Raw genomic sequence first — 72,089 nt, forward strand, 5'->3', positions numbered from 1 at the left:
ATAGCTCTAGTGACTGGACCCTTGGTCCATGGTCTATCAAACTTGGAGAGGTTGAGTTCAGATAATACTCACAAGCCAGGATTGGCTTAAAAAGGAATACTCAACGATCGACAAGAACCGCTAATTCTTGTCTAACCTGGCGAGACTGAGTTCAGATAATACTCAAAATCCTCAGTACACCTAGAAAGGCCACATGGAATGCTCGACATCTACATCTAGCACTGAAGACGGTTGTGCATAACACTCAACCTTTAAAGAATTTGCTAGCATTAGAGATCTGAAGGCTCGAACAGACACGCATCTATTTCTTTACTTGCCTTCAAATTAGAAAGTTCTATTCAAAGGACAAATAAAGAGGGGTAGTTATGAAAATTTCTTGGAGAATCCGGTTCGATGATGGCTTCTCCTCCAAGTTTCTCCTTAAACCTTTGGCTCCTTGACTCTTCTCAAGCTTCTCCAAAGCCTCCTAAGGTAGAAGAAGCTTCGATTTTCATCTTAAGAGGTGAATAACACTCTTTAAGTGATGTCACTCCTTGGAAGCAAATGAATCACTTCAAAACTCACCACACTCTTTTACGAAGAAGATAAGAGAATTAGATTGAAATCATAGAGGTTTGAGACTTTTAGGAAGAGAGAATCAGAGAATTAAACTCAGCAATCTTAATATATCATCCAAAATTGTTTACAAAATGAAAGGAAAACCTTATATAGGGAATAGGTGGCTTGTGGTGTAAGTTAGTCTAACCATGGTTCAAGTGGAACTATGGTTAGCCTTCTTACAGTCAAGCTAACTACTTCGAGTTACCTAGAAGCTTATGTAAAAAGCTAAGCTTGAAGCTTGTAGAGTAAGCTAAGTTATAAACTTATGGCACAAGCTAAACAGGTGTGTGGAAGAACCCAACGAACAACTCGGACATATGGAGAGCCGGAAATTTTCGATCTTGCGACTAAATGGTTTAGACTTCTTTTGTAAATCTCATCAATTAAGAAATGCACGGAGACCAGACTAATCCTTAACTAATGGTTTTGAAAATGATTTGTAGGAGTCGTTGCCAACGTTTTACTTAAAACATTAGAAAAGAAAAGGTTTTTGAAGAAATTCCGATTGTGGCCTTGAGAACCAAAATCAGGTTCGGGGGTTGGTTACATGTAGGTAAAACATTAAACACCCCCATATCGCCCTAAATTGGTACCCTTATGATGAAACAAGCTGAGAATTAATATTTTAAATATTTGGTCCCCTTTTATTCATGATTATTTACATGAAGTTTGAATTACACGATTAATCCTAAGATGTCTACATGGTTGCTTTTATTATAACAATCTTTGGAATGAAAGAAAATGGAAGACGAAGAAAGAGATTGGCGAATAATACCTCTTAGCAAGCTTTATTAGATCTTCAAATAAGGAGACTCTTAGATGCTTTTTGGCTACCTATCACACTACAATATGCCTCACAAGATCTCAAGAAATACAAAAGAAGAGAGAGTACAGAGGGATTTTCGAGCTAGGTGATGTTTTGAAGCAATTTTTCTGACACTGGGAGCAGTGCTTGCATCTACTATTTATAGATGTCAAACCTGACCAGAATGGCCTGTTCTGGGTCATTTAGTTATGAGTTAATTTTGAACTTTTTACGGCCCGTTCTAATGGCCAAATGGCTCGTTCCAGATTTGAACGTGTCTCATAACTAACTACATTGGAACAACCTATTTTGGTCCGTTCTTAATTAGGGTTTTTGGGTCTTTTAGTAGCTTGGAACGTCCCATTCCAGTTTAGGAATGACCCATTCGAATTTAGGAATGGCCCGTTCCGGTTTTGGAATAGCTTGTTCTAGGCTACTAAACCAAGCTTGTTTGGGACTTCCTTGTTGTCATATGATGCCATCTCCATGCTTTGGGAACTCCTTTTCATTATAGAGGTCCATTTCATTGTTTTGTGGGTCTAGACGAAATTGAGTGTCTACAGCTGCCCCTCTTTATTTGTCCTTTGGGATAGCTAGTGTTTGCTTTTCCAAAGGCAGGTAAAGACGTAGACATTTCGTCTGAGTCTTCTCTCTTGCTTCAGTAGTAGATGCCTCCACGTTGTTCCTTTCTTGTAGATGGTGTTTACATGTGTCCTTGCCCTTCGGAGTAGTTGAGTGTCAGTTTGCGTGCTCCATTGGATGACAAGGATGGTAAGTTGTACCATCTAGGCTTCTGGTTTGATGTAGATGCTTCCTGGTGCTTCTGCTTGTCTCATGGTAGTGTGTTCCTTTATTTATGGCTCAATGTCGAGGGAGTATGTTCTGAGAGCCTCTCTAGGTTGGACTAACATTTGGTGCTTCAGTCGACCCAATACTAGTTTTGATGGTCTAGTAACCTTCACCGATCTTGTACTAGTTTTGGGAATCTAGTAACCCTTACCAATCTTGTACTAGTTTTGGGAATCTAGCAACCTTTTCCGATCTTATACTAGTTTTGGGGATCTAACAACCCTTACTGATCTTGTAGTATGTTCTAAGCTCAGCCTCTCCAGGGTGGACTAATATATGAGGCTTCAGCCGGCCCAATGTTAGTTTTGGGGGTCTAGTAACCCTTATCGATCTTGTAGTATGTTTTGAGCTCAGTCTCTCCAGGCTAGACTGATATTTGAGGCTTCAACCAGCCCAATGCTAGTTTTGGAGATCTAGCAACCCTTACCAATCTTGTAGTATGTTCTGAGCTCAACCTCTCCAAGCTGGACTGATATTTGAGGCTTCAGCCGACCCAATGCTAGTTTTGGGGGTCTAGCAACCCTTACCGATCTTGTAGTATGTTTTAAGCTTAGCCTCTCCAAGCTAGACTGATATTTGAGGCTTCAACCGACCCATTGCTTGTTTTGTGAGTATTGTTGTGCCAGCCTCTCCAGGCTGGTTGCTGATGGTGGTGCCCTTGTGTTGGTGGGTGGTAGATCATCATTTTGTGGCAAGTATTCTTTGTAGCCTTTCCAAGCGTATTTCTCTTGGGTGTTGCAACTATTCTTCTATTGATGACTGGTCATCGTGACGTTGGCATGGACTTGTTTGATCTTGTCAAGTTGTCTATCTTGATCTCATCGTTGTTGGGGATTCTACCCCCTGCTTACGGATGGTTTTCCGTGCTGAGGATTTTTAGTACCTTTTTCCTTTTCATCTAATAGCTTTGGCTTTTTTTGGATATGGAAGCTTTGCCTTTTTCTCATGTTAACATTTTTTCCTTTTATCTCTTTTGTATTTAATGCATGTATGCATTTGAAATGGATAGATATGTGGGTCCATAAAAAGATAATCTCATAGCTAAGATATGTCTTTTTGGGGTACAACGCTAAGATAAACATACAATACAAAATATAAATATCCTATCACTAGCCTAATCCTCGGCAAGGGGATCCGGGAATTGCCTCTAAAGCCAAGCCATCATCTGCTCGTGCCACTACTGCTGCTGATGATGTTGCTAGCACATCTCCTCGTGCATGCTCGGGAGACGGCTATTGAAGCTCTCGATCTGCTAGCAAAGGGCCTCGATATCTGCCCCTGAGTATGGTGGTGGATATGTTGGCTGTCCTAGTTGCGACTGAGGTTGTGGCTGGGGTGCCTATTGTTGTTATGGCTGCAACTCCAGCATGTCATTGAATAGTATGTCATCGACATTGAGCTCCTCTATGACTGTGTACCCTCTAGGAGTGAGCTTGATGATGCACATGGATCTGAGGATGAGTGCATCGATGGGGCAAGGGTCCGGGCTAGTCTTTGAGTCAACGTCGACGACTCTGTAATGCTTGACGACTCGGGAAAGCATCAAATCGATCATTATGTATTTGGTGCGGCTCACTGTGCCTGATCTCTCTCCATAGTCCTGCATGTGACGAAGAAAGAAAGCTTTGGGATTACATCGAATCCCCTGGGTTTATAATATATCCTTTTGTGTGATAGAGCCTACGCTCTGGTATTGTCCGTGCATGGTCCCCGTCATTAGCTTGTGGACCACACGGAGTGCCAAGTCTTTGATCCTCGAGGCCTTGGCGATCCTCGACATGATCGCTTGGCCAGTGAGATCCTACCACATGCCGTCTATAAAGATCTCGTATGTGGGGGAAAAGGAGCATCCTTGTGTACCCTGAGGTTGCCAGCTGATCCTCCGGGACAAAGCTGGCTATCCAGTTGAACTCCACCAAGGTGATGTCATGGCGAACTCCACCCATCCAAAACAGGGCCATATGTATGTCTGGTCCCTTAGGTGCTGGGGTTGTGTACATCCTGGCAGATGCCAAGAAATCGATGGTGGCCACCTGATAAACTGGACCAAGTGGCTCCAAGAGAAACTCTCATCTGACGACTGCTATGTAGTCTCAAACTCTCTCCAAGAGGCCTACCTACTCGAGGATGGGGAGGTCGATCTGTCGTACGAACTTGAACTCAAAGTTGTGCAGATGTTGTCTTTGTCTAAGCTGCGTGTCACTCATGGAGGGTGGTCTGGGGATCGGCGATGGCGACAGTGCAACCAGTGCCAGTGGTGGAGGTGATAACTGAAGCCTCTTGCCTCGACTGTGGGAAGAACTACCTCTATGCATGGTGATGGGTGTGTATGAATAAATGCTGAAAATTCTCTAAAGAGAGTGAGAGGGTTTTTGGAAATGAATAAGGATTATGAGGGGGAAACGACCCTATTTATAGGCTTCAGGGGCGGAATGGTCTGTTCTGGTCCCAGAACGGCCCATTCACCCTCAAGAACGGCTCGTTCTAGGTGAAGAACGGCTCGTTCTGCTTTGTGCTTTAGTTGGAACACCCCGTTCCAATCTGGGAACAAGCTGTTCTGGATGACATTCATTGAGAATGGCCCGTTCCATATTGGAACGACCCTTTTTGGTTCCCGCCTTTTTGCGAACGGGGCGTTCTGGTTCAGAATGGTTTGTTTCCCTTTTTTTTTAACCTTTCCATATGTCCGTGCAGTATCCATGCAATTTTTATCCTAAATGCAAATTCATTTTTAACTTCAAGAAATCAAAACTACTCATATACTAAGATGATCTATCGCTTTTTCGTTCCTCTGTTCCTTTGATTACCGAGAAATGTCCTTTATCCTCGTTTTACTACTCTTCGCTTATTGTGGACAGTGTTTCGGTGAAGATGTTTTTTGACCCTTTGTAAAAATATGTTTCACCCATTTCCTGTGAGTATTCACTGCATGTTTCGTGTATCTCTCCAATTCATCTTAATGCCATATAGATCAAGAGAAAAGAAAAGAGGGGATATATACATTTTTTAAGAAAAGGTTTGTTAGAGGGGATTTTTTCGAAGATGGTCTTTAGAAGAAAGGCTGGTTGAGGTAAACTAGTGTCTAGGCTGGTGAACAAGCATATTTAAAATGAAGGAATCATTTTGGCATTAGCTTATTTTTTCCTTCAAAGTTAAGTGATGACTTAGGATTGCGTCTCGATTAGATGATTTTCCCGAGCTGCCTTTCGGTTTTCAGTTCAAGATGCTGCTTTGTCCTAACTTTTGCCTAGGTTACATGAGATGTGTTCCCTAGCGGACATTTTCTTCCTAATCCTCACTTTTGCCTAGGTTGCCTCTTTATTTGGGTCTTCTAGTGGACCTTGCCCTAATTTTTGTACAGCCCCCTTAGTGGGTTTTCTACCGGACTCTTGTCTTTGCAATGTTTATGATCATCTTTTATCCTTTCATTAAGGGGGGATCCCTCTTGCATTTATTTCATTTCGATTTTTATCCACAAGTCATGCTGAATTTGATCGATCTTTATGTTCCTTTTTTTTATCATGTATTAAGCCAATGTTTCTCACGATGCCCCTATTTCAAATGTACTTGTTCATTTAAGGTTCGTTAAGGAGGCTTAGAGTAGATAAAGGGAGAAGAGAAATGAAGTAGAAAAGTGCAAGGAATTAAGAATAGAATTTTCAATTTACTCGTGCCCATTTAATGTAGCTTGAAGGCCCGGGCATGCCCCAAGTTCGTGATTCGTACATAAGAAATACAAGAGAAAACATTTTTCAACGGGATCTAGTTGATCTAATCACCAAAGTCATCCCACAGCTTGCTTGGACGCCTGCACTTTAAAAGATTTCATATAAAGTAGGGGTTATCGACCCTCCTTTTCTAGGTTCCGTCGTCGGCTCGTACCCCAAGCCTCTTTGCCCGGGATTGCTTATGTAGTTCGGGAATTCTCTTATTCCTTGGGCATTCTTTCCAAGCCCTTGTCTCGATCGATAGTCGTTTTTGAACAAGATTCGAGCTGCCGAGTCCTTGTTTGGAACTTTTTCTACATAAGCAATTTCCAGTGCTTGGAAAGTTGTTTCCAATGCTTGGAAAGTTGTTTCCAATGCTTCTTTAGTCACATCTACATACGGAATAGTCATCGATTTGCTGATAATCATATCCTCCTCCGCTTGAACGACTACCAGCTTATTATCCACTACGAACTTGACTTTTTGATGAAGTGTGGAGGGTACTACCCTTGTTTGGTGATGGAGGCCCATGGGCCAAAGGCCCAACTACTAGGGTCATGGCCAAGAGGATGCATGAAGAGTGGGCCAGTGTTACAGAAAATCCCATAGTTCTTTTTAGTTGGGCTATACTATAAAGCCCATGTAGATTAAATTTGGGCCCAATGGGCTTGTATTTTGTTTAGGGCCTTGTATTTTGGCCAAGTAGTTTAGGAATTTCATTTCAATGTAATTTGGAATTTAGGTTAAAGAGTAGTTTCATGTGCATCTCAATTTAAATGTCATTAGCATCACATTTAGACAACATTTCAGCCATGTGCTTTCATGCACATGGAGTGACCGAAATTCACTCTCAAATGCATGCTAAATAACATTCAAATTGAGTAGCACATGGGGGGTGATCGGCTTGGCACCAAAATTTGAATTTAAACATTCAAATTTTGGGGCCTAAGGTTTAATTAACCATACCATGGTTTAAATTAAACCTTAGGTTAGCCAAACTTCCCTAGCACACTTCCTTAGCCTATATATTTCTTTTGGACGTGTAATTTGACACTTTGGCAATTGAATGAGAAAATTCTTCTTCTTAGAATCCCTTTCTCTATACCGAAGTCACTAAAGGAGAGTGTTATCTCCAATTCACCTTGAGCTATCCTCTTTGTAGTTCTAGGTATGCACACATTCTTCTACTTAAGGAGCTTAGTTCTCCTTGTTCTTCATTGGCGCCTCAACTTGGCCGAATCTCATCCTTGAACAATTCTTCAAGGACATCCAAGAAGAGGTGTTGAAGGTTCCATGGAATTAGCATCAATCAAGACTCTATCAAGTGGTATCAAGAGCTCGGTTTCTTCCTAAGATATGTCACTAATTCTTTGAGTGATCTATCTTCTTGTCTACATCAATTCGTTTTTCATGTCTTGAGTTTGTGATGCCTAGATCTAATTTTTGTTCATCTTATTGATAGATCTAGTTTTCATTTCCGGAAAAATTCTATATGGTTCATAACTTGTTCTTATGGATCATGAAATTCAAAAACATGCTTTAGGATTCATGTGCTTGTGTGTTTTCATTTTATTTGAGTCTTCTTAATTTTTATTTGAATCGGTCATATGAAAAATCTTTGAGTCTTTGATTCTTGAATCTATCCGGTTTTGTCAATAGAAGTCATGTTTAGTCATTTTACTTGTCAATGAATCTTGTTAAGCTTGCTTGATCCAAATTTGTGTGAAGTATGATATACAATTCTATTTTGACCGATTGATATATACAAGATTTGGTGCTTTTGATTTTAAATTTTTGAGTTCATGAATCACCATTAGATCATTGGTAATTCTCCTTAGATTTAGGATTCCGTTATGTCATTTGGTTATCTACATTTTCTTTAAATTTCGGATGTCAAATTCTCTTGAGTTGAATGATAGTTGCTGAAATTTGAATTAGTCTAGATCGTGGCACATGGAGTGGAATTGGATAAACAAGAAAAGCATGACACATTTCATGTCATTTTAAAACATTTTTTGTTGCATTTGAAAATTCAAATTGCTTAAGCTTTACCAATCCAGTGCCTAGGCTATAAGTAAGACCGAGACTCACATTTGATTTTCAAAGAAGAAAAAGGCAACACCTAAGCATTACAAAAAGAGTATAAAAAAAAAGCAAAGAAAAAGTATAAGAAAAAATTAAGTTAAAAAAAAAAAAGCCAAATAGGAGTTAAATAAAATTCTTTGATGCATTTGGTCTCTTGTTTAATTTTCTGGAAAATTTGAGCAACTAATGAAAGCAATTGATATTGTGATTCCTTGTTTTTGATTTGTCATTCTATTCTAGAATCATTCCTAAGAAAATCTTTTGAGTGCTTGCCATTTCTAAATTACCTTTCATTTTAGTCTGTGTCTTTGATTGGCTTTCTTGAGTATCAACTTCTCTTGGTTTGTTCTTAATCACTTTTATTTATCAATGAGGAACAATGTGTGGACTAACCATCCTTGGTAGAAGCTAGTACTACATGGGTCATCAAAAGGATACTAAGGAATACTTGTGGAAGCATTCAAATTTGGTGACATTTGGCTAGGGTTCTACTAAATAAGCATTCAAACACCATCTTAAAACATTTGGAGTTGCTGTAATCAAAATCCTGGAGTGCTAATCAAGATGGACGAATCTAGTTTAGCATGGACCACTTGAAATGTTTTGTAAAAAATCTGGAAAACAGAGTTTAGAGATAGAATTAGAGACGGAAATTTTCCATTGCAAAATTTTTGTCACTAAATTCGTCGCTAAATCCGTCTCTAAATCCGTGGCTATTTTCTTTAATTTTCAAAGCCACCTTTGATTCAATTATGCATTTGTCTTTATTTCTTTTGCTGTAATTGATCATTTGGAGTGTCTTAGGTACACGACCATCTCTCCATAGTACCTTATAGCTTGCGTTAGTCTTGGTGAAAGTGGTCCTTGAAGGTCTTTGGTACCTATCAAGCTTTCACCTTAGGAACTCGTCTAGTTAGCCTTTAATGGAAGATTTTTCTCTTCAACAAAGTGATAGTGATGCAAGTGCTTACAAAGACATCTCAAAAGTAGCACATGAATTAAAATCACTAAAACTTTGGAGAGATGATGGAAGAGCATGGACCAAAAGTCCAACCACTAGGGTTATGGCAAGGAGGATACTTGAAGATTTGACTACTTCAGAGCTTAGTGGGCCTAATGGGCTTGGTGGGCCTATGGCTCTCTTCACTTGGACTTTACATGGATGATCACCTTTCTCATATATTTGGTAGTGTAGGATATCATATTGTTTGGTCTTGTATTATAGATCTTAGTATAAGACTTTTTGGGTTTTAGGCTTATTGGGCCTAGTTTTGAGCTTCATGGGCTTTTGGGCTTTTGATACCTAATATTGGGCTCATTTTCATTCTTATAATTTTTCCTTTTCATTGAATTTGATTGGCCATTGAGCCATTAGAATAGGAATTTAAAAGGAACAAGTATTAGGCATGAATCAGAATTGTAACTACATTTAATGATAATTTGAGTTTCATTTGAGTCACATGGTTTGTGCCAAGGGTGGCTGCACGTGTGACTAATCAAATGAACCCTAAATTACAATTAAATGTAATTAGTATTCTAGAAAGGATGGTTGCACATGGGTGGATGAGTGCACGTCCAAAATTTGAATTCAAATTTGAATTTGAATTCAAATTTTGCCGCCACCTTGAAGCCTTAGGAGTTGGCGCCATTTGCCTTGGATCTGTGGCCTATATATGCATGCTTCCTCTCAATTTTACACACTTTGAATCATAATTGAGATTTCTGAAAATTTATTCTGCCAAGTCTGATAGCAAAACTAGGAGAAGTGAAAGATGTTCTTCTCCACGGATTTGCTTAGGCCGGATCTTCTTCAATGGAGGATGAATTCTTCAACTCAAGAACACTTGCAAGCTATGAACTCACGGATGAACTCAACCTAGAACTAGGAGGGAAGCATCCAAGCTCAAGCATCAATGGAGAGCACACTTCAAAGAGAAGGATTCTAGGTGAATCCCTAAGGTTTTTGAAGATGAAGTCAAGGAGACTTTGAGAGGGAAACTCGGCACTATGGCTCACAAATTTCATTAATCATTCAAAGTGAATACAAAAGGTGTTAGGAGAGAACATATAAGGCACCGAAAATAGGAGGAGACACTTGGCGCCACATGATAGGTCACATGTTGGCGCCAAGATTTGAATTCAAATTCAAATTTGAATTCAAACCTTGTGTCACATGTGCATAACCGGTCATGTGGAGCTAAATGCACATTAGATTGAATTTAGTATGTATTTAGGGTTGCATTTCGGTGTCACACTTGTGCAGCCAAGGTGGTGCCAAAAGTGTGACCTAAATGCAACTTAAACACATCCTAAATTTAACCTAATTTTGTCCTAATTCAAATGAACTACTAATCCTCCTTTATCCCTAAACTAATGACCAAAATACAATGGTCTAATGAATACAATGAATAGGAAAAAATACAAGGAGAAGAATGAGCCCAATATTTGGTATCAAAAGCCCAAAGCCTAAGAAGCCCAAAATTAAGCCCAAGACACTTAAACCCTAATCTATGGTCAAAATACAAGATCAACATCAAAGTGAATTTCTATACTAAGAAAATACAATTAAACATGGTATTTATTCAAGTAATGTCCATGTGACAGGCACCCTAGGCCCACCAAGCCCGTTGGGCATACTAAGCTCTGAAGCAAATAAGTCTTCCTGTAATCTCCTGGCCATAGCTCTAGTGGTTAGGCCTTTAGCCCATGCTCTTCCATCATTCCCTCCCTCTTCAGAAGGATTCGTCCTCGAATTTGAAGACTCTTCCTCATCATCACTAGCACCTACAAAATGTTTAAGATCACTAACATTAAAAGTGGTGCTGACTCCATAATCAGAGGGTAAATCAAGTCTATAAGCGTTATCATTGATACGCTGTAAGACCTGAAAGGGACCATCTCCTCTCGGACTGAGTTTGGACTTCCTTTGATTTGGAAAACGATCTTTTCTTAAGTGAAGCCAAACCCAATCACCTTCCTCAAAGATCATAGATTTCTTGCCTTTACTTCCTTGTTTTGCATATTTCTCATTTTGATTTTGAATATGAGTTTTAATCCTTTCATGAAGTTTCTTAACAAAATCAGCCCTTGAAGCCCCTTCCTTATGAATGAAATGTTCAACATTAGGAAGAGGTATCAAGTCTAAAGGAGTTAAAGGATTAAACCCATACACAGCCTCAAAAGGAGAAATATTGGTAGTTTTGTGAACTACCCTATTGTAGGCAAATTCAATGTGGGGCAAAAACTCATCCCAAGATTTGTGATTTCCCTTTAGGACTGCCCTAAGCATAGTAGACAGAGATCTATTCACTACCTCAGTTTGGCCATCTGTTTGAGGATGACAAGTAGTTAAAAAGAGGAGTTTGGTTCCTAGTCTTGACCACAAGACACGCCAAAAGTGGCTTAGGAACTTTGTATCTCTATCTGAAACTATAGTCCTAGGAAGCCCATGGAGTTTAACCACATCTCTAAAGAAAAGTTTTGCAATGTTTCTTGCATCATCTACTTTGTGGCATGGAATAAAATGAGCCATTTTACTGAAACGGTCCACTACCACAAAGATAGAATCCATTCCCCCTTGGGTTCTAGGCAAACCTAGCACAAAATCCATGCTAATATCTACCCAAGGAGAAGAAGCAACAGGTAAAGGTGTGTATGTACCATGAGGCATCACTTTAGACTTAGCTTGTAAACAAGCCAAACATCTAAAACAATGCCTTTGGACATCTTTTCGCATATGGGGCCAATAAAATTTTTCTTTTAGCAAACTAAGAGTTTTCTCAACTCCAAAGTGCCCCATAAGCCCACCTTCATGACTCTCTTTAATTAATAATTTCCTAATGGATCCTTGGGGTATGCATAACCTTCCTTCTTTATACAAGTACCCCTCAACCATATAGAAACCATCAAAAGCTTTTTGTTGACATTTTTTATAATTATCACCAAACTCAAGATCTTCCTCATACAACTCCCTAATATTATCAAATCCAAGAATTTGAGTACCTAGAGACACAAGCAGAGTATGTCTCCTAGATAAAGCATCAGCTACAACATTTGATTTTCCTTTCTTGAATTTAATGATATATGGAAATTTTTCAAGGAACTCTAACCATTTGGCATGCCTCTTATTTAACTTACCTTGACCTCTTAAATATTTAAGTGACTCATGGTCACTATGAATGACAAACTCTTTGGACACAAGATAGTGTTCCCAAGTTTGTAAAGCTCTAACCAATGCATACAACTCCTTGTCATAGGTTGGGTAATTGAGGGAGGCACCTTTTAGTTTTTTTACTAAAATAGGCAATGGGGTGTCCTCCTTGCAATAACACAGCTCCTATGCCAACTCCTGATGCATCACATTCTAGCTCAAAAGTCTTTTCAAAATTTGGTAGAGCTAAAATGGGTGCATTAGTAAGTTGATCTTTAAGTAATTCAAATTCTTGGTCATGCTTTGAAGTCCAATCAAATAAAATATCTTTTTTGACTAGCTCATTCAAGGGTGAAGCAATGCTAGAGAAGTTAGGCACAAATCTTCTATAAAAACTTGCTAGTCCATGAAAACTCCTAACTTCACTAACATTTTTAGGTTTGGGCCACTCTTGAATGGCTTTGATTTTCTCGGGGTCCACTTGAACCCCATTTTTGCTTACAATGAACCCTAGGAAAACTACATGATCCACACAAAAAGTACATTTTTCAAGATTTGCAAATAATTGGTTTTCCCTAAGGATCATCATAACTTCTCTAAGATGTCCTAAATGATCATCTTGAGAACTACTATAGATTAATATGTCATCAAAATAAACAACAACAAATTTTCCTATACACTTTCTCAAGACATGATTCATAAGCCTCATGAATGTACTTGGTGCATTAGTTAAACCAAAAGGCATAACTAGCCACTCATACAATCCAAATTTGGTCTTAAAAGCAGTTTTCCACTCATCACCCTTTTTAATTCTTATTTTGTGATAACCACTTTTAAGATCAATTTTAGAAAATATAGAAGCACCATGTAATTCATCAAGCATATCATCAAGTCTAGGGATTGGGTGCCTGTACTTGATTGTGATATTGTTAATGGCCCTACAATCACAACACATTCTCCATTTTCCATCTTTCTTGGGCACTAACAATACAGGCACAACACAGGGACTCAAACTCTTTTGTACCCTCCCTTTATTCAATAATTCATGGACTTGATTCTCTATCTCCTTAGTTTCTTGAGGATTTGTCCTATAGGTTGGTCTATTGGGTAGACTAGCCCCAGGCACAAAATCAATTTGATGTTCTATACCCCTAAAAGGAGGAAGGCCTTTTGGACCTTCACTAGGGAATATATCATCAAATTCTTTTAATAAATGATAAACTTGAGGAGGTAAAGAACTAAGTTCAATGCTTAAATTATGACACTGAAGCACACTTCTACAAAGAAGAAGGTAAGAAGGTTTTTCAACAATAAGGGTTTGTTTTAATGTTTCTTGTTGAATTCCTTCTAATGAAAGAGATTTCTCTTCCTTCTTCTTTGAAGCTTTATGCTTCTTTTCTTCTTTGTTTTTTTTTTTAACCAAGTTTTTTTTTTCTTCTTCTCTTTTCATTTTCATTTGTACTTGATCCTCTATCACTTGTGAAGGAGACAAAGGATGAAGTACAAACTTTTTTTCTTTATGAGTGAAAGTAATTTCATTGGTAAGGCCATTGTGCATGGTTTTCTTGTCAAATTGCCAAGGCCTTCCCAACAAAATATGGCAAGCCTCCATTGGAACTATGTCACAAACCACTTGATCTTCATAGTTACCAATAGAAAACTTGACTTTCACTTGTTTTTCAACATTGATATCCCCATCTTCATTAATCCAATGAAGTTGATAAGGTTTCGGATGGGGAATAGGAGTTAATCCAAGCTTCTCTACCAACCTTGTGCTACAACAATTGCAACAAGACCCACTATCCACAATGAGAGAACAAGCATTATCCAAAATTTTACACCTTGTGTGAAAAATATTCTCTCTTTGTGAAAGATGAGACTCATGAGGTTGGCTTCCTAGAAGTCTTCTAATCATTAGAGGTTGACCATCACAAGGATATGCATTTTCAATTGGATGGTCTTCCTCATTTGATTCACTATCACTTGAAGTATTAGAACTAGTCTCATCAACACTACTATAAACATCTTGCCCTCTTAAAATCATGACTTTTTTTGTTGGGCATTGAGAAACTATGTGGCCTCTCCCAAGACATTTAAAGCATTTGATGTCACTAGTCTTACTACTAGAAGTGACAACATTTTTATTTTTCTCTTTCATTTTCAAGACCCTTGCCAAATTTCTTAGAGGCATCATATTGACCCTCCTTCTTGTAATCCTTCTTAACATAAGAGCTAGATTGAGTTTTGCCTTTAAAAGAGCTTTTTCTCAAATTTTGTTGTTTCACCCTTATACAAAGTTGGACCAAATCATCAAGGTCCCTATAAGGGAGTAACTCAACTCTATCTCTTATATCAAAATTAAGACCACTTAGAAATCTAGCAATGGTCAATCTTTCTTCCTCCCTTATCCCAGCCCTCATGAGATACAACTCCATCTTTTGTCTATACTCCTCAACACTCATACTCTTTTGTTGGAGTCTTTGGAGCTTATCCATAAGCTCCCTACTATAATAAGAAGGTATGTGCCTTCTTCTCATAGCACTCCTCAACTCATTCCAATAAGTGATGGGAAGATCATTGTGAAGTCTTCTCTCTCTTTCCAAGGATGTCCACCAATACATGGCTTGTCCTTGAAAAGCTAGGGTGGCTAGAGGAACTTTTCTTTCCTCACCTACTTGATGACAAGTGAAGATTTGTTCCACTTTCATCTCCCAATCCAAGTAGGTGTCCACATTATCTTTTCCATGAAAGTAAGGGAGATCAATCCTTGATTCCCTCACTTTGTGTTCTTTAATGACTCTCCTAGGTGTGGGTTGATAGTAAGCATCCATATGTATACTACCATCATTATCTTGACTTTGAGAATCATTGGAGCTCTTGGTTGAGCTCCTTGAAGAATTTTTTTGACTTTTATTTTTATTTAATTTTTTTAAAAAATTTTCTTCTCGTTGCTTAATCTTTTGAATCTCTTGTTCTAAAGCCATGATTTGTACTTCCTTTTCAAGCTTTTCTTTTTTGTTTTAGAAGTATCTCATCATTTTGCCAAAGTTTTAGTGCTTCAATCTCCTTTACAATTTTTTTAAAACTTTTAGGAGTATCAAAATCACTACTACTTGGAGAATGGTGACTCATGATTAAGCAATAAGATGTTATATGCTATGCAAAAAGTTATAAAATGTTTTTGGTATTTTCTAGGAATGAAAATAGCACTTGGAAGTCTAAGTGTACAAGTTGCACTACCAAGGGAGGTGAGCTACAAAGAGTCACTTAATAACCAAGCCTTTTCAAGTGGAAATCACTAAACTCCTTTGTGGTATTTTCAATTCCCCAAAACTTTTCACAAAAATTTTGTATGCTTTTTTCACAATTTGTTTGTTTTTGAGACTAAACTAAACGTGAGCAAGTAAATCTACACAAGTCTAGACGAATTTAAGCAACTAAGTAAACACAATTATAAGCAAGAAACTTAAAAGAAGCAAGATTAAGTAGCTAGTCGTATAACCCTAAGTGGAAGCTTGAAACATATGAAATTTCCAAGCTACTTCCACTAGTACTACACGTGAGAGGCTATCAAAGGATTTAGATATACCTGACCAACTTCTTAATACTCCCTCCAAGCTTTACAAATTGGTTTAAAATACAAGAGATTTTGCAAAAAATTTAAACTAGCCTAAAAAGCAAGTAAATGGCGGCTTTAGTGACCAATTAGTGACGGATTTTGTTGTACAAATTTTCAACACTTATTCAAGTGTCTAATCCGCCACTAATCCTTCAAATATGATGCTACTGGACCTGCAAAAGAAACACAACAAAGAGGTTAATGGTAGCTGCCTCACAAGGTGAAAGGAATGGTCACTCAAGTGAAGGAAATTTAGGAGAAGTTTTGGTCACTAATTTAGGTCAAATTTTAAAGTCTTAGTGTCCAAACTTTTCCTACTCTTTGTTGAGCAATGTTTGATCCTTGAGCAAGGATTTGAGGCCACTTCCAGCACAGGGAATTTAATGAAAGAAAACTAGACAAGCAATAAAGCACAATTTGGAAAGCTTATACCAAAAGTAAAGAGTAATAGGTGTATATGACAAGCCACAAAGAAGTTCAACAAGTAAAACTGAAAATTAAGACTCCAAATAAAAGCTAGCACTCAGTTAAGAATGTTCCTAGATAGGTACTAGAGTAGATGAACAAAACAAAAAAAAATTGAAAGCAATTGGATAAGTATAGCACAAGTAGTAGTCAAAACAATAACAAGGAATCAAGTGATTTTTTACCAATGTACACCTCTCGGCTTTTTCCTTTTAATTTGTTTTCTCTATATTTTTTTTTAATTCTTTCTTTTTCCAGTACCAAGTTAAGAGTCCAGAGAGTATATTTGCCTTTTGTTTCAAATTTTTCTATGATTCCAAGCTATAGAAACCGAGACTACAAGTTAGCCAAAAATTAGGTCAAAATTCAAGTAAACTTGAAAAACTAGTGCACTAGTCTTTAGGTTTTGATTTGGATTCCTTTTTGCACTCTTTTCTTTTGAACTTTAGGTATTTAGGCTCTGTTTTAAACTCTGTTTTTCAGCCTCTTAATCACTTTTTTTTAAAAAATTTGAATCCACAAGAAGAAATGCACTAGAAGTACTTGAAATTTTGAATCACAAATTTTTTTATAAGATTTTCAATGGAAAGTGGTTTGAAAACATAAGAACACAATGAAAACCTAACTCTAAAGAAATTTGCTAGGACTAATAGCAAATTATGAACACAATAAGGTAAAAGAAAAAGCACATATAGGTAGGCACAATAAGAACACAAACCGAGAGCAACATGTAAACATAAAATTCAAAATAAAACTAGGTTAAACATGTTATTCAAGGAATTTGCAACATATAAGGACTACACATGAACTTCTAAGACAAAACAAGGATTCAAAACAAAATTTCTAATGCAATGAATGAGGTCCAATCACGGACACATACAAAGAATGGAGAGACTCAAAATAAAATCAAAATTAGCACAAAGCAAATAGTTCCTAAACAAGTTGATTGAGGAAGAAATTCAAAAACAATCAACCATGGATCTATGAACACAAAATATGAATTAAAACATATAGATCCGAAGAGAAACTCAAACAAGACAAGGAGATATACAAGAACACAAGCACGGACACAAAACAAGATGAAGAACTTATCTCCTTGAAGACCTTGCTCTTGATACCAAAAATGATAGCAAAACTAGGAGAAGTGAAAGATGTTCTTCTCCACGGATTTGCTTAGGCCGGATCTTCTTCAATGGAGGATGAATTCTTCAACTCAAGAACACTTGCAAGCTATGAACTCACGGATGAACTCAACCTAGAACTAGGAGGGAAGCATCCAAGCTCAAGCATCAATGGAGAGCACACTTCAAAGAGAAGGTTTCTAGGTGAATTCCTAAGGTTTTTGAAGATGAAGTCAAGGAGACTTTGAGAGGGAAACTCGGCACTATGGCTCACAAATTTCATTAATCATTCAAAGTGAATACAAAAGGTGTTAGGAGAGAACATATAAGGCACCGAAAATAGGAGGAGACACTTGGCGCCACATGATAGGTCACATGTTGGCGCCAAGATTTGAATTCAAATTCAAATTTGAATTCAAACCTTGTGTCACATGTGCATAACCGGTCATGTGGAGCTAAATGCACATTAGATTGAATTTAGTATGTATTTAGGGTTGCATTTCGGTGTCACACTTGTGCAGCCAAGGTGGTGCCAAAAGTGTGACCTAAATGCAACTTAAATACATCCTAAATTTAACCTAATTTTGTCCTAATTCAAATGAACTACTAATCCTCCTTTATCCCTAAACTAATGACCAAAATACAATGGTCTAATGAATACAATGAAAAGGAAAAAATACAAGGAGAAGAATGAGTCCAATATTGGGTATCAAAAGCCCAAAGCCCAAGAAGCCCAAAATTAAGCCCAAGACACTTAAACCCTAATCTATGGTCAAAATACAAGACCAACATCAAAGTGAATTTCTATACTAAGAAAATACAATTAAACATGGTGTTTATTCAAGTAATGTCCATGTGAGAAGCACCCTAGGCCCACCAAGCCCGTTGGGCCCACTAAGCTCTGAAGCAAATAAGTCTTCCTGTAATCTTCTGGCCATAGCTCTAGTGGCTGGGCCTTTAGCCCATGCTCTTCCATCAAAGTCTCTCTCAAAAGTCCATAGCCTTAGCCTTAGGAATCCTAAATTCTTAGCTTAGTCTGTGGGCTTTCCTTTGAGTTTCTAGCTAAGATACTTCCATCTTAGCTTAGGAGTTCAACCTTTTCTTGCTCTCAAGTCCTCTTTCAATCTGGATTCATTGCTCAAGGAAGACGATCCATGTTATTGTAGAAGGAAAAGTGTTAATTAAATAGCCTCATATAACTTAAGAGGGGAGATGAATTAAGTTTTCTAAATTTTTCTCTTATAAAACTTTTCCGAATTACTTTGTTAGAAATTCAATTCCTTAGATAAATTTACATGTAAAGAATGAATGATGATGCAAACTACTCAATCACAATAAATAACAAGTAATTAAAAGTATAAGGAAAGAAGAATTGCAAACTCAATTTTATACTGGTTCGGCCAATCTTGCCTACGTCCAATCCTCAAGTCTCTCACTTGAGATTTCTACTATTCTTGTAAACCTTAGAAGACTTGAATCCTCCAACACCTCGGAACTCCCTTTCCTTGTGTTGAGATTCAAAAACTAACAAAGAGAAAAACCCTTTCTCCTTCACAGATTCAATGATCAATTTGAAATTACAGAATAACTCTCTTTTAAGAGTAGATATACACTTTTATGATCTTAATGAACTCTTTTAGAATAATGCAAATGAATTTGGCCAAGATGTTTTTGTATATGACTTTTTCATAATAGAGTTCGTAAACTTCTTCTGAAAAATTATAGGTATTTATAGAAAATTATTTCTTGGGTTGTGTCTTTTCATGAAGAGTTGTAACTCTTTATAATTTTTCAGAAAAAATACTCTGGTAATCGATTACAAGACTTGGTAATCGATTACAACGGTTTATAAGTTCAAAATGTTTGAAAAGTTGTATCATTTAAATTCAAATTTTTGAAGTTTCATCTTCTGGTAATCGATTACAAGGTCTGGTAATCGATTACCAGAACACATTTTGTATTCAGAATATGAACTTTGAAGTTTTCTTGTTCTCGTAATGGATTACCATAACATATTTTTGCATTGTTTGAAAATCTTTTATGTAAAAGACTTCATATCAATAATTTCTTTCACAAATCTCTTTTAAGAAATGATTTGAACTATTCTTTAAAGCTTTTGTTAAGTCTTTTGAAAACATTTTTACTTACTTTCAAAAGATTTAAAACTTGCTTAAATTTAAAGAGATTAATTTGAGATTTTTGAAAACTTATTCTCAAGGCCAAGCATACTTGCAATTCTAAAAGATTCTTTTACATTCTTAGCTAAGTTGACAAGACTTATCTATGTAACGCTTAAGATCTTGTTCTTGCATCAACTTGCTTTAGCTCAACCTTGTTCATGGAGTTAGCATCAATCAAGACTCCATCACTTGATGTATCCACGGCCTCCTAAGGAGACAATTGTAAGCGAGAGCGATGTCCATTACTTGGAATTCCACGTTGAAGATGGTAGGTCCCACTTGAATGGGTAGGATGAATTCTCCCATTACTTTCCTTCGAGATCCGTCGAAAGCTCAAACGATCATGTTGCTTAGTTGCATCTGAGCTTCCTTGACCATTATCTTGTCGAAGGTACTCTTAGGCAACACGTTCAGCGAGGACCCGTTATCTACCAAGACTTTGGCAATGAGAAAATCCTTGCACTTTATGGATATATGTAAGGGTTTATTGTGGTCCAGTCGACCATTGGGTTTCTCGTTTTCGATGAAGGTTAAATGATTGTTAGTCGTGATGTGACTTACGATCCCATCAAACTTGTCTTGGGATATATGCCACATAGGCTTCGTTCAAAACTATCAACAAAGTCTTTCGATGTGGTTTAAAGCTCATGATCAATGAAAGCAAAGTGATATTTGCTGGGGTATGGTTAAGCTGATCAATGATGGAATATTCACTTTGTCGAATGAACTTGAGGAATTCATCTTCCTTGTCGAACTCTGTTCTTCCTTCCTCTTTGTCCTTTCCTTTTGGGGATTTATCTCCTAAGTCCTTAGGGGTATAAATGCTTCCACTTCTAGTCATTCCTCCGATCCGGTAATATTCGATGACTCTAATGACAAAAAGCTTTGCACGTCATAGATCCATGGCACTACCTTGTCACTTTCATAGGGGAAAGGACTCGGCACCCGGATGGTATGCTTGGGCACATTTTTCCCCTCGTTTCCTCGAGTACTTGCTGTCTTCTCATGTAGCGTTTCCTGACATGATGTTTCGGGTTTGCATTTGACGATAAGCAATTTCATTATCTAACTAACATGCACATATTAGATTTCTTTTTTTATTCCGTATAATCTTATCAGAAAGGCGTATGTTCTAAATGAAATGCAGTTTAGGATGCAAAAGTTAATCGAGGAATTCAACAAACATCATTCTCATTGATTTGTTTGTTTAGTGAACATTCTTCATGCAATGCTTTTCAGTATGTTTTGACGAAATTGTAAGAGTCTGAAGAAACTCAAGCTAGGCTGGCACATAGGTAAGCTATCTTCTGCCTCCAAGACATGTCTCTTCATTACCTCTACTTGTTTGTGGACTGCCCTACTCATATTATCGCAGGCGGACCATGCTTCCTTGGCCTTCTCCTGATAGTATCCATTCATCATTTTCATCTCATAGACTGCTTCTAGATCTTGATCTCTTTGATGGGTGATTTCTCTAAGCAGCTTGAACCCCCTTTCTTCTTTTTGTTGAAAATCGAAAATGGTTGTGGCTTGCTCTTACATGATCTCCCACCGAGATTGAGCCTTGGTCTGGGCCTTGAACAACTCTCTCTGTGCTTGTTCTCTTGCCAGTGTCCATTCCTGGAGTTTGGCTTCGAGTTGTGCAACACTTGGCGAAGCTTCCGAGAGCGGTCTGCCTAAGTTGATCCTTGGAGTTTTCGCCAGCTAGATATTTTTATCGGTGCGTTCATCCTTTAGCCTATCAATCTCCATGTCCTTTTTCTTGCATTTCCTTTGCAGGCCATCAATGCACATTTTGGATTCCTCATCCCTTTCTTCAAGAGCTTTTATTTGGGTTTCCAGAATTTCTACCTTTTTGGTCAAGGAATAAATTTGGCGCTGTTCGCTTTGGTCTACCGTCCTGGTTGTATCCGTGGCTTCTTTGGTTTATCCATTTTCGATAGTCGCCCGAGGAGGTTACTTGAGGCTTGCCGAAGTGGCTTATTCCAAGCCTCTTTTATGACATCAATCTGGGGCTACTGCCCTGAGGTGTAGAGGAAGCAAATTCCTCTGCAATCTTCTTGGCTTGGTAGAGTCTGCATCCTTCCAAGTTGCCTTAGTACCAACTTTGCGGAATAGGGTATACATCCTCTTAATCCCATTAAAGGTAGGTTATAGAATTTGCCACATCGTATTAACACGTGACTCGGCCGAAACCAAGAACACATCCATGTGAGGGTGTCTTCGGTACAGTTCTCCATTTCGGCTTTCCATGCCATGGCGTACTTCCTTGATGTGGGAATTCTATGGAAACTCCTCAATGGATCAGGTAGCTTCCCCATATGATTCTTGGCAAAGAAATGAGTATATGCCCACATGTAAAGGAGTGGATTGCAACATCTCATCTGTTTTTCTGATTTCTAGTGACAGAAGTCGACTACGATCAGGGTATCAGCGAGGATGAAAAGTACAGGACTATTCGAGTGAGTGTCCCACGCAAAGAAGGAGTCGATTGCAACATGCTCTATCATCTTCTCATGAAAGGGGGAGAGGATTATTCCAAACAAGATTAAGGCTAAAGTCTTGTTGAAAGTCATCTAGTTCCCTTGGCGAATCAGAAAGGAGAGATGTTCTTCCAAAATGGAAAGCTTCCATCCTTTGATGGCCCCATTGCCTTCCAAAAAAGACAGGTGGGGGGGGGGGGGGGGGTAGTCCAATCAATTTAGCTACCTTATCGGAGGATATACATCTTTCTTGGACAAAGAAGACACCTCCTAACTTGGGCCACTTAATCATTAGGTCATATTTTTCAAGGGTGGCCACTATATCGAAATGTGCAAAACAGAAGCAACCAAACTCTAGCTCCCAGAAGTGTATCAAAGCTCTCATGAAGGCAAGGTCCACGAATACTTTCATCAAGTCGAGAATTCTGCCATAGCGTCTTTCGAATTTTGCTTTGGCTTCTTTTGGCATCAAGGCACATAAATCATTTACTCTTGGCATTGCGAAACTTGGAATGTTCACTTTTCTCAACGGTTCATGCATGCTATTGTCATGGATTCTTGAAGGTTCAAACAACTCAAAAATGATGAAGGAAAGGAATAGTGAGCCACTTCCTTATAGGAAGATAAGCAAGAAGGAGGTTCTTGCCACGAGAAAGAGTCCTTGATAAGAAAACTTAAAGAAATTTCTTCTTTAGATAGAACTAATAAGAGACTTTGGTAGAGAAAAAATCTAAATTTTCCTCATAAAATGCTCAAAGTGACATGATTACCAAAGGGAACACATATAAGACTTAGTAGCTTGTGGTACAAACTTAAAAATAACAATGTAAAAAGCTCATTTATTTTTAATTTTTATTGGTAGATTTCCTTTTTCTTTTTCTTTTTCTTTTCTTTGGTCGACTTAATACTTTGTATTCTTGTATTACGAATTGTATTTTATTTTGATGAAATTCTTGTATTGAATTTGTTTTATTACAAAAGACATTTACGGGCACTATTTGATTTGTACTACCATTTATGAGCAAGTGTTTCTTTATTTTAAAAGTAACGAGTTACTGACCCGGAGAACGACAATCTAGTCAATATTCCTCATCGTTATTTATAATCTAATCACTAATTTAAAAGTTAACAAATTCATAAAACTATATATGATTTGCTGCCGTGCTACGTTTAATGAATTTTATCAATCAACTGCATCTTTTGTTGTAATTGGAACATACTTCTGAACATGAGTCATTTATTCAGCATAGATCACAAGTATCTTTTTATGACATCTTTTACTTCACATACTAATATTCATAAATATTAATGAAGCAAATAGAAGTAGTCTCAACAAAAACTTTGATTGAAAAAGAAAAGCCTCACAAAACACTTTTAAGGATAGAAGATTTACATTTGTTGAAAGCATGAAATGAATACTAAAGAAAAAAAATAAAATAAAACTACCAAATGAAAAATCCATGAAAACCATTATAAATCCACAGATCTAACGGAAAACCTAAACATGAGTCATGGTCTCAAATGAACATAAAATCCTAATCTGTGGACCCCAAATCACATCTTTTCAGAGTTTCACCTATAAATACGTCAAGACCTAAGCCTCAACACCTACATCATCACTATCCTGATGATCCTCTTGTAAAACATATCATAAAGAGAAACAAAACAAATAGGGGAGTAAAAAATATCTTTCTATAACTATTGGTGTGAGATATAGCTGAATAGTCACACACAAACAATAATATAACATAAGCACACACATGGTAATGTTATTAAACAGCATAAGCATTTTATACGGAAAACTCAAATGCTTTTGTTGGTCACCAGGATAAACTTAAAATGGTAACAACATAGAAAAAGTTTCACATGAGCAGATGGTAGTGCTGAGATAATAAATGAAATGACTGGCTAGTTGGAAGACCAGGAAACTTGTATTCACAAAACCTTCAATTGGCTTTTGCCAATAAAAATGATTTCTATCCCAATTATCTAAAGTAAAAATACATTCGCTAATCTAGTGAAACAAAAAGGAACTGTTCCTCTACACATAAGAAGGTAAAACAAGACAAGGGGGAAAGTACAAAGGAAAAGAGAGACGACCCTGTACAAAAATACCTCTATACTCGTCTCTTTTCAAAAAAGTAAAACGGGGGGGTCAACCTTCTAAGAACAGTGTCATGTTAATATACAAGATTTGCAAAACAAGAACAAGATAAGCAATGATGCCTGCCAATATAACTTGGGTTAGTACTTCAACAGGACCTGTGCAGAAACAACGAATATCTGTTTCCATATTCCCCAGTCCCCACGAATAACCAGCTTCATCTGCACAAAAGCCCGAGGTATAAATAAATAAGGTTTTTCATATTTTTTGTATTCTACCAAGAAATTGAACAAGTGCACCTCGTAAAAGAATAAGTAAAGGACCAGATACACATATACATATCAATCTGAAGCACGATTATCATGAAACTTTGCAACTTAGGCAACACTTGATAAGACTACCATTCACCGGATATTATTCAAGCGCAAATTAAAAGGGATAAAACCTCAATATAAATGTTAGCCAAGACAAGTTGTTTACTTAGATATATATAGTGCAATTTCTATAAATATGAACATCTATCATTAATCAATTAAAAAATACATTTCTGTTAAGATATGCATTCATATAACAATAAAACCATTAACATGCCTTCACTTAACAGTTTGTTTTTGAGAGTTAGCTTGTGACATGATATCAGAGCCTCCTTAAGCAAGTGGTCAGGAGTTATTGGCTTTCAAGGCCCTCCTAGGTGATAAAGCAAAGGTTGCAGGCAGATCATTCCCACAAGTTGAGACTTTTGTTGGGATTTGGCAAAAAGAGGGTCTCATGGGTTTCTTATGGCCAATGTCCATACCGAAAGTCAGAACAAAAGTTGCAAGTCAACTGCAGTGTTAAATGGTTTGCAGTATGATTTAGCACAGCATATATACAATGTGGTAAGTAGTATAAGACTTTTCTAGGTATGTGAAATGAACAGGTATACTCTATAGGTTTGTTATTTTAGATTGAAATTCGCTTAACATTGGATTGCTAAGCATTCTTTACTTGGCAAAAATTAACATAATATAAAGCAATATAGTTATTGTGCTTGTACTAATACAATAGGCCTAGGCTAGGCCAACGGCCTGAACAGTAGCCTTTTAAGTAAAGCTCTGTTTTGCTAGGTGCAAATTGGCGGCATGGAGAAAACCCTAAAATCTTTTCCTTCCCCATTCGAGAGACATCCATTTTGCTGTGTGGCCCTATCTCCTCTTCCATTCTTGACCCCTGATTGCAGGGGCTGCATGTCGAAGCTGCACTGCCACCACCAACCTGCGTCACCAACAGAAGCCTCCATAGTGGCATGGTTCTCTGTTGTGATGCTACATTCTACTCTTCACATTTGCAGGAAAATCTTGAGATGGGAGACAGTACTAAGCTTCATGATGGTGCTTAGGTTTAAAGCTAAGGAAGGATTGGGGTTGGGAGAATTGGGCCAATGTGCCCAACATTTTCAGTGTTTTTTCTTCTACTTTTAGTCTGTTAGGTCTCTATATTTCGTGTTAAGTTTAGCTTCTCTTTTTAACTGTTTTTTAAATAAGCATAGCATATAATGTAATAAAAAATAACACAATATAAATAATAATAATAATAATAATAATTTATAACAATTAATAAAGACAATGTTATTTTGGTATCTACATCTTTTGGACATTTAGCCCCATCTAATACACACAACTACCCATTATTACAAACTTAACTGCACACTCTCATTTCATCATCTCTTTAATTACTATTATTTTTTATTTTTTAAAACAGAGAGGTGTTGAGTGCCTCATTTTTCCTAGTAAATATAATAAATTATGTAAAACATAACATATAATATAATACACTAAGATTGATATGTTACATTTGGCTTTAGCTTTATATGGTTTAAGGTTTTATGCACCTTGTTTCCTTGACTTTCTATTTTATGTTTAGTACAAGTATTATGAATTTTTATTATTGAAAATGATTAATGCATGATATTTTAGTTATTTGGGGTCGACCACTATCCCACATTTCTGTTATCTGCTATCCCACTTTTGGGATCGATACCTCAGCTCCACACTACACTTACGAGATTGACAACTGTGGAAGGAAAGAGATAAGAAGGATAGTCAAATAACAATAATTTCAGGACAAAAGCTTTCATCAAATGTTAACACCAGTTTATAGACCCCTGTATGATGGACGTGTGTTTCATATGCCTGTGGTGAAGAAATCACATAAACCTGCCCTATCCCCAAGAGTCAAACAAACAAATTAAAAATGTAATTCAATGCTATATTTGCACATATACAAGCCAAAACAGTAATATATATAAATATATATATATATATACACACACACACACACACATAAATATATAAATACCTGTACACTGCTGTCATAAAGGCATAGAGACTCCAATCCTGACAGAACAAGCACACTTGGCTGCTCCATTCGTTAGAATGCATCATTCAGCTTTAGAATTAGGTGTCTGGATACACAAACTACTCTGCCCTGATTGTAGATGTTGCATATGTTGCTGAGATTGATGTTGTAAAGCAAGATCTTTGGGAGAATGTTGTTCTTGCTCCTGTTGCTGCTGCTCAGAATGATATGTCTGCTGAGATAGGATGGGTTGTGGTAACTGTTTGAGAGGTTGAGTCTGACGTTGCTGCCACTGAGTATCAGAATTATGTGCATGAGCAGTCAAGCCAACTGATCTTGGCCCCAACCCTGGACTAATTGCTGGTTGCTCATTTCCAGTGAAATTTCCAACAGGTACACTCCCCAAGGAGCTCACTTGAGAGGTTTGTTTGTTCATGGTGGAATCAAATGATGGTTCTGATGTTTTCCACTGAGAAGAAACAGTAGTAACACCTGGTACCACACTAACAGAATCCATACAGTCCTGAGTCATTGTAGCAGATGCATTAACCTGGGAACCACTGTTTGTAGGCTGTTGATCAGCTTGAGTTAGATCAGACTGAGACTTGCTTGATGACTCAGAATGCACAAGATGGTTCTGAGGCAATTTTCTCTCAACATTTGTTGAAGTTTGATTAATTTTCTTAGACTGAGTCTGTGGCTGCAGCTGATGGTGGTTAGAAGAAATAACACCTGGCTGTGGGGGTGGCAACAACTGACCCGATGAAATTGGTGAAACCTGTCCTTGGGCAGTATCAGAAGGAATGTGAAGTTGCTTTGATGAAGTGGTGGGTGACCCAGAATGTAGCTTCTGCTGCAACTGTGAATGATTTGAAGAATGAGCATGACCCAAAGGCTTTGGAGGTTGATTTGGGTTTAAACCAGATCCGGGATATAAATTTTGACCTTGCATCATGTGCATGATTTGGTCCCCTTTTTCACCAGTTTGGCTTCCTGCAGGTAGAGAGAGTCCACTTAGATGAGAAGTATCCACAGATAGATTTTGATGGACCAATATATTTCCTCTTCCCATTCCCTTCAGAAGTTTTGCCTGCTGTTGAGAATGTACATTATGGCGTTGGTTAGGATGTTGCCTTCCAGGATGTTGATACTGCTGCTGTGGCTGTGGCTGTGGCTGTGGCTGTGGCATATGTCGTGGGCGCTGCTTTGGTGCTTGATTAGGCAACCCACTAGCAGTGGGATTCCTGCTGAATCCAGGTTGTGTCTGGTGAAGTTTCTGCTGTTGCAGCTGGGATGACATGGGAGTCAAAGGGGGTGATGGCGTTATAGGTGAAAGAGGTAATTGCTGAGAAGAATTTTGTTGTTGAACCTGAGAACTGTTCTGCAATGGTGATGATGACATGGGAAGTTGAGACTTTGCCTGGACATGTGGCATCAACACATTTGATGCAGCAAGCTGCTGCTGGTGCTGCAGATATCGTTGCTGCAGTTGCATTTCCTTCGCCAACCGAACAGCATAGGCGGCTTGCTGTGAATTAGTGGAATGACTTGGACCTTGAAGATGAGGACGAGGATTACTCAGATGGGACTGCTGCTGAGACAGTTGGTGTGGCTGCTGGGCATGTCCTGGGTAAGGCTGAACAGGTGTTGTCTGATTGCTGAAGGCAGAGCTCAGCCCGCATAGAGCAGGATTAACTTGACTGTTCCCTTGGGTGACTTGCATCTGAAGCTCTGGAACCATCATTTGTCTTTGATGTTCTGGGTTATGGCCAGGCTAATGGCAATGGGGAAAAGTCATCAGTTAAAATAAAGCAAGATCATAAATGTTAACACAAACTAATCTCCTAACAAAGCTCAAGTGAGGCCATTGCAATTATAGTGAAAACAAGGATGCCTAATTGGTTGGGAAGTACGTTTCATGGCCACAAGGTGAAATACAAACTAAGCACATTTTTTCTTTTGGTATTTAATAAAGTAATGGAGAGTTCTTTCCCCTTGGTTTTTAAGCTGAGTGACTATTATAATGTCAGCATAGTTAGCTGGAAAATCTGTTAGTATTCTTGTAAGCTGATTGGCTCTTGCCACATCAGCACAACTATCAGCTTCTTCTGTACTCTTTCTTTAAATATATAATATGATCTCATCTCTTGAAGAGCTCAGAATATCAATAATAGAAAAACAGTTCTCTCTATCTTTTTTCTCTAAATCCTACAGTATTCCACTATGTTCAGACAAAAAATGGCTTTCCAGTTAAATTCTCTGGCAATTTGATTATTAGCTTTTGTGAATGCATAATAAGCTAGTAAAAACATGAACTGAATAAAACTATCCATGGAATCAATTTAGTCCCAAAAGATGGAATAATAATGCTTCTCACCCTCATCATATGTAGAGTCTCGTGAGGTCTTAACATTGAGTTCCCTTGTCCAGGACCAACTCCAGGGTGCATACTTACAGGGCTTGGAATCCCAGCCATACTAGAAGAAAGCATGCTTCCAGAATTAAGCATTGACGGTGATGCCATTCCTTGAAACCCTGGCCTGGACATTGCCATGCTTTTGTTAATTCCACCCATCAAGCCCATACCATTTCCACCAGGAAGCATGCGAACACCATGATCACTTCCAGGAAGAGTCCCTGTAACTGACATGCTCTGCTGAATATTTCTTCCAGATAACATTTGATTGTATTGTATTCTCTGTTGCTCATCCACTGATGAAGGTGAATTTCTTGGAATCCCATATCTAGCACTCCTGAAACAAATGCATCCATTAGTTGAACTAAAATAAAATGTTGTTAATGCACAGAATGTAATTGCACAGAAAAAGTCTTCAGCAAAAAAATTACACACCTGACAGATGCAGCAATTGGACCAGATGATGATGACAAATTATGGCCAAGAACCATACCAGAAGACCCAGCTAGTGAAGAATTCACACCAGATGTAGGAAGCATTGATGGTACAGAACCTTGATTTGGTAATGTCAAACCACCAGCATGAGAACCTTGATACCCGAGGGCTGTAACATCTGGGTTTGTTTGTTCCGCTTCACAGAGATCAAGTGGCCTTCATCCAGGATTCAGACATAAATTAAATACTTGGGTAAACAAACCAATCAGGTGTAACAAAATTTTTAAAATTACAAGCAAAACCTAGCTATAGCTAGATGACCATAGCAGACAATGCAAAAGAATCCAAGGTTATAAAATTTCCATATTACCCAGAAAATAATAAAAGCTTACGTTAAAAGACTTCCATTCAGGTTGTTGGGGCTGGTTAGGGAAAGAGCAAGCGCATGTGAATCATGGACAGGCACTAATTGTTTTAAATCCTGGTTATCAGCCTGCATTGAACAAAAGGATTTCTGTTAAGAATCAATGAATCGTGTCACAAGAACTAATGAAAAAAATGGACAAGTATGAGTTTTATATAGCTACAATTCTGCTCCATGTAGACAATATCCTTCAGAAGCAATCACCAATCAGACCAACAAGCAGTAATTAAACTGTCCCAATCAGTATGCCACAGGAAATCAAAGGAATGGCTAAAAAAAAAAGTGTTAAACTAAAGTGCTGATGTCTAATATGCCAGAATCTACCTAATATGTAAGAATACCTTAAGAATCTATACATTTATTTATATAAATATATATAAGTAAAACGAAGTTAAGTGCAAGCACTAATGTTGTAGTTAATTTTATTTATTGTGCAGACAATTTTACTTGCATATAAATAAATTATTTTTCCTCATATAATATACAATATTAACTATTTTACTTAATAAATATAATATGAATTATATTTTTTTTTGTTATTCATAATAATATTTTTAACTATTATATTATTATATACAACACACACACACATATATATATATATATATATTAAATTCAATAAATAGAATATATTTATTAAACATGACTTTTATATGAATGATGAATCTATATATATATATTAAAATTTTATTATTAATTAAAAACCAATTATAAAAACAACAAAGCCGTATCACACTAGGTGCAATCAGTTATGCAGATCACACAACGTCATTCAACTCAGTTAAAGGCACCTACATATATGTATACATTATATTAAAATATACATTGAAAGTTTTACTATTTTTACCACTACTGTTTAAAAGAAATAGTTTATAAAATGTATCTTAAAATAGAAATTTTATCTCTTAATTTTTTCTTAATTATTATTTTAAATAAATTATTTAAAATTTAACTCTATTTAAAATAAATATTTTTAATTATTAATAATTTATTGTTCATAAAGCATATTTTAAAATAACCAAATGAAAATGCACATTAATATAATTTTAAATTATTTAAAAATTTCCATATGCTAATAATTAATTTAATCTAATCACTTTTTACTCGTATATTTATTTTATGCATTTAACATAGTAAGTGAATTTTATTTACACAAATAATTAAATGAAAAATCAAACTATCAGATTGTATGTAATTTATAGGATATTTTATATATTAAAAGAATAAAATTGCAGTATTTTATATAGAATGAATAAAACAATGGTTGAAAATTTCAATTTATAAACCCTGCACGTAATATTTTAAAATATAATACATACAAAATTCAAAGCAAGGTTTTTAAAAATTAACAGGCTCCACATTGAGGAGAATTGGAAACCATGTTTCTTACTCATCAAACCTTGCTCTAGATAGAAGAATTTACATATCTCAGGATGTTATTTTCAATGAACTAAAGTTTCCCTACCCAGATTTATTTCCCAATACTAGTCATAAATCTAACCAACCCACCTCAATCTCTATCCCTCTTACTGTCTCTAACATTTTACCCTCTTTGTCCTCTGAAGTCACTAACTCCTCAACTCCCGGATCCCCTTCTCTCATCACTGAATCTCAACCTACATCTCCTTCCTCTATGTCTGTCCTACCTTCTCAGTCTCCTCCTTACAATGTTCACCCTATGCAAACACGTGCTAAGTCTAGAATTGTAAAAACCCGCCTTCATCCCACTTTGCTTCTCACTCATGGAACCTAAATCCACAAAACAGGTCCTGACCAATCCACCTAGCTTGCAGCAATGAAGACTGAATATGATGCTCTTATAAGTCACAATACTTGGTCTTTGGTTTCCTTACCTCCAGATTGTACCCCTGTAAATGGGTGTTTAGGGTCAAGGAAAACCCCGATGGCTCTATCAATAAATACAAGGCCAGACTTGTGGCTAAAAGATTTCATCAGAAGTTTGGTTTTGATTATACAGAGACATTTTCTCCTGTTATAAAACCAGTGAGTATTTGTATTATATTAACTCTTGCTCTTGCACAAGGTTGGTCTATCAAACAACTTGATTTAAACAATGCATTCCTTAATGGGGTAATTGAGGAAGATGTCTACATGACTTAACCGCCTGGTTTTGAAGTTTCAGACAAAACTTTGGTCTGTAAACTTCATAAGGCTATTTATGGCCTAAAACAAGCCCCCAGAGCATGGTTTGATAAACTGCAAATCTACTCTGCTTGAACTTCAGTATAAACCATATAAATGTGATCCTTCACTCTTTGTTTACACCAACAATACTTGCAATGATCTATATTCTTGTCTATGTTGATGATATAATTATCACTGGCAATGACTACTTTACTTAAGTCTCTCACAGCTCAACTCAATTCAGTTTTCTCTCTCAACAATCTTGGCAATCTTGACTATTTTTTGGGAATAGAAGTAAAAACTCAGTCTAATGGATCTTTACTTCTAACACAAAGCAAGTACATTCGGGATCTTTTATCAAAGACCAACATGGAAACTGCAAAACCTATATCTTCTCCTATGGTTGGTGGATGTAAACTCTCTAAAGAAGGATCTGATTATCTTCTTGATGCTACTCAGTATAGATCTGTTGTGAGTGCTCTTCAATATGCATATATCACTAGACCAGAAAGTAGCTTCTCTGTTACCAAAGTTTGCCAACATATGTCTCAACTTTTAGAAACTCACTGAACAGCAGTTAAAAAGAATTCTCAGGTATCTTAAAGGTAACATCTCTTGGGGACTTCATTTACAGCCTGCTAGTACCACTATTCTGCTTTCTCTCAAGGCCTATTGTGACGCTGATTGGGCCTTAGACCCCGATGACAGAAGATCCACCTCTGGTGCTACTGTTTTCCTTGGACCAAATCTTGATTCCTGGTGGTCTAAGAAACAAACTGTAGTAGCCAGGTCAAGCACTGAAGCAGAATATAGAAGTTTAGCCCTTGCAGCAGCCAAAATCTCATGGATTCAGTCTCTTCTATCAGAACTGCATGTCTCATACGAATCCTACTATCTATTGTGATAATATGAGCATAGTGGCTCTTGCTCATAATCCGATTTTGCATGCTCGAACAAAATATATGGAGCTTGATCTTTTCTTTGTTCAAGAAACGATTATCAACTAACATCTACAAGTTTTGTATGTTGCCTCTGATCAGTATGCAGATATTTTGACCAAGGCTCTCTCCTACTCAATTCCTTTTTTTCAGATCCAAGTCCAGTGTGCTGTGTGGTTGACTCTCGGTTCTTACCCTCCTGGGCTTGTGGGGGGAGTATTAGAATAGTATTCTACTATGTATCTTTAGTTGTAATTTTTTCTTTCTGATGTAATTGTGTTGAGCTGTCACTTGCATGACAGCTGTCTTTGTAACAGAATAGTTCTTTCTGTTGTAGATGTGTTGGACCTGTCACTTTCATGACAGCTGTCCTTGTAACAGAATAGTCTTGTTTTTCTTTTATTCTGTGTAGCTATATATAGCTTGACCTTCACAGATTGTAATCACTTTTCATCAATAATACTTTTTTCTTTTCTCTCTTGTTCTCTGAAACTCAAAATAGTATAAGAACAATCATAGATCCACTCTAAAAGGGCTACCCACCATTGATACATACCAAGCCCAATAGTACTGGCCGTGAGAAGGTGTATTGGGAAAAATCCAAGTCCTGCCCATTCTAGATCATTGAAAAAGGTGACCCACCATTTATTCACGTACCAAGTCCAATAGTACTGGATGTGAGAGGATGTATTAGGAAAAACTAAGTCTCACATTGATTAGAGATAACACAATTAAAGAGTATATAAATGGGAGGCAACACTCGTCTTAAAAGCCGGTTTTGTAAAATTGAATTACGCCACCCACATTCTAAGAAAGAGAATATCAAATTCAATTTAAGAAACTGAGGCACATTTTTTGTTATTTATTTAATTAACATATATAATGGGCCTGTTTGATTTTAAAAAACAAAAATAAAATTAAGTACTCTTTTTTTAATAAAATAAGAAGTTCTCTACTATTTTGATGTGTTTGTTTAAATTTCCTTTTTTAAAAAAGAACTCTTATCTACTTAAAAAATTACTTTTTAAAAAAAATAATTAGAATCACCTTTTATAACTCTAGCCCTCGTTAAGTCACCTTGAGCCACTAGAGTAGGCTTAGTAGTGGAAAGTCAGATAGTAAGCATAAGATCCTAGGGTTGAACGATATTGTCGTCATAGTAATCTATCTTACTTATAAAAACTAACTGGCCTAAACTGGGTGTTTTTATTTTAAACAAATAGTATATGAATTTGACAGTATAAAGGTTTTTTTACACACAAATTGTCATACATCAAAGTATGTTGACCTTAAAAGTCACAGAATTTCTGATTGGTTGATTTGTATAGGCTTTTATTCTGTATTGCATTCTTACTATTCACGATATACAGAACAAGTCATGAAATTCTAGGTTTAAATACCCTTATTGATTTTTATAGTTAAAAACATTCCCTTTTAGTCATTATACAAACCATTTTTATTTCCTTTTAGTTCCTGTCATCTATTGCTATAGAACTAAAAATGAAAAGTTTATGAAATGATAGAGACTAAAAAAAACAAAAATTGTATGTATAGGAACTATAATGAAATAATTTTAATTATAGTGATTAAAAGGTAAAGTTCATGAAACTATAAAAACCAAAAAGGTATCTAAACTTAGATTCTAAATATCAGTAGATTTTTCAAAGAAAAAAATGTGTAAATAAACAGATGCGTATTTTAATTTAATTTTGAAAGATAATTAATTACCTTTTACCAACTTTTATAAAAAAAAAATCAAAAAAGGCTTTTATTTTAAGTATATTATTTTTCTAAAATTTAAGTTGAAACATACATGAGATATTAGGCTTGAAGCCCTAACTAGGACATTCAAAGATATATTATTAACTAAAGGTGTCTGGACCAAACAATAAGTAAATATTAACATATTGAGAATTATCGACACCACTATAGATATAGTAAATTATTAAGTATGTGAATTTAACAAATGTTTTTTACTATGTAAGAAGGGAAAAAATACTTTAACACATAGTAGTCAATCCCGGATAGCGGAGCAGAGCGGTGGACCCTAAAAATGGGATAGCAAGATGACGCGGAGCGGGATAACTGCTATTTTAATATTAATTTATATATATTAAATAAATAATAATATATATATATATATATAAAAGCTAAAAAAACAAAAAATAATTCTAAATTCATGCATTAAAAACAATCTGCTGAATTAAATTTAATCAGAATTTAAAAAAATCTGTTGAATTAAATTTAATCAGAAATTAAAAAAAAATCTGCTGAATTAAATTTAATCAGAAATTAAAAAAAATTCTGCTGAATTAAATTTAATCAGAAATTAAATAAAAAAATCTGATGAATTAAATTTAATCAGAATTTTTAAAAAAAATCTGCTGAATTAAATTTAATCAGAAATTATAAAAAAAATCTTCTGAATTAAATTTAATCAGAAATTTTAAAAAAATCTGCTGAATTAAATTTAATCAAAAATTAAAAAACAAATATGGTAAATTAAATTTAATCAGAAATTAAAAAATATCTGTTGAATTAAATTTAATCAAAAATTAAAAATAAAAATCTGCTGAATTACAAAATAGAAAATGAGAAGACAAAAGAAGAAGACAGAACCGGAGGAGCGTCAGACCGCAGGAGCGTCGAAACTGACGGAGTGCGTCGGACAGAGACGCCCGAAGAAGACAACTGGAGTGCGTCACGTCCTCGAGAGAGAAAGAATCAATCGAGAGAGAGAGAGGAGGAGTGCGAGAAACCCTAAACAACAACACTGATTGCGCAAGGGGGAGGAAGAATTAGGGCAAAAAAAAACCCTGAGATGACAGACTTACCCTTAATGAAGGGTAAGTCCAAGACGCGCTGCGATTCCACCGTTTTTGGCCGCTCCGCTCCGCGACCGACGCGGCCGCTCCAGCCGCGACAGACCAACAATTGCGGCATCGGGCCGCTCTGCTCCAGAGCGCCGTGATAGCGGCCGTTCCGACCGCGATTGACAACTATGCTTTAACATAGACAAAAATACCACACTATAATTTATATGTAGGTAGCCCTTTCCGAGACACTTGTGAGCCAGGGGTGACCGCAATTAAGGAGGCTTTCCAACATACTTCCTCACACCCAAGGCTATGAGCCTAGAGCATGGCAATGTAAGTGGCCCAATAATAGATCTAGGATAAGCTCTAACACCATCTTAGAATGTGTGGGCTTAGGGTCCAAATCAATCCCACAAAATTGACTTGTAAGGTAAGGATCATCCAAGTCTCATGAAGACTACACTAGTCATATCTCTAGGTGATGTGGGGAATCTCAACCTACTAAGAGTCGATGTCCTGGTTACTCCACATTCCAATGCTTCACTCAAATTTTCTGATGAGCACTTCCATGGATAGCCTTTTACGAAATACTTGTGGTCTATGGGTGACCGCAATTAAGGCAGCTTTCCGACATTCATATAAACACATACATCTAGTATTTATGTATAATCAATTTGCTCACTAATTGGGAAGCAATCTAAGGCACTGTTGCCTAAGTTGATTAGGGTAAGGATTAAAGCTCCATAGGAGCATAAAGGTTGTCTTGGATGATAATATAACAGTTCTCTGATACAGTTGGCTCTTAAGCTGATATTCATAATCATATCAAATTATCAATACATGTGATTCATGTTGAAGTTGCACAAACCAAATTTATTTAGGCATTAATAGCACTCATAGTAGTCAATCCCGGATAGCGGAGCGGAGCAGTCGACCCTAAAAATGGGATAGCGGGATGACGCGAAGCGGGATAACCGCTATTTTAATATTAATTTTTATATATTAAATAATTAATAATATATATGTAAAAGCTAAAACAACAAAAAATAACTCTAAATTCATGCATTAAAAAAATCTGCTGAATTAAATTTAATCAGAATTCAAAAAAAATCAGTTGAATTAAATTTAATCCGAAATTTAAAAAAAAATCTGCTGAATTAAATTTAATCAGAAATTAAAAAAAAATCTGCTGAATTAAATTTAATCGGAAATTAAATAAAAAAATCTGCTGAATTAAATTTAATCAGAATTTTAAAAAAAAATCTGCTGAATTAAATTTAATCAGAAATTTAAAAAAAAATCTTCTGAATTAAATTTAATCAGAAATTTTTAAAAAATCTGCTGAATTAAATTTAATCAAAAATTAAAAAACAAATATGCTGAATTAAATTTAATCAGAAATTAAAAAAAAAATCTGTTGAATTAAATTTAATCAAAAATTAAAAATAAAAATCTGCTGAGTTACAAAATAGAAAATGAGAAGACAAAAGAAGAAGACAGGACCGGAGGAGCGTCGGACCGCAGGAGCATCGGAAATGACGGAGTGCGTCGGAACTGACAGAGTGCGTCGGAACTGGAGTGCGTCGGACAGAGACGCCCGAAGAAGACGACCGGAGTGCGTCGCGTCTTCGAGAGAGAAAGAATCAATCGAGAGAGAGAGAGAGGAGAAGGAGTGCGAAAAACCCTAAACAACAACACTGGTTCCGCGAGGGGGAGAGGAGGAATTAGGGCAAAAAAAAAACCCTGAAATGACAGACTTACCCTTAATGAAGGGTAAGACCAAGACGTGCCGCGATTCCGCCCTTTTTGGCCGCTCCGCGACCGACGCGGCCGATCCAGCAACGACACAAATCCAAGACGCGATAGACCAACAATTGCTGCGTCGAGGCGCTCCGCTCCAAAGCACCGCAATAGCGGCCGCTCCGACCGCGATGTACAACTATGATAGCACTAAAAGTAAAGATGTATCGTTTAAGTTTAATTTTTCAAATAACAACTAATCATTTAATTTAACCACTGAAATTAGTGGTTAACAAGGTTACTAAATTGAGATTCAAATCATGAATCAAAAGGCCTATTTTCCAAATTGTGAATTGAATTGGATCATGAATCACTAAGATAGATGTCCAATAATTAAAATAACATACATGGTTAACAAATTCATAATTGCCAATTTTAAATGTCACTGCATCTTAGAATGTGTCCGGATATAAATGCTTTGGATTCAAACCTGATTCTTAAGGAAATGTTGCTTTTGCCCAATCTTTATAATTTTCTCAAAATGAGACTTCAGTGTATCCTCCTCCATTGGCCCCTGCAAACGTTGAAACAACTGCCTGGCACTACCCTGCTAAAGATATGAAAGATTTACCCAATTAAAGTTGCAAAATATATTGGTCAAACATAACGTTTTCCCAATGCATCCAAATATACTAAATGAAAAATGAAAGAAATAACACGCCTTAGGAATTCCAGGTAATGTAGAAGGATAAGACTGTGAAGACCCTGAATCTTCAGCACTATCTGCACCATCCCCAGTAGTTCTATCCATTAAAATTTTATGACGCTCCTTGCATTCTTTTGGTTTCCGAAATACGCACTGGAAATATAGTAAAATGTCATGCTATCAGAAAATATCCAACTAAATCCCAAATAACAGCAAATTATAAATTAAATGAAATTTTAGCATTTAAAGCATCATAATGAACACAGCATCAGAGTTTCAAAAGATATGATATGAGAAATGTCAGCAGAACACCAAAGTACTCCCAATTACTAAATCGATAGCCATCCTATGAAGCAGGAGGTACCAATTGGTGGGTGTCAATAATAACATCTTTTAAGATCAATGATTTTCAGTAATGTTCTAATGGAAAGGCACAAGGAAACAGGACCAGCAACTATGGCACCTTTCTTCTAAAACCATGTGTATTTGCACATTATTACCTTGATTTGGAGAGCACTATTGATAGCATCACTTACAAGCTCCCAGTTTGGACCCATATCATGTACCAGGACCACAAGAGCCTGCAACAGGCAGAACAACAATGGTAAGCCTTTTACACAATTCATAGACATTCAAGTATAAAATATTTATTCAAAAAGAATAAAGAAAAGTCAAATAAATTCCAAACAACCTGATCTTCAAATAGTGACCAAGGACTTCCAGAACCAGGCTGTCCAGCAGAAATCTAATAGCAAAAAATAAAACAAAAAAAAAAATAGCAAGATCACAAAGAAAATTTGAAAGCAATGAGCACCCAAATTCACATCAAAATTTACCTTCAGTGCTTTAGCTTTCCGACTCCTGTCTCGCCCACTTATGATCTTAATAAATTTATTAGGATTTGACATGTTACTCATTTGTGAAGCAGCTGGGGAAGGAATAGAATTAGTCATTGGCACAATATTGTCCAAAGGATTTTCAAGTGATGGTGTCAATATCTTTGGCTTCTTCAAACTAAGTCGCCCATGCAAACCTTCAGAGCAGGACATTTGGACTCGTAAATCATGAAGAAAATAGAATACATATGATATACTGATTGTAAATAAAAAAGTTTTGAGATCTATAATAAAATCAAGTAGTTTTACCACTACTTCCATTAGATTCAAAGGGATGACTTTCCCCTCTCCTCTTGCACTGATCCCTCTGCATTGAGAAAACACCACAGAATAACTAATTAGAAAATAATATTCATAAACAGTGCATACAGTAAATTTAAAAATAACTATGGGTAGTTGAGGGTTTAGGTGGCAATCTAGGTTCAAACTGTTATAACAACTTTCCGATGATCCAAAGAAGAAAAAATAAAGAGATAGAGCTACAGGCACACCTTCTGACATGCCAAAAAGAGATACAAAGAGTGTCTTCCATGTGATTGTAATCAAGTAAACACCGGTTTTCCTTAAAAGTTAAAACTAGAGAAGCAACAAGCAGTCAGGCACAGGACAAAAACTGCAAAGTTGTGAAAACAAATTTACCAGGCTTGATAATAAAATTACATGACTGTCATTGGAGTGGGTAAGTTTTTAATAGTTGGGCAACACATGTCCGAAGTATAGCAAGTGCCTAACTCAATGCAAACACTTGACTTTAGATAGGATAACATTAGGTATTTGGCTTCTATCTTGTGCAAAAGCACATAGCCTTTTCAATTGACTTCCCCTACTAATAGATAAGTGTAGGGGCTGGCAGCTTTGTTCCATTGATTTTACCTTTTTTCTGTTATTTTCTATTTTGTACTTTTACTGAGAAGGATATCAACCCTCTTTCTAATTTTTTTTCTGACTTCATCAAATTTTTAGAGATTATCATTATATAAGTTACCCTGGTCATTTTAGATTTCTTTCTGTTTATAAAATTTTAGAAGTTGCATCATTAATGAGAAATAGGAATCAAAAAAATTCTTAGTGACCGTTCTAATTTAAAAATCCATATTGTAACACAAGTTGTAAGATCCTACCAAAAGATGCAAAATTATACATAAAAGATATACAAATGACCAAAAAGATAAAGATAAGGAAAATATCTAGTAAATCATAACATTGAACTAAACATAAACTGAAAAATGAAAATTCATATTCATAGATTTATAATAACTCGTAACTAACAGGTCTAAAACAACTCATAATCGCCACAACTGCACCAGCAACAACAGAATGAGAGGCAGAAGAACAGAGGCAAGTAGCAAGGCAGAACCATAGAAGAACAAAGGCAGCACATGAAAGGCACTACAGAGAGGTGGCATATCAGAGGCAGACAAAGAGAAGAAGCAGCCCAGCATACCAAATGGCATGAACCTGAAGCAGTCAAAGCAAAAGCAAGAAGCAGCAGAGGCTTACAGAAAGAAGAACCTGAGTTTGGGATGATGTAAAAGCAAGGAGAGATGCAAGGACGAAAACAGAAGCACATAAAAGAAACTAGTTTAGGGTTTGCAAAGTAGGACTGGGATGATGTAAAAGCAAAGGAGAGATGCGAGGACGAAAACAGAAGCACATAAAAGAAACTAGTTTAGGGTTTGCAAAGTAGGACAGTTCAGATGATTGGGCTTTAGAATGAAATCTGATTCATAGATCCATCACCCAAGATTGGCATGACTCAGAAAACATGAACATGCACAAGGAAGATCATGAAAGTGTGATCATGAAAAAGACCCAATCCAGCATCTGTTTCAGCCCACAATTGGGGACAATCCTTAAATCTTGCACACAATTTTAACAACAATGCTTTAGTATATAACTAAGTCCAAACTCCAAAACTTTAGACTTTCCTTATACAAGCCCAAGAAGGCTAGATCCAAAAAATATAATATTGGCCCAGCAGCCAGCTCACAATAACCAATGAGTTAGCAAAATTAATCGATGTCTAATGGAAGTTCACAACTATAGCTTCACAGCATATATCAAGAATGTAAATATTCTTAATTATGCTAAAAATACAGCATCATGTTAATGCTACATGCTTAAAAATACTCTGAGAATTTACAGTCAGAAATTCAAGTTTTGTTTCATAATGTTGAAAGAGAAAGGCTGATATTACTTTAAGGAAATTTCATTGTAAAAGAGATTACCTGTTCATTTAGAACAACAGAATCCAACTGCCATCCCTGATCATATGTAGAACCCTGCAGAATAATTGTAAAGCAAATACATTTGAAATACAGATTCTGAAACATTAAAAAAAATAAAATAAAAAATAACCTCCACATGGTCAAAAATAAGCATGGCTTAAGGTATATAAATACAAATTGATTATTACCAGAGTCTTTGCCTTCTTCTTCTTCTTTGTTTTAACAAATATTTCTGCACAATCATAAGATAACTGTTTATCATAATCTGCAACTGACTCCACCTCAGTACTTTTCTGGATCAAGGGTCCAGCATGTAAAGTACTCTGGTCATCATGAAAGGAATTGGTATCACCACTTGAAGCATCCGCCTTAGCATGAGGCTGTACCGTCCCAATGTTGACAGTGAAAGGAGTTACAACTCTATGCCTAGTAGCCGTACGCATGCGTTTTGTTGGTATTGACCCAACATTTAAATTAGCAGGTCTTTTCCCAAGCAGCATGGATTGTTGAGTTCCAGCTGTATAGTGTATATAAGGCAAATCAGCACCAGCATCACCACATCTAGGAGGGTAAGACTTCAAATTTTTATGTTTCTTCTGCACAGATTTTGATGATTTGTTGCCCTCATAGACACTGGGCAAGTAATAAGTGCCGGTTTCTCCGTCTTCCTCGTCATATGCATTCTCTTGAGACCCAAAATCTATTTCAATTGATAAAAGAAAATAGTGACAGGTTCCAGAGTAACCAACAATGCAGTAAAAAATCCAACAATGCATGTAGTCTCAACAGTACCTGCTGCAGTATCATACACAGATGTTTCAACTTCCTCTTGAATGCTACTCCCAGTTTTCTGAAAATTTTTATTCTATTGTTTTAATAGGTTAACTCAAAAAGTAATAGTTCACATAAATTTTTCAACTCAAAAGAAAGAAAAAAATGTCATTCTGGAAACAGCTTTGCCATCCAGGAGGGAACATAGTTAACAAGCATTTTTTTCATCATAAACAAAGTAGCCAAGTATCTTTGACAATAAATTTACCTCAACCTGTAGGAAATGGGATTCGATAGCTCTTCTATATGTTTCCATTGCAGTAGGAGGAACTTCATAGAAAAGACTTTCCTATAAATTCAAAAGACATGTTAAAAGTTATTTGCTTACATTGATTAAACAACAAACAAAAAAAAAAAGCCTTATCCCACTAGGTGAGATTTGCTTACATTGATTATAACAAATAAATAACCAAAGTACTCCACAAAAATTCATCTATTAAATCATAAATATTAAAAAGCCATATCCAATGGAGTTCAAAGAGAATATTGCATTTAGCTATAACATGTTGGAGCACATGAACATGAGACAATCACATACACAAGACACATACACACAGCTAACATCAAAATAAATATTTTAACCAGAAGTATAAGAAATCTTGTCCCATACTTCATTAAGATGCTCATCCCATGACATATCTACAGTGCTTGAGTCGAATAACTTTTCAGGTGTTGTAGGAGCTTCTGCTTGAGAGGAAATTCCATGAGATCTATTAGCCTTTAAAAATCTTAAAGCATATGCATGCACTTTAAATGCAGCATGTTTTATGGGATTTTGTCCATCCAAAAATTTGCTTGTATCCTGACCAAAACCACCAACATTTAAGCATCAATAACAAATTGCTCAAGATGATAAATTGCAGGATGTAAATGTAATAACTAGTTGCAAAAAAAAAAAAAAAAAAAAAAAAAAAAAAAAACTGATAGTTCTCATTTTGAACCTCTGGTACATCTAATCCAACTAGCAAGTAAAAGACAGGCAGAGGCATCCCTCAAATGAGCATATATAAAGCCAGAACTCAAATAACTACACCATCTAAATGTATTTGAACGAATCTGTAGTCACTATATTCTGGATTCTGCAAAGCATAATATCCAACCAGCTCTAAGGATGTTTTGGATCCACTCTAGCATGATTTCAAATTGAAGTAAACCATATATTACAGTTCATAAACTTAATAAACCAAACCATAGCATTGCTCTTAATTTATTTTGGTTTAAAAATGTAGCAATAGTATCAAATGCCACATTATTACTAATGTATTTTTACTCCTTAATACTTTCAAAAGCTGTTATCTACTAGGGGTGTCCACAAAACTATTTAAAACTAAACTTTTTAAATAACTAAACTAAACTAAACTAAAATAAACTAAATTATTTTTTTAATAGTTTAAACCAAACTATTATTTTTAGTGTAGTTTATAAAGCTAAACTATTAAAATTAATAGTTCAGTTCACTAAAACTAAATACAAGCACCGAAACTGAAACACATTCACGGATTCGGACTCGCTCAACGTAGCTTTCCAAAGCCCCAGACTTTTTGCCAAAAAGTTTCCGAACCAATAGCCAATGAGTATATCTTACGTCTTGTCCAATTAAATTTTTTTTTTATAAGTAATTTAAATACATATTTTAATTATATTTAACAATTCAACATCCATTCTATTAAAATCTATCCAAACGTAACACGAATTCTTAATAACGTGTGTTTGGGTGTAAAATTTAAATAGAATAATTTATTTATTTTAAAAAATATAAAATTTTTGAGGTAGAATATTTTGTTTGAATAAAAAATTTATAAAGAATTTAAAATTTAAGTATTTATAAAATTTCTTGAATAATTTCAAATTCTTTCAAAAAAGTAAGAGTTTGAAATTTTTCATATTTTTTTTCTTCTTATTCCACTTATATATTTTATCTTATCTCTTATTTCTTCATATTTTTAATTATAGTTTAGTTCAAACTCCTAGAACTATAGTGCACTAATCTATATAATAGTTTAGTTTAGTTTAGTCAATATTTATTTTAGTGAACTATTTATTATAGTTTAGTTTAGTTTTCTTCTAGTTTAGTTTAGTTTAGCAATTTGAACACCCCTATTATCTACTAGTAGTATTAAACAATAGCCATATTTTAATACGTTATGAAATCCAAAAGCAAAAGACCAATAGTAAAAACAAAAAGTGTATAAACAAATTTGAAACTAATAAATATTGCACTAATCAATACAACCAGTTTACACAGGCTTGGTTCAGATTTTTTTAGCACCCTTAACCAGCTCTTTCAAATTCTTAAAAGTATGATTATGCCTAGTTCATTATTTCCTACATTATACAGTAGCTTGCTACTGGTAATTAGTAAATTAGTTTGCTATGGTTGCTACAGCTGTAACTAAATAACAGTTGCTTGTAATCATTATATTTATATTTATATATTAATATAGGTGGCAAGCTCTATAAATACAGAGCTCCTACAAGAGCATAACTTGCAATTATTTATGTTACTGTTAATTTCTCTCATTCTCTCTCTAGAACTTTCTCTTTCTGTTAATTTTTCTCTCATTTTCTCAATTACCAAACACTAGTACAAGTTTATATGATTACAGAGCCTGCACATAAATGCAAGACATTGTATCAATTGTGTAGCTTAAGATATAGCACCATTTAACTCAATACTGAATGATTTCCTGACAGCAACTCATTGAACAAATTAGACAAAAGAAATTCATATATCAAAAATCTAGCAATATAATGACCAAATTTAAATAGCATTGTTTTTTTCATGGATTGAGTTAAAAGGACAGAGAAAATAACCCGCTTCATATTGAAATTTCTTCTCTTATCCCTCAAAGCTTCATGGGCATCAACTTTCCCAGATTCAACACAATCAACAATGCAGTCAATACCAAGATCATTGTCTAGAAGAAGCTCAGCAGAATGCCAAAATTGCATGACAGCCTTGGCTATCCTGTGAGACAAAAATTTTGTCCCTAATTGTCTGTTTAGTTTTTCAAATCTTGACCGACAAGAAAAAGTTGCTTGATGGCCCAATTGTGCAGCAGCAGATATTTTCCAAAGACGCTCCTACAAATGCAATTTTAAGGAGGAAAAGAACCATTTCAATGATCACACATATAAAGTTAATAATGATTATTATTTTGATAGTTTCTAAATGGGGAAGCTGCCACAGAAAGTATGAGAGCACAATATCACCAGCAAGTATTAAAAATAAAACCTGTGCAAAATCATTTGCAAGCCATGCCATTTCCTCAAGAACAAAACCCCAGTGTGACTTTCTGTGGTTCTGTGCAGATAATGAGCGAAGTGATAACTCTGCAATTCTCTTCCTCTTAGCCTGTTTAGTGTATCATATCAGACCTTCAAACTTACTGAGCAAACATCCAAATTTAACCAGAAATGTATACACAATAATCACTGAAAATGGAACCAGAAATAGAAACCTCTATAATTTGAGCCTCTTCCAAAATAGAATCTTCACGAGCCTTGTCTGCCAACTTCATATTGTTCGTAGGACATGGTTGATCATCAGAGGTGGTGCCCCTAACCTTTTCAGCTGGAGCAGCCTGAGGAGGTTCTGAAAGTGACACATCCACAGGAACCTGATGTCTTTCACCGCTGGTCTCCTTGAATGAATTGGACTCATCCACTAAAACAGTATCTTTATCAGCTTTTGAAATGGTGCTGCCATTATGACCCTTGATATTTGACATGCAGGATCTGTTAATATGGACATTTTCCTCAGCTTTGACCAAATCACCACTACCAAAATGATTTTGATAACCAGCATCATGCTCATTGCTAACAGTAGCACCATTTTCATTTTCAGTCTTATGCCTAACTTTCACAACTTCACAGCCAGAGAGGTTCAGTTTATTCTCTAATGCACATGTTTGTTCCATGGTATTTCCATTAGCATCAACATTCTTTGTATTAGTACACATATCACTATCCTTATTTACATCTCTACCTAAACTACTTTGTGTGCACGAGGACTCTAAATCGAAATTCTTCTTGCCTAATGTAGCAATGCTATTTTGGCCTTCCTTTGGTACACTTTTCCTGTCTACTTCTACATTGCCAAACCCATTTGGCTGACTATAATAAGGCCCCTTTTCAGGTTTTACAGTAGGTACATGAGGTGGAGGCTCACAATTGACAGCAGCTACTGGCTCCCTTATCTCAACCACATTAGCTTCTCCAGAAGCCATAAGAACTGGGATTTTAACAGTATTATCTTCAGAAGCTAGAATTCCATGATTTTCTTTTATGTTTCTATTCACCGTAATATCCAATTTGTCTTCAGGAACACTAGCACTGCCACTAGTGGAATGATGATCTCGGATCCCAACCAATTCATTATTCAGTGTATTATTAGTTGTCAAATTTTTGGTACCGATATCACCATTTAAACTGGAAGGCTTTGGCTTAGATACAGTTGGCAAATTAGGGTTCTTTTGGCTATTTGTTTCACACATTAACCCCTTCACTTCCCTTGAAGCCCCCCGAGGACCGTGAATTGATCTAGATCTGTTCCTTCGTGCATATGGCCGGAAAATAGCAGAATCTTCAGTCTCCTTAGCATTTTGACTCCCTTCAATTTGGGAAGATTGTTCTGATGGAGCAATATTATTCCTTCTATTTGAATGCAGGCACCTCCTTCCAGTTTCAGGCAACTCATTCTCACCATCAAAAAGTAGGAGATTGTCAGCAGTATTAGGTTCACTAGCCAAAGGGGGCCCTGGTCTAGCACTACTGTCAACAGAGTCACCATGAGGGGAGGCAGTCAATGCAAAACTACCTTTTGCTTCACTGAGATCACAATAGGAAAGAAGTGACAGGAGAAAAAATCAAAAGAGCATTAAGAATTAAGAAAACTAATACACTAAAGATACTAAACATGCAAAAAGGGAAAAAACTAGATAAGAATAGTCAACCTGGTCACAAACTGCTCATGAGGCTGATCAGTGAGTGAAGTAGACTGGACACTAACTGAAGCAGCATTCCCAGACTTAAAGTCCAGAGGATTCCCACCCTGCACTTACAAAGTACAGATGCCCATTATTTATATCAAAGTATTGTTAGATATGAAATGCAAAAGATTAAAACTTTCATACTTTTTCAAGAAATTCAAGCTCTCTTCTTCTTTCTTCACGTACATCATACTCCTCTCTGATATTGACATGCAATAGTTATTCTTCATGCATAAGAATGGATTGACAGTCAAAAACATAATCAAACACAGAATGCAACCATGTGAAGGGCTTTCCCATCACCTGAGCTCTGCTTGAGCCTTCTCAATTGCTGCTCTGCGCGGAGAGATCTTCAAACCTATACCAACTCCGCCGTCAACAACTCCTCCCATAGAATCGACCTCAGCATTTACAAGGAGAGCAGATCCTGATTTATATCCATTCATTCCCAACCTCTAATATCTCAGAGTTTCACTTGCCATGTATTAAAGGATCTGCCAAATTTGTGAAGCAGAGGTTAAAAATGGCATAAACCAAATGACAAAGCAATTTGTAGCTACCAAAAGAAATCCATTAAAATATTAGCACATACAAAATAATGTCTCAGAGAATTTTGTTTTTATCCAATGGCATCATATCCATGTGGCCAACCTCACCTAGTGGGATAAGGCTGTCGTATTAAGACTCAACTTCCCATCAGTCAAACATTAGAATGATATTATGTTAACATTATATAACAGAAATAAACAAGGAACACAGACATGACACTAACTAAAATAAATAATATATTCCAAACTGATTTTTTTCCCTACGTAGAGAGGCAAGGAAGTATGCTATTTACAGACTAGCTAACTGGACCCCACCAGGTAGTTAACACATATCCTCACAACATCTTCGGAGCACCAGTCATAAAGGATCAAAATCATTGATATCTTTTACCAATCTGTTATGAAGGGATAGAATCTCTCTAAACCCCATTATGACAATATCTTACTTGCTAACCATACATCTCATTCTCACTACTACAGGGACCGAGCCCTCTGACAATGGATCTAGTCTAATATATAGGCATCCTAGTGCACATACTAACTTGAGTGTTGAAGTTTCTTAGAAAGCACACCTCCTAACACCTACAACCACTGTACTTGGAACCTCTAGCAACCATCATCAGGCTTGAAGGAACCATAAATAAGCAAGAAAGGAACTCCATCAAGTTTGAAATATGTGACCTGCTTTTCAGCAAGGTTTAATTCACTATCTAAAAGGGTTGTGCCAATTAAAGCGTGAACTAAACCCTATCCGAAGCATATCGATGAATTTAGGATGTCAGAAGGACCACCTACCAGACAATGGTTGCTAGTTGCAAGGTTCTTTATTGGATATAAGTAAAAAGGGGGGAGAATGTAGATTGTAGAATGTAGAAATGTGGAAGACATAGGTTATGCAATTATTATGTATCCAGAAGGAAGGTAATTGTGGCATGTTCAGATTTTGAAACATGAAATACATGGTAATATAACTCTACAGCTGAATGAAATTAAAGATCAAGATGGTCATAAATAAGCGGATTATATCATTTATTTAAAGGTAAGCACAACATATATGCAGTCCTATAGGCTACAGGAACATTCAAAATATTTTCCAAGATGAAGGGGTGAAGGCACCTCAGCTTAAAATGTTCAAAGAGGAAAGCAAATGCATAACCAGGCAAAGGCTGCATACTCTTCAAAGATACCAACAAATAGCAACAAGCAAAAGAGTGTGGTAGTTCACAATTAAGTACTAGTCACTAATAAATGCACATATTGAGAAACTACTGCATGCATGAATTTTGCCACCAATGATTGTTTTTCCTTCCAAATTTTCAAACCAACATCGCAAACCAAACGTTTAAGCTCTAAATTACAAACCAGCCACTTCAATGATACGCATGGCATTTAATTTCCCAATATGGGCACACAATTCCCCTGTATTTAATACCACATTAATGCTGAATACCCATAAACAGACAAACCCGAATGCACTTCCAATACAATGCACGACGCATTCCCAACGAGACAACAATCCAGCACAATTCCCCCAACAAAATTAAGCCCTAACAGCACACATTTCCACGAATTCCCCCAATTTTCATGATCCTAGGGTTTCCACGGGAACTCACGGAAATGCCAAAACCACAACAATTGAGGCAAAAGAAACACCTGAGTCCACAAAAGGGTCGCAGAATTGGAAGGCGGGGCACAACCTGAGAGCCCCAAGAGGCCGTTTCAACTCGAAGTTTCTCTCTCCTAGGGTTTTGGAAAAGGGGCACTACGATCACGAATTGGCTATGGAAACTAACGTGTAGCAGCAAATGTCAGCCATGGAAGCAATCCTGAAGAATCCAACGTTGCCAATTTGGGTAATCGTGATGGTGATTTTGTTCCTCTCTTTCGTTCGCTATATTCTGCACGTTCGTTGTTCTTCTTGCGCGTGTGGGTGGAGAGGGACTATGCGTGTTGTGGGCTGGGCACGAAGACGACGACGTATAAGGGGGCTTTTAGAATAAAATTATTATTTTTTTGGATCCCCATTTTGGGCTTTTTATTTATTGCTTCCTTTCAACTTCACGAGTCATTTCTTATTTTCCTATGAAAAATGCCTTATGTGAAGTAAGAACGTAAATAGGTTATATTACAGTTCTAACGCCTAAAGTTTATGTTAGTCAGAGTTAATTTAATTTAATTTTAAAATACTAGTAGATCAAAAGGTACACTTACCCAAGTAAGCAATTATAGTAATTTGTAAAATAGATTCTATATTTAGAAATATTAAGTTTACATATTTACATAATGCATTGAACATTCGCACAAATTATACTTGTCTACGAATTTGTTAAAATAGTATGTAAGTATAGTAATAAGTTAACAAATTTGTTTATATAATTTATGATTATCTAAACATTAAAATAATGTCTATAAGAAAAATAACTCGTGTTATTGTTGTAAGATTAAGGGATGATTTTTATCCCTTAAAGAATATGAGTTTCAATATTAACAAATTAAATATTTTTTATAAACAAATATTTTTTAGATTGTATTAAAAAAATGAATTAAGAAGACAATTAATTATAATGATGTGAGCCTTTCAAGCAAAATATTTTATCTGTCTAAGTTGAATGCATTAAATATATCATTTATAATGTCAAATAATTAGATCATTTTTATTTATGATATTCCTTAACAGATCAAAAGAATAAAAGCTTCTTTAATACTTAAAAATTGGAAAGGAACAAAGATTTGTTTTTCATAGAAGAAACGCACAAGTAGATATCTTGAAGGTGATATGTCATTTCCAATTGACACGTGCAATAATTTCTCATGTTTTGTACCTTAAAAGTGATAGGTAGTCTCCTTAATTAGATAAGAAGTGATAATTTAGTAAAATTCATTTAATGATCGCATTTAATGCACTAATGGGCATCTTATTATACAAGGAAGAAAGCAAAGAAAAACGAAGTAAGCTTGTGAGAGAAACTCAAGAATTTGCAATGTTCATCTTCTTCAAAGCACTTATATAAAGAAGTTTGAAGATCCATGATTAAAAAAAGATACACACAAAAGAAAACATTCTTTGCAAATTCATTCTATAAAACATTATTTACTTAATTATTGTTGTATTACGTCTTGTAAGTATAACAAAACAATTATGATTTCTTAGTTTTAATATTGTATTATAGTTTGAAGCCTAAAAAGACTTTGTTAAAAAAAAATACTTGATTGTCGAAGCTTGGAGAGGCTTCATTGTTCAAAGAATACTTAGATAGTTGCTTAAAGAGACAAGTCAAAGAATACTTAAGTTGAGACAAAGGTGACTTGTAAAAGAAACTTGTATCTTTGCAAATATAATGGAACTTGATCGAGTTGATCAAGATTTGGATGTAATCTTAGTGGTTGAGATGAATTAGTATAAAAATATTATGTATTCTTTGCTCTTAACTTTTCATCTATGATATCAAGGTTTAAATACTACTTTGTTATTTCAAAAAAGTGTCAAGTTTTTTATTAGCATTATTCAACCCTTCTTCTAGTGTTTTCTTTTCTCCATAATTTGTTATCAGAGTTTAGCCTTTAACAAGGTTAAGCATCTCATCGTGAAAAAGGGAAAGATCCTAAATGTGAAGCAATGAAGGTCAATCTTATTTTAAAGAGCTTTTCTAACAAGGCCTCCAATCTTTAATGGAGAAGATTATCCATATTAAAAGGAAAAAAAAAGGATATGTTCATTAACTCCACCCAATAACACCTCTAAAACATCATCATATGCGATTATGTTCTTGTGACCAAGCTAAAGAACGAGTATATGCAAAAATATTACAACATCTTGCAACATCTTATGATTGAGCTTACTCTTTGTCACGAACTAAGTTTAAAAAGTTCTTTAGTTGCAAAACTACTCAAGAAATGTGAGAAGTCATTGAGGTATGATGACATAATGCCTCAAAAAGAACTAAACAAAGTGGGTTAGGCTTGAAGAAAGAAGGCTCAAGTTCTTATTGAGTTTTGGGTAATTTTAATAGCTTACTTTCTCTTTTATGTTTATTTTTCCTTGTAAATATTTCTTTTTATTTTGACCTTTTTATTTTGGTCAAATAGTATATGAAATTTTGTCCTTGTACTGCTTTTCTTTGAGGGTAAAATTAGTAGTTTAGGTGAGGTGTAATTAGTTAAAGTCATGTTGGACCTATTGGATTTGGATGGGCCAATTTTTTATTGGACCATGAGCTTGGACATGCACTTGCTTTTACAAGTGGTTTGGACATCCAAACCATGTCCACTTGGCCATCTAAGTGGTCAACTTGTCACATGGCCTTTGATAATGAAAACTCGACAACTTGTATTAGTAATCATTAGTTTTTTAGTTGTAATGATTAATGATTAGGTTAGTTAGTTGGAGTTAACTTAAGATAACCTAGGTTATTCTTATATTCCATAAGTTTCTAAAAAATTAACTAAAGTTGGTTAGCTTAAGTACAAAATAGCTAATCTTGGCTACATTTAACCATTAAGTCTGGCTTGCACCATAAATCAACCAAACTCTATATATAGTTTCTCCTTGTATATGGTTGATCACTTTTGGATGTATATGAGAATAAACCTTTGAGTTTCTCTTCTAAAAGTCTTAATTTTCTTCCTTGTAGAAATCTCTCATTAAGATCTTTTATCAAAGAATTCCTCCTTGTGGTAAGATCAACACTTCTTGCTTATCTTTCTCCCTAGAAAGTGGCGCATCCTTTTCTAATCTTTTCCACCATTTTGTGTTCGATCAACACTAGTTACATGCTTATTTTATTTATTTATTTATTTTAATTCTTGTCAAACATTAGAGTGTTTAAGAGGTTCCAAAGACTTCTTAAAAACACATTAGGCTGCATTTCATTTAGTAAATAGGAAAAAAAAATTTTCTAAAATCTACTTGCATCATGCCTAAAAACACTTCACACACTTCCCAATTTGATAATGACTCTAGTTCACCTCCAAACCTTTTGAAACTCAAAAGTGAACTAAAGGCACTAAAACTTTGTAAGAAAGAGAAAGAGAAAAAAAAATAGAAAATGAAGCTTTGAAGGTTAAATGTTTCCAACTGGATAGAGATTATAGAGAATTCGAAAAGATAAAATAGAAAATTAAAGAGAAAGAAATAAATAAACTCTTTATTAAAATGGTTAAGTTTAAAGAGAAAAATAGACATAGCTCTAAACAAGGTAGTGGTTATACAAGTCATAGTGAAAGCTTTAATCAAAACTATAGTAACCACTAGCATAGGTCTTTTAAACTAGATAGACCTAAGAATAAACATAAAACTAGGGAATCCAAAATGGATCTTTCTCAATTATATGAAATGGAAAAATGGTACTTGTTAAATAAAAAATCTTGTTTTAAGACAATAGACGATTCCTTAAGTTTTAATAATGACAAATAACTTCTCCAAGATTTCTCCGAGCTCTTCTTATTCTTGGTGATCTCCGGCCCCTCATGCTTAGGCATGGTAGACAATTTCCTTTGTCCATGGCCTTGCATGGCCAACCTTTCACCATTGGAATGTTTCAAGCCATCAATTAAACCTTTTTTGAAGGTTGTGGCCTCACCTTCGGCTGAGTCATTTCTAACATCTCTCCTTAAACCTTGTTGGAAGGGAGATGTTCTTGTTGTTAAAATTCTGGAGGATTCTTATCAAGAAGGACTTGCCTGATGCTCCAATCATCTTCATGGAAGAGTTTTCTTGAACAAGGGTCAAAGGCCTTTGAAGGTGATAAAATTGAAGGAAAAATTGGCTCAGCTATGGAATCATATTTTAGGATGGAACATCATCTCCCTCGGAATAGGGTTTTTTGAATTTGAATTCAAGCAGAAAACAAATCTTAGAAAGGTTCTTGTAGTTGGTATTTGGAATCTAGAACCTGGCTTGTTAAGGCTGTCACTTTGGAAACCAGACTTTAATCCAAGAAACTTCAAGAATTCTCTAGCTCAAGTATGGTTGCAAATTTCAGAACTGCCTCAAGAGTATTGGTGCTCTAGGATCATTCTCTCATTTACTTTGGGAGCTGGCACTCCAATTGCACTGGACCAAACAACTATGCAAAGAACTTATGGTCATTTTGCATGAGTTCTTGTGGAGATCAATCTAGTAGAATCTTTACTAGATTATCTTTTGGTAGAAAGGGAAGGTTACATATTTCAAGTTTCATTGGACTATGAAAGGCTACCTGATTATTGTTCATCCTGTCATTGTATTGGTCATGACTCTTTTTTATGTAATTCTTTGAAATATGTAGGTGAGGCAAGTAGGAAACCACAATCTGTTGTTGGTAGAGCATCATGTAGAATTTCGGGTGCTAGTCCTAGCTACCTTGCTGACAATCTAGTTAGTTTATCTCATCTGGAGGGTGGCCCGATTCATTCAGTTGTGGACAATGTTGCTAAATTGACTATTGTTCGAAATAATCATTCACCTATTACAAGAAAGGTTGATGTCGATGGTGCTAGTTTTACTATTGTCACACAAGCTGGTGTTGAATTGATGTTTCAGTTTCACGGTGCATTGTTGGAAAAAGGCAGTTGCACATGTGGTTAATGAAAAATAATAAGAAACCTTGTGTAGTTGGTGTTGGCTTGATGTAGTTGGATGATGCCTTGTCATCATCGTTTGGTGATAAGATTAACAAATCGGTGGAGCTTGTCATGAATTTCAAAGTTGTTGAGCAAGTGAATCATGCTGCTACACTTGGACACGTGGATTTAATTGAGGTCTCAAATGTTGCACCTATTGTAAAGGCTACACCTGCTGCAAAGGCTACACCAGAATTCTAGTTTCTAATTCATTCTTAATGCATTCAACAATGAGTTAAATCTGGTGTGGTTATGGAAGATTGTGCAAGCCAATCTCCTCGGGGTCTGGAAAAGGCATCATCCTTAGATGGAATGCCATCCTTGGAAGAAATTTCACATGAAAACAAGTAGAGTCTTCATTTGGATAAGGATCAGGAAATTAATTCAAATGCAGCAGATGGTGTTACAACAGGTGCAGAAAATGATGATATCATTCATAATAATCCAACATGCTCAAAATCTCACAAAAAATGGGATTTTGCAGCCATAGTTGATGTGGCTTCAAGATCTAAAGAAGAACTAGAGGAAATGCTACCTCATGTTCCTTAGAATCATAAGTCCATGATCCCGAGTGCAAGTAGTTTTATGTCGGAGTTACCAGATTTTCCTCCATCTGTTCAACAGGATTTTGATATCTTCCCTACTAGTGGGTTTGATTGCAAGGAAGCATCTCAATCCTCGCACAAGGATAGAATAAAAAGTCCAAAAAATTTAATTGGCTAAGCCTAGAACCAGGTCAAGGGCAGCTAAATCTTCCAAACTCTCTTGATTCAAGGCAATTTAGAATGTTAACATTCCGGTGCTTGATTAAATTTGTATAATTGTCAAGCATTTGTTTTGTGTTAGTCTAGGCATTTAGCTTTGATGATGTACTATGATATTGGTCTTTATTTGTTTTCTATTTTTTTTCTTCATTTTTTCTATTTTTTTGATTTTGTATTTTTTCATGTGGGTTTCGGTTTGGTCCCCCCCACTTGTATTTCGCTTTCTTTTTATATTAGTTCTTATGTTGTGTAGCATATGATTGTTGAGGTTAGGTGTTAACCTAGTTAGGATCCTCCCTCACATAGTGATGCTAGTACACATCTATCCTTTTTCAAAAAAAAAAGAACAAAAGATTTTCTTTAAACAAAGTCATCATTCTTCAAAGATATATCATATCAGACAAAATGTGGAAAATATATATATCATCTATAAGATGAAGGAAATCAAATGAAGCATACAATTTTTCTTAGGTCATTGAATTGAATACTTCTAAAATGAGACTAACATTAAATTCCATTTAATGTGTTATTCCTTAACAGATCGAATAAGAAAGAAGATTCAGAACTCTCAATGTTTATTTAAGAAGAACAAGACAAAATATCTGTATGAAGCAAAAAGCAAAATCCTGGATATCATGAAAAAGGCTTTGCAAAAGATTGCTATGCTCTAACCTCAATTTCTCTATGCTAACATTACTTCTGTCATACTCAATTTAGAAGCAAATGATGATAAGTAATCTACAAGATTAGATAAGAGATACACACCTTACTGAAAGGCATTTAATGCTTGCATTAAATGCATCAATGGTAATCTCTAGGATCATCAAAGAAGACAGACGAAGCAGCTCAAGAAGAAAATTGAAAAGTTCAACTCAAAGTTGCTATAACAGTTATTTTTCTCCAAAGCTATTGTAAAAGGATCAAACCTTTAAACAACAAAAGGCAAGAGAAGTACTAAAAATAAAAAGATCAATAATTACTAAGAAGATCACATTGAGAAATATACTAACACATACAAAGTTGAAGCACTACAAAGAAGCTTTTCATAGTAAATCTTGTACATAACTCTTTGTAGACTATTTGTGGTTAAGGTTCATAGCATTACGTTTAGAAGAGACGAGGCTATCTTTGTAACTCCTTTCAAATTTCTATTTGTAAGAGTTGAGCCTAAAGAGGCTTGTTGAAAGAATACATAGTGTTTGAGCCTAGAGAGGCTTAGTTGAAAAGAATACTTGGTGATTGAGCTTGGAGAGACTTGTTGAAATAATACTTGGGTAGTTGGTTGAAGAGGCAAGTCAAAGACTACTTAGGCTTGAATAAAAAATGGCTTGTTTAAAGAATGCTTGTATCTTTTGAAAGATAATGGAACTCAATCTGGTTGGATTGAGAACTGGGTGTAGTCTTTGTGTTTGAGACGAACCAATATGAAATATCTATGCTTCTTCATCTGTTGCATTCCAACATTTCGTCTGTCTAATTTTTTACTACTTTACTACATTTAGAAAAGTGCAAGATTTTGATATACATTATTCAACCCCCTTTTAGTGTGTATCTTTTCTTTAACAATTGGTATCAAAGTTTAGCCTTTGACGGGGTTGAGCATCTAATAGTGCTAAAGGAAAAAATCTAGAATAGGAAGTAATGAAGAATAGTATTTGCTAGAAGGAGTTTCTTTCACAAGGCTTCCAACCTTCAATGGAGAAGACTATCTCTATTGGAAGGACAAGATGGAAATGTTCATCAAGTCCACCTAGTACCAGCTTTGGAGGATTATTACTCGAGAAGATATTGAAATGACTAAGCCCGAGAATAAATACACTCAAGAAGACTACAACATCTTGCAGCAAAATACTAAAGAAAGATATATACTTGCTTGTTCTTTATCCAGAATTGAGTACAATATATTCTACAACTGCTCTATTGCAAATGAGATGTGGGATGCCATCAGGGAAACTCATGAGGGCATTAAGGATGTTAGACTTAGATGAGCTACCACTATTTAAAGGCACTATGAGTTGTTCTCTATGAAGGAGAACAATACCATTGATGAAATGTTTGGAAGATTTAAAACAATTCTAAATGGGTTTAGATCCCTGGAAAATGAGTTCTCCAAATCTCATAATAATCTTAAAATCCTAGACAACCTTCCCATGGTTTGGGAACCCAAAGCCACTACCATCTCTAAAGCTCAAGATCTAAAAGTTTTCACTCTTGATGAACTTCTTGGAGCGCTTCGTGTTCATGAGGTTCATTTGAACAAAAGAGATTAAACAAGGTAAAAGATAATATTGCCTTGAAAAGTAGTGAAACAAGCATAAGAAAAGAAAGAGGAAAAGCTCTAAAAGTTGAATCTGAGTCAAGAAGGTCAGATGATAACTCAAAAGATTTAATAGATGATGAAATCTCCTTGATGTCCAAGAAATTAAAAAATATGTTGAAAAAGAAGGGAAAACTAAGAAACTTGCACAGGAAGCAAGAAAAAGAAAGAAATGTAAGCAAATCAGAGATCAAAGATATCATCTACTATGAATGTTAAAAGTCTAGTCATCTAAAAATATATTATCCACTAGTCAAGAAGAGGTGGACAAGTAAAAAGAAATCTAGAAAGGGACTAATGGCCACTTGGGAGGATCTTGACAGTGAAAGCAATAGTTCAGATGAAGAAGTGGCTAACATTTGTCTCAAGGTAGACATTGAGGCAGACATAACCAAGATAGAGGTAAATTCTGACTCTAGTTCTTATTCATCTGATTTTGATAGTGATGAGATGTCTTTTTAGACTCTCCTAGCCAATTCTCACATGATTTCTCTAGAGTACAAGAAGCTTAAAGAAAAACATAAAGCTTTGGAAAAAGAAAATCTTGAACTCAAAAGAAAAATGTCAGACAATACTTAAGAGATATTATGTCTCAAAAATAAGATCGCTAGTTTTGTTCCTCCTAATATATAAGTCTTAAAAAATGAAAATATTCAACTCAAAAAGGACCTAATTAAATTTCTTGATGGATCCACGAAACTAAATCTTTTGTTAAAACATAGAAGGATCTGATATGACAAAACTGGTCTTGGTTTTGACTTAAGTCTCAAGACTTCTCAAACTAAACTCAAAAGTTTTTTCTCATAGAAGACTATTAGATCTAGAAGACAAATTTGCAGATTTGTAGATAAAAGAACAAACAAAAGAACTAGAGATCAAAGATCAAACGATAGGTCAAAAAGATTAATCTGATGAAGCAATTAGACCTTAGAAAGAGTGTAAGTTCATCAATCATCAATCACAAGATCTCATCCTAGGAGATAAAGCTGAAGGAGTAAAGACAAGATCTGCCCTTAAGAATAATGCATCATATGTTTTAGTTTAAAAATTTGAATCTAAAAACATAAACAAAGCATTAAATGATGATGACTAGATCATTGCCATGGAAAAAGAGTTTCATTAGTTTAAGAGAAACTATGTTTGGACCTTTGTTCCCAAATCCACACATCAAAGTGTCATTAGAACTAGGTAAGTCTTTTAGAAACAAACTTGATGAGCAAGGAAAAATGGTAAGAAATAATGCTATATTAGTAGCTCAAGGCTATAATCAACAAGACGATATTGACTTCACTAAAACCTTTGCTCCATATGCCAAACTTGAAGCTATTATATTTATGTTAGCTTTTATTGCTCATAAAAAATATACCACTTTATCAAATGTATGTAAAGAGTGTCATTTTAAATGGAATTGTTGAAGAGGAAGTATATGTCAAACAACCTCCAAGATTTGAAAATCCTTAATTCAAATAACATGTTTTCAAACTCAAAAAGGCTCTTTATGGTTTAAAACAAGCTCCTATAGCTTGGTGTTGGTCCCAATGTACTAGAATCTAGAAGGGGGTTGAATAAATTCTATCCTAAGATTGCTCTCTTTTTCACAAATCTTGAAAATTAACCTCTCAAGAAATCTAAAATGCAACCTTTATGCAATTCGAGTAACAAACAATAGTAGATTACAAGGTTTATTACTGACATAGCAAAATATCAAAGTATGACCAGTGAATCAATCACTTGTAATCAAGGTTGATTTTATATTACCTTCCTTTTAATCAGATTCAATTATAGGAATAAAGATCAGAGTTGGTACTTTAATTGAAATTTTGTTTTTCCAAATCTTTAAAACAAAAATTCAACAAGATTCTTTAAAGATAAGGGTTAGAAGATGAAGAACACAAAAATTTATATTGGTTCAGCCACCCACTTGGCCTACATCTAGTTTTCCTTGATTTAACACCCCACCAAATCAAAGATCCTTCACTATAATATTGTTACAAACACCTTGCACACACAATATTACAAGAATTTCAAACAACCGTCAATCTTGACACCCCAAGATTGAATACACTCAAAATTTCTGTATCCCATAAAAATTACTTGAGAAACCCTTCTCAAGATTTCACCATCTCTTATTGAGATACCCTATCTCAAGAGATACAACAGTAAAAACAAAAATACAGATTCAAAGATTAGAGTAATATCACCTAATTCTATGAAGATGTTAATCTTTCACTCTTGAGTCCAGTTCTTGAATTTCTTCTTTCAAGGATTCATGTCCTATCTTGGAACTTCTTGAAATTTTAGAAAGTTTCTTTGGTAAAACACTTTAATCTTGTTTCTGAAAATATTTCTTTTCTTAAGAGTTTAAAAGTTCTCTTGGGTCTCTTTTTAAATTTCAAAAAGATTGGTTTTATGAAGTGCAAGACGTGATTCAGTTATAAAGAGTAATAACAATAGTAATCTACTACCTGTGTAGATACTTTGTTACCAGCTCTTTTAATTGAACCAGAACATAAAAATTACCTAGGGTAATCGATTACCTCAAGTGGTAATCGATTAACCCGAGCTTGAAAAGTCTTAGATTTGCATATCACTTTGTGGTAATCGATTAACTATATTGGTAATTGATTAACATAATGATAACTTCATTTTTTCAGCTTGATTCTAAGCAAGAGACTCTATTTTAATCTATTACCAACATTGGCAATCTGTTACCTCAGAGAGTTCTATAAAAATAGGTTCAGTAACAGACTTGGGTATCTATTAACACAGAGGACATTTGAATATCCTTTTCTAGTAACAGGTTTGGTAATCTATTACCCTGAATGGTAATTAGACTAAGAATGTTACTTTGAAAACTCTTGTTTTGAATCAAGTAATGTTTTCTATGTTTAAACACTTGGTAGTAAATTACCCTTTTCAAGATAATCTATTACTTCATGTTCACTCAAGGAAATATTTTAAAAACAAATTCTTGGATTTTAAAAGCTTGACAAATTCTTGAATAAAGCATACATCATCAATCATAACCAAACATACACACAAGCCTATTTCTATTACAATCAATAGAATATCCTTTTGCAAAGGCTCAAACATCATATATACAATATCATCAAAACTAAAATTTCTTGAGGAGTCTTCTTGTCATCTCAATGATCTTCATCATCTCAGCCATCTCCAACACTTGGTATGACAAATTAAGCAAAGTTGACACAACTATTTTTATACAAGAGTTTGGAACTGATTTTATTGTTGTTCAAATATATGTAGATGATATTATCTTTGGTACAACTAATGAACCTCTCTGTAAGGATTTTTCAAAGCTAATGCAGATTAAGTTTAAAATGAGCATGATAAGAGAACTAAAGTTTTTCTTAGGTCTACAGATTAAGCAAACAAATGAAAGGATCTACATTCATCAACAAAAATACATCAAGGAACTTCCCAAATGTTTCAAGATGAATGAGTGCAAGCCGATGCCTACACTTATGCATCCAGGGTTTAAAAAAATATGAATTTGGCAAATCTGTAGATCAGTTAAATTGTATAGGCCTGATTGGATCCCTACTCTACCTTACTACAAGCAGACCTGATATCATGTTCAGTGTTTATCTCTGCACTAGATTTCAATGGGATCTTAAAAAGTATTATCTAAAGGTTGTAAAAAGAATCTTTAGATATCTCATAGGTTCTACTAACCTTAGTATGTTTTATGAGAAACATAACAATTTTAAGTTAGTAGGATTTTGTGATCTAAACTATGTCGGAGATAAAGTTGAAAGAAAGAACACATGTGGAGGATGTCACTTCTTGGGAAACTATCTCTCTTATTGGGAAACTATCTCATTTCTTGGGCAAGCAAGAAGAAAAACTCCATAGCCCTTTCAACAATAGAGGCATAATACATTTCAGCTATTGGGTGTTGCTCACAATTAATATGGGTCAAGTATCAATTAGAAGACTACTCGAGTCTTAAATCTAATATACCTATATTTTGTGATAACACTAGTGCTATAAATTTATCCAAAAATCCAATTCAGCATTCTAAAGCTAAGCACATTGAAATACGATATCACTTCATTCGTGATTATGTTCAAAATGGCATTTTTGACAAAATTTATTTATATTAATCATCAATGGGCTGATATCTTTACAAAGGCTTTAGTCGAGGAGTGGTTTTGAAAATGGTAGCTTTGGATGATGATTTAGAGGGAGCAAGTTTGGACTAGTGGGTTTGGTGGTCAGTTAGAGCAATCTTCTTGGTAGATGGATCCTCTTCCATTGGTTCTTCCTTGATAGCCAAAGGGAGGCTCTTCATGAAAGGAAAAAGATAGATTATACCCATTTTTTTCAATAAGGTCATTAAGACTTCTCTTACATTAGGATTGACAAAGAAAGACAAAGTGTCAATCCCTGAGTGTTGGATGACTTGTGAAAAAAGCATACCATAGGGTATTGGGGGCTCTCTTGCTCCTTTCTTGGTCTCACTATGAGAGGCACGCCTTCTAATGCATATAGATTAACCCAGGCAGATTGATCTTGCTCCTCAACATGAGATTATATAGGTAGAATTGATCCACATGGGATATGTTGTCTTTTGAGCTTGACCTTGGTAAGAAGGTGTTGAAAAGTATATTGTGGAACATCCTACTAAGTAGAGTCAAGTTTGCTTGGCGAAGGAATTTCTTTAGTGCATTCCTCTCCAACGGTCATGGACCATTTGAGTAGATGAGTACATTTTCTATGTCTTGGGTGATGGTTGCCTCCTAGTTACCCATGTAGCCTTTTTATTCATCCTTGCAACCTAAGACTATTATAATGGTTAGATGATTGATGTGGATAGTGGTTTGGTCTACTTGACTAGTGATGGAGTTTGGCTCTTGGATGGTAGATGCATAGAAAATGGGATAGGGAGCATGGTGTTAGTTGCACTTTATCTTAGCGAATGAGGTCCCAAGATAGGTTTTCACAAGGTAACCCTTATCTTGCATCTTCTAATATATTGGTTTACCTAATTTGTCTTTTGATGGACTTACAAATGAAGGCATGGGTGTGGGCATTGGCTTGCAGTCATTCATTCCAAATTTCAAAAGAAGTTCTCTAGTATATTTTTGTTGATGAATGAAAATGCCTTCATTTGTCTGCTTGATCTAAAGTCCCAAGAAGAACTTTAACTCACCCATCATGCTCATCTCAAATTTTGTCTACATTAGCTTGGAAAAATCCTTACAGAAATTCATTGGTAACACCAAAAATTATATCATCTACATATATTTGAACTACAATAAAATATGTTCCAAACTTTTTTTTTTAAAATTTCATGTCAACTTTACCTCTCACAAAACTATTGCTAAGTAAAAAGTTACTTAGTCTATCATGCCAAGCTCTAAGAGATTGTTCAGACCATAAAGAGCCTTTTTGAGTTTGAAAATGTGTTCTATAAAACTTGAATTTTCAAAACCTACAGGTTGTTTGACATATATTTCCTCCTCAATTATTTCATTTAGAATGACACTCTTTAAATCCATTTGGAAAAACTTTATGCTTTTGTGAGCTGTAAAAGCTAATATAATCCTAATAACTTTAAGTCTAGTAACATGAGTGAAGGTTTTAGTAAAATCAATACTTTTATAATAATTGTAGCCTTAAGCTACCAATCTAGCCTTATTCCTTACCATTTTACCTTGTTTGTTAACTTGTTTCTGAATACCCAACTAGTTCCAATTATGCTTTGGTGTTCAGGCTTTGGTACTAGGGTATAGACATCATTTCTTTCAAATTGATGAAGCTCATCCTTATAGACACCTAATTTTGTCCAAGATATATAAACAAGGAAATGGACTTTTAACATAAGAAGAAAAAGTTCCCAAAGGCCCGAAAACGATATTAGAGCAGACTAACATGACATCTAGTGGCCCAAAACACAAAGGAACAAAATTAGGAGCCCGGAATGTTCCAATTTCAAATTTGGTGTGTAACAAAATGGTCCAAAATGACCCATTCTGAATTCAGAATGGTCTGTTGTGGTGGATTTTTGTCCCTATAAATAGGAGGTTCGTACTTAGTGTTGAGGGACCGAAAATAGAGCAAAAAATTGCCTTACAAGAGTCTTAGATAACTCATAATTCTCTCTCTCCCTCCCTTTGTATTTCTTGAGATTTTGTGAGGTGATTTGTAGTGTGTAAGTCAACCAAAAAGTGCCTCAAATTACCATTGAAGGATTTTGATAAAGTTTGCTTCAAAGGTATTTTCATCAAATTCTTCCTTTCTTCTTTGTCGTTTTTATTCAAATTATATTGCCATAATAAAAAGCAACCATGTAGATAATAGTTATCTTCGTCCTGTAAATAATTAATAAAAGGGGTAAACATTTAAATTATTATTTATTATTATGCGAAATTCTCATAAGGTACCGAATTAGGGTGTTGTAGGGTGTCTAACACCTTCCTTACACGTAATCAACCCCCGAACCCAATTATGGCTATGAAGGCCATTATTGCAATTTTGAAAACCTTTTCCTTTTTCTAATGTTTTGAGTAAAACATTGGTGGTGACTCTTTTGAGCCATTTTTAAAACCATTAATTAAGGATTAGTCTGATTTTCGGGCATTCCTTGATTGATGATATTTTCAAAAGGAAGTTCAAACCATTTATGGGCAAGATCAAAATTTTTCGGGTTCTAACAATCCTCCATGGAAATGATCTAATTATTGTCTCCTAATGCTTCATCTATGTTCTTTGGGTCTTGAATAGTCATCTACAATGACAAGTCCATACTTTTTACCTCCTAGACTGAGTATCCTAGTTTGACCAAACAAATTCATATGTAAAAATTCTAGTGTTCTAAAAGTGGAAACAATTTTCTTGGCTTTGAAATATGTTTTATTTTGTTTCCATTTTTGACATACTTCGCATATAAGATGAGTTTTCCAAGATATTTCAAGTAGTCCTTTCACTAAACTCTTTTTGGTTATTTTTTAAATATGTTTCATATTAACATCCCAAGCTTTTTGTGCTAAATCCATTCTTCATCTTCTCTGAATACTATCCATTCTGTTTGCTCAAACTAGTCAAATTTATCATCTTGTTTGACTATGCATGTATCTTTGTCAAATACTACAATATACCCATTATCACAAAATTGACTTTTGTTAAGTAGGTTATACTTCATACCTTCAACATATAGAACATTATTTAAAATAGGTATACAGTTGTTACCAATCTTACCTATACCGTTGATTTGGTCTTTTCCACTTCCATAGGAGACTGGTCTTTCATGTGGTTGGATGTCTTGGAACATAAACTTTTCTCCTATCTTGTGCTGTGAGAAGCCATTATCTAGGTACTAATGTGAATCCTTTCTTCTTCCCATCAGGATATCTATAATAGCAATTATTTGAGATTTTGGTATCTAGATTTTCTTGGGTCTTTTCCCGATAGTCCCCATGCCCTTGGTCTTACTCTTTCATTTGCCTAAAGTTTTATCCCCATTTCCACTAACTATACGAAAAAAGACCTTGGATTTGGTTTGAGATGCCCCTGAACAGGGTCAAAGCTGATGGAAACCAACTTCCCAAGAATTCTTTTGGATGAGATAAGTCCAAGAAGGGTGAAGGTTGATAAAGTTGGGTTGAATAATTGTAGGGTACTTACCCTTATTTTGTAAGATACCCTACCTTTGGAGGCCTATCTTATCTTAAAGGACTCTTATTGTTGATATACATTTTTCTTACATGTAATTCATTTTAGTAGTGATTATATTAGGATATTATTGGCCTTGTATTTTGGGTCAATTAGTGTAGGTAATTTTGTCCTTGTATTACTTGAGGGTGTAATTAGTAGATTAAGGGAGGTGTAACTAGCAAAGTCTTATTAGACTTTTTGGGCTTGGATGGCCAAAATCTTTTTATGGCCCATAGGTTTTGATGTCCAGATTCTCATGTAAGTGGTTTAGATGTCCAAATTAACCATGCCAAGCATGCCATCTAAGCTACAAATTAAGTCACATGGGTTTGCTAATGACATCACAACAAACTTCATTAGTCTAATAGTTGTAATGAGTAGAATAAGTAGTTGGAGTTAACTTAAGTTAACCTATGTTATTCTTAAACTAGGATTAGCTTAGCTTGCTCCATAAGCTTCTAGATAACTAACTAGACTTGTAGACATTTAACTAGAGTTAGTTAGCTTAAGTACAATATAGCTAACCATGGTTACACTTAACCTTGGTTAGTCTAGTTTGCACCATAAGCCAATTAAACTCTATATATTGTAGTTTTTTTTTTTCATTTTGAAGGAACTTTTGATGTATATTGATGGAGGACCATCCTTGAAGCATCATATAGGGCCTATTACAAGGTCCATGGCTAGGAGGGTAGAGGAAGATGAAGAACACACCACACCAAAAGCCATGATCATCATGTGTGTGGATTTTGAGCTCTCTCCTTAGTTTGTTGTTTTCTTTTCCTATTTTGCCCTTGTATTTTGGGGTACATTAAATATTAGGATTTTATTTTGTATTTATATTTAGCCTTTGTATTATGAGGCAAAATTAATCTTAAGATTTATTATAGGACTTAAACCTTAAATTATGAGGTCAAAGTCCATTTCTTTCTTTTTCTAGACCTAAGGGTACTTTAGTCTTTTAGGAGGAATGGGAGCCATTTCATTTGGGATGCATTTAGGGTTCATTTAGGGTGCATTTGGACTCCAAAATTTCGACCAAATGCTCCCAAGAAACCCTAGAAGCCTTTCTCTCCCTATTAATACTCTAGGTCACCCACCTTGTAGTCACTTTGGAAATTAATGCTATTGAATGAGCCTAGTGCCTCTTTATTCTTTCCTTAGACCCCTAGGAACTCCATGGCCCCCTACCCTCTGTTCTCTTCCTTGAGTGAGCTTGGGTCTTCCTTGTTGGCCTTCATCATCCTAAGTAAAGTGAGTTAGCCTAAAGGAGCTACACCACTAAACACCATCCATTTCTCTCCTTCATTTTGTGCGTCACCCTTCACCTTCCCAAACACCAAATCCACCACTTCCCTACCCTTGAAGAGATCATCCTTCACATCATATCAACCTTGGAGAAGAGAAAGAATGTCGTAACCCAAAAATTTCTAATCTTATGACTAATGGATTAGACATTCGTTCGAAAATCTCATCAATTAGGAAATGCTTAGACACCAGACTAATCCCATATTAATGGTTTTGAAAATAGGTTCATGGAGTCGCTACCAATGTTTTACTCAAAACATTGGATAAAGAAAAGGTTTTTAAAAGTCTAATAATGGCCTTCATAACCAGAATTAGTTTCGAGGGTCGGTTACATGTAGGGAAGGTATTAAGCACCCCTACAACGTCCTAAATCGATACCTTATGATGAAGATAACATAATAAGAATTAATAATCTAAATATTTAGTCCCCTTTATGAATTTTTATTTACATGCTTAAATTTAAATTAAGCAATTGACCCTAAAATGTCTACATGGTTGCTTTTATTACAACAATATTTAAAAAAATAAGAAAATAGAAGGAGAGAGGAGTGTTGACTGAAATACCTCTTGTTTGAGCTTTATTTGATCTTCAAATGTGGAGACCTTTAGGCACTTTTTGGCGACCTAACACACTACAATGTTCCTCACAAAATCTCAAGAAATATAGAGGATAGAGAAAGAGAAATTTTGAGCTCTAAGGAGTCTTGGACAAAATGTTTTGGCCCCGAGAGTAGTGCCTGAGTATGTTATTTATAGCCATCAGAAGTGGCCAGAACGGCCTGTTCCAGATTCGGAACGGCCCATTCTGGACTAGTCTATTGAGAGTAAATTTTGAATATGGAATGACCCGTTCTAGAAGCAGAACGACCCATTCTGGATTGGAATTTAACTAATGACAAACTATGCTGGAATGACCCGTTCCAAACTAGGGTTTTAGGCCTTTTTAGGAACTTGGAACGGCCCGTTCCAGTTTTGGAATAGCCCATTCTAGGCTACTAAAACTAGCTTGTTTGGGCTTTAGGCCTTTTGATGTCATGTCCTATTGTTTCTTACTTGGGAGCTCCTTTTCTTTGATAATGGAAGTCCATTTCCTTGTTTATATACCCCCAGACGAAATTGGGTGTCTATAGCTGCCCCTCTTTACTTGTCCTTTGGAATAACTGTGTTACTTTTCCAATGGCAAGTAAAGATGTAGATATTTCGTCCGGGTCTTCTCCTCGTCTCTTTGGTGCTGGAGCTTCTACGTTGTTTCCCTTGGATAGGTGTATTTGCTCGTATTGTCGCCCTTTAAAGTAGTTGAGTGTTGGTTGCGTACTCTGTTGGGTAACAAGGTTGACAAACTGTACACGTAATCTTCAATTTTCAAGTAGATGCTCTATTATTTCTCTTGTGATAGTACGTTCTTTTATTCATAGCTTGTTGAAGATGGAGTATTTTTGTAGCTTAGCCTCTTTAGGCTGGACTGACATTTAGGGCTTCAGTCGGCCCACTAGTAATTTTTTTTAGTACCGTCTTTCCAGACCTTTCCCTCACGGCTTTGTCGTATACTGGATTGGGAGGTGAGTATCGTCTCTGCAAACCTTTCCCTCACGGCTTTGTCGTATACCAGATTGGGAGGTGAGTACCGTCTCTCCAAAACTTTCCCTCACGACTTTGTTGTATACTAGATTGGGAGGTGAGTACCATCTCTCCAGACCTTTCCCTCACAACTTTGTCATATACTGGATTGGGATGTGAGTATCGTCCCTCCAGACCTTTCCCTCATGGCTTTGTCATATACCAGATTGGGAGGTGAGTACCGTCTCTTCAGACCTTTCCCTCACGGCTTTGTCGTATACTGGATTAGGATGTGAGTATCGTCTTTCCAGACCTTTCCCTCACGGCTTTGTCGTATACCGGATTAGGATGTGAGTACCGTCTCTCCAAACCTTTCCCTCATGACTTTGTCGTATACCGAATTGGGATGTGAGTACCGTCTCTCCAGACCTTTCCCTCACGGCTTTGTCGTATACCGGATTGGGAGGTGAGTACCATCTCTCCAGACCTTTCCCTCACGGCTTTGTCATATACCGGATTGGGATGCGAGTACCGTCTCTCTAGACCTTTGTTGTATTTTGAGAAAATTGTTGGTGCCCTCATTGGTTTACTTGATTTTTGGTAGATGCTGCCCCAAGGAGGTTGGGCAGGAGGTGCTTGATGTTCCCCTGTGTTAATGGGCGAATAAGTAGATGGTTGACAGGAATTCTGGTGTTGCCCCCTTTCATGTGAGTATTATGAAGACTGTCTTTTGTTGATGATCGAGTGTGAACTCATTCGGCCTTGTTGAAGTGTCTAAACGAATCTTTGTTGTGAGGGGGTCCCGCCCCCTTGTTTTGTGATGGATCCCCAGATTGAGGATTTTCTAGCATTCTCTATTATTTTTGTTAGCTAGGGCTCTTGCTTGGTTGTTGAGCTCCTTGCGAGTGTTTTGACCTCCATGACTCCCTCTAATCTATAGAGAGTATAATGCATGGATGTACGGATGCAATGAAAATGCAAGACATAAATTATTATTTTTTATTTATTCCCTTTTTTGTGTAAGGCCCTTCCATATGCCCCTACCTCATATGCATGCAATGTAGTTTATGCTCATGTGTTTGTTCCTAAACATGCAATTCAAATTTTTATTTTTATTTTTAATTTCGGGAAATTAACATGTATGTGTTAAGGTTAATGTTGACGATTCCTTTCTGTTCTTACCGAAAATCTGCTGTAGAGATGATCCTCTGAGTAAGATTGGTGAGCCTCCTTCGCTGGTACGCTTGATGCTCCAAGATGGGGGTGGTACCTGCAAAAGAGACTCCGATGCTAAAGTTAGTGTTTGTGGGTGTATGAGTCTCGTATAAGTAATGCACGTACCTTTGTGTGTATTAGGGTTTTGTTGGGCCTTGGGCCCGAGATCAGTTTATGACCTAATTGGATAGTGAGCCGATGTCGCCTAGCGCTTGTCCGAGGTCACTCCGCGCTGTGATGTCGAGCTCAAGCTCGGCATAGCGGTACGGATAGTACACTAGCCCCCCGAGCTCTGAAGACCGTAGGTCGAGGAGTTAAGACCGAGCTTGAAAAGGGGTCGTGACTTTTCGCGTACGCCTATTTGTCATGACGCCATGTGTCATAACCGTCACCTCGTTCCCATAACGCGTGGGGAGCGTGGTGACAAGATTGTATTTTTATTTGTTTGATGACGTGACCTCTTTGGGCCGATGTGGTGTTCCGATGTCCATGTTTCATGGTCGGGCTGAGGAGCTCGGTAGTAATGAGCTTACTGCTTGGTTAGGCTGGTAAACCTTTGACCGAGTCAGCAGATTGGTGAGGGACAAGTTGGCAACTCGGCTGGCCAGTACACTAGCCCCCAAGCATCGAATGATGTAAGAGCTGTCGCCACCCGCCGAAACGGACCTTGGCATTCGCGACGATGGTCGGACTCTTTTTAATTTTTAAAAGATGATGGATTGTTAGAACGACTTATTCTCAAACTGAGACCTCATCGAACTAACAATTTTATTAAATGATTCACCAATCCATGTTAATCCCAAGCGGGACCCTCCATGGATTAGTGGATTTCGCAAAAAGAAGGGTTCTTGGAGTCGCCACCAATGTTTTACTCAAAACATTGGAAAAAGATATAAGGCAATTGATTTCATAAATCAACTTTGGCCATTACAACCAGAGTCGGGTAAGGGAGTCGGTTACGTGCGGGGAAGGTATTAGCACCCCACAACGCCCCTTTCGGGTTCCCTATGACGGATTATTTTATTAATAATAGTGTAAAATTACTAAATTACCCCTATTTATTATAAACGGCTATGAATAAGATATCTACATGATGAATAAATTAAACATGCGATGCAACAATCAGAAAGCAGTAAAAGGAAGGATTTTGAAGAAGAAACCTTTGAAGCGTGCTTTTATATATTCAAATGTTAGGAGGCTTTTTGGCGCTCCCTCCCACTACACGCTCGCTCGCTCCTTCCCTAAAAATTAATCTTTACTATGGAAATCAAAAAGATTTCCCTTCGACTAGTTCGAATTCTCAAGCTAAATGCTCAGAACTCAAGAACTTCGTCGGATCGGCTCTCGGAGAGAATTCTAGGGCAGAACACTGCTCAAAAACCCCAGAATACTAACCAAGAGGGTCCAGAAGTCTGGAAAAAAGTGTCGAATGACGTCCAAATGACGTCCTATATATAGGAGTGAGGCGCAGTACGGCCTCTGACATCAATACGGCCCGTACTGAAGATTTGAACTACAGTACGGCCGTATTGAATTCAGTACGGCCGTACTGAAGTTCAAAAACTTCAGTACGGCCGTATTGGTTTCAGTACGGCCGTACTGAAGTTCAAAAACTTCAGTATGGCCGTATTGGGTTCAGTACGACCGTATTGTAGTTCAAATTGTTCAGTACGGCCGTACTGAACTTCTAGGAGGCCGTATTGAGCTTCAATTCTCCCACATCCTTATTTTAAGCTACTCTAAGACCTCTAAACCTATAGATAATCATCCTAGGGTCTTCCAGGAGTCCTTCTGGCTGACTTTCCTTCGGTCTTTAAGAGTCTTCGAGTCTTATTTCCGACCCGGACAATTTTAGGGGTCTACAGCTGCCCCCCCTTTACTTAGTCAAACGGCCTTTTGGTGTACCGGTTGACAAGTAAAGGAGTTGACCCAATTGTCCGGGGAATAAGCCATCCTTCGGACTTGTAGTGTCTTCCAGTGGAAAATTGTTGAGTAGCCTCTCCAGGTTGAGTATTAGTCGTCGCCTCTCCAGGCTCGTGCATACCTCGGTGCTTCTGACAACCTTGGTAGCGTGAGTTTGCCCTCTCCAGGGTTAGCTTCGCTCGCCGCCCGAGCCAGAAGCTGCATACCTCCGTGTTTGTGACGACGGGGTAGCGTGAGTACCGCCTCTCCAGGCTTAGCTTCGCTCGCCGCCCGAGCCAGAAGCTGCATACCTCCGTGTTTGTGACGACGGGGGTAGCGTGAGTACCGCCTCTCCAGGCTTAGCTTCGCTCGATGCCCGAGCCAGAAGCTGCATACCTCCGTGTTTGTGACGACGGTGGCAGTGTGAGTTTGCCCTCTCCAGGGTTAGCTTCGCTCGACGCCCGAGCCAGAAGCTGCATACCTCCGTGTTTGTGACGACGGTGGCAGTGTGAGTTTGCCCTCTCCAGGGATAGCTTCGCTCGACGCCCGAGCCAGAAGCTGCATACCTCCGTGTTTGTGACGATGGTGGCAGTGTGAGTTTGCCCTCTCCAGGGATTTGTGATGATTTTGTCTCCACAGTCCACGATGCTGCTTCGACGATTGTTTTTGATTTTTGTGCCACTGAGGGCTGGATAACGCAGGGATCCGTCTAGGGGATGTGCAGTTACTCATAGGTTCTTGTGTCCCAACTTTCCATTGCGTAGTTGGTGCCCACTGGGGAATTTCTGATTCCTTGGGGGTGTAGACACAAAGATGCTCTTTCTGATGTGAGCGGTGCCTTATGGTTGGCTGACGTCCTTTCGACGGTGGTGGAGTATCCCGGTTATCCTTATTCGGGTGACTCTTTTTGATTTTCTGGTTTTATTGCCTCTGCGTAGGCTGTTATCCACTGGGGGATTTTGCTGTTGATTTTGATTAGCCTCTTCTGTTAGGCGTATCATCTTGACGTTCAATGATTGGCTCGATGCCGAATTCTGCTTGGGGAATGATTATTGATTTTTTTGATTTTTCCTCTTTTTTGAAAGAGTGCCTCTGAGTAGGCGAATGATCTTGATGTTCTGAGTGTC

The 72,089-nt window shown here is 36.2% G+C and overlaps 1 protein-coding gene across 4 annotated transcripts; it reads right to left on the reverse strand.

Moving 5' to 3' along the window:
• Positions 1 to 23,956: 23,956 nt before the first annotated feature.
• Positions 23,957 to 49,592, reverse strand: LOC109802259 (chromatin modification-related protein EAF1 B). 4 transcript variants are annotated; one of them, XM_029271729.2, is made up of 23 exons: positions 49,317 to 49,592; positions 47,375 to 47,565; positions 47,216 to 47,270; positions 47,036 to 47,133; positions 45,542 to 46,910; positions 45,316 to 45,435; positions 44,895 to 45,164; positions 42,691 to 42,882; positions 42,289 to 42,369; positions 42,042 to 42,099; positions 41,438 to 41,949; positions 41,250 to 41,303; positions 39,271 to 39,328; positions 38,962 to 39,158; positions 38,817 to 38,870; positions 38,626 to 38,706; positions 38,141 to 38,278; positions 37,910 to 38,029; positions 29,749 to 29,849; positions 29,357 to 29,572; positions 28,883 to 29,258; positions 26,506 to 28,279; positions 23,957 to 24,389 (listed from the first exon to the last, which is right to left on the reverse strand). In XM_029271729.2, the coding sequence occupies exons 2-22, from the start codon at positions 47,515 to 47,517 to the stop codon at positions 26,588 to 26,590; spliced, it is 5,985 nt and encodes a 1,994-aa protein (XP_029127562.2). In that variant the 5' UTR covers positions 47,518 to 47,565; positions 49,317 to 49,592; the 3' UTR covers positions 23,957 to 24,389; positions 26,506 to 26,587. The 4 variants fall into 4 exon arrangements, with proteins under 4 accessions (XP_029127562.2, XP_029127567.2, XP_029127564.2 ...); XM_029271734.2 differs by having other exon boundaries at positions 42,295 to 42,369; positions 49,273 to 49,592; XM_029271731.2 differs by having other exon boundaries at positions 37,910 to 38,026; positions 49,273 to 49,591.
• Positions 49,593 to 72,089: the final 22,497 nt, after the last annotated feature.

The sequence above is a fragment of the Cajanus cajan genome, chromosome 3 (genome assembly GCF_000230855.2).
Source record: "Cajanus cajan strain Asha chromosome 3, NIPB_CcT2T_4, whole genome shotgun sequence".
NCBI lineage: Eukaryota > Viridiplantae > Streptophyta > Magnoliopsida > Fabales > Fabaceae > Cajanus > Cajanus cajan.

Excerpts from the sequence above, each read along its gene's own strand:
- LOC109802259 (XM_029271729.2), bottom strand. The coding sequence starts at position 47,517 with ATGAATGGATATAAATCAGGATCTGCTCTCCTTGTAAATGCTGAGGTC. Across the intron at positions 47,134-47,215 it reads AGCTTGAATTTCTTGAAAAA|GGTGGGAATCCTCTGGACTT; the intron begins GTATGAAAGTTT and ends TTGTAAGTGCAG. Across the intron at positions 29,573-29,748 it reads CTGAATGGAAGTCTTTTAAC|GCCACTTGATCTCTGTGAAG; the intron begins GTAAGCTTTTAT and ends TCCTGGATGAAG.